This window comes from Nelusetta ayraudi, unplaced genomic scaffold (genome assembly GCF_046127955.1).
Source record: "Nelusetta ayraudi isolate G7.1 ecotype Tasmania unplaced genomic scaffold, CSIRO-AGI_Nayr_v1 ptg000247l, whole genome shotgun sequence".
NCBI lineage: Eukaryota > Metazoa > Chordata > Actinopteri > Tetraodontiformes > Monacanthidae > Nelusetta > Nelusetta ayraudi.
The window spans coordinates 122,495-191,764 of record NW_027466296.1 but is presented as its reverse complement, the minus strand read 5'-3'; the positions used below and the strand labels follow the sequence as shown (position 1 = coordinate 191,764).

The 69,270-nt window shown below is 47.7% G+C and overlaps 4 protein-coding genes across 4 annotated transcripts; 2 read left to right on the top strand and 2 right to left on the bottom strand.

The window, feature by feature from the left end:
- Positions 1 to 19,488: 19,488 nt before the first annotated feature.
- pcare1 (photoreceptor cilium actin regulator 1) lies at positions 19,489 to 24,881 on the bottom strand. The gene is made up of 2 exons (XM_076016954.1): positions 20,527 to 24,881; positions 19,489 to 19,992 (listed from the first exon to the last, which is right to left on the bottom strand). Exons 1-2 carry the CDS (start codon positions 23,853 to 23,855, stop codon positions 19,857 to 19,859), a joined length of 3,465 nt encoding a protein of 1,154 aa, XP_075873069.1. The 5' UTR covers positions 23,856 to 24,881; the 3' UTR covers positions 19,489 to 19,856.
- A 931-nt stretch (positions 24,882 to 25,812) lies between these two features.
- spdya (speedy/RINGO cell cycle regulator family member A) lies at positions 25,813 to 30,581 on the top strand. Its single transcript, XM_076016957.1, has 8 exons — positions 25,813 to 25,893; positions 26,007 to 26,120; positions 26,571 to 26,826; positions 26,888 to 26,946; positions 27,043 to 27,128; positions 27,763 to 27,934; positions 28,030 to 28,354; positions 30,486 to 30,581. Exons 3-8 carry the CDS (start codon positions 26,583 to 26,585, stop codon positions 30,524 to 30,526), a joined length of 927 nt encoding a protein of 308 aa, XP_075873072.1. The 5' UTR covers positions 25,813 to 25,893; positions 26,007 to 26,120; positions 26,571 to 26,582; the 3' UTR covers positions 30,527 to 30,581.
- Positions 30,582 to 30,938: 357 nt separating this feature from the next.
- trmt61b (tRNA methyltransferase 61B) lies at positions 30,939 to 35,170 on the bottom strand. Its single transcript, XM_076016956.1, has 7 exons — positions 34,219 to 35,170; positions 34,034 to 34,136; positions 33,508 to 33,698; positions 33,338 to 33,429; positions 31,320 to 31,522; positions 31,151 to 31,234; positions 30,939 to 31,051 (listed from the first exon to the last, which is right to left on the bottom strand). The coding sequence occupies exons 1-7, from the start codon at positions 34,933 to 34,935 to the stop codon at positions 31,017 to 31,019; spliced, it is 1,425 nt and encodes a 474-aa protein (XP_075873071.1). The 5' UTR covers positions 34,936 to 35,170; the 3' UTR covers positions 30,939 to 31,016.
- Positions 35,171 to 35,861: 691 nt separating this feature from the next.
- On the top strand, positions 35,862 to 45,970 carry wdr43 (WD repeat domain 43). Its single transcript, XM_076016953.1, has 18 exons — positions 35,862 to 36,111; positions 36,973 to 37,107; positions 37,209 to 37,330; positions 38,319 to 38,439; positions 38,864 to 38,982; positions 39,076 to 39,178; positions 39,318 to 39,382; positions 39,587 to 39,746; positions 39,984 to 40,070; positions 40,197 to 40,322; positions 40,843 to 40,998; positions 41,265 to 41,351; positions 41,706 to 41,737; positions 41,857 to 41,920; positions 42,373 to 42,486; positions 43,585 to 43,654; positions 44,967 to 45,025; positions 45,139 to 45,970. Exons 1-18 carry the CDS (start codon positions 35,905 to 35,907, stop codon positions 45,295 to 45,297), a joined length of 1,986 nt encoding a protein of 661 aa, XP_075873068.1. The 5' UTR covers positions 35,862 to 35,904; the 3' UTR covers positions 45,298 to 45,970.
- The last annotated feature ends 23,300 nt before the right edge of the window (positions 45,971 to 69,270 follow it).

Here is a 69,270-nt window from a genome sequence, read left to right as displayed (position 1 = left end):
GCTCTGTTTTCGACACGGCTCCGCCCACACTCAGGACAGGAAGTGACATCCCCTAGACGCACTAACTTACCGCCGCTAGCATCCTGCTTCCTGCTTACCCACGCCGGCCTGATTCACACCTTTTTACATGCAAATGTTCTCCTGTTTGGAAACTCCTCCCCCTTTTTTTGTTTTATTTCCTGTTCCACATTTAGTTACGTATGAATAGAAAGAATGCTGAATTCTGGGCACGTCAAGAGTTTTTAGGATTGTTAGTAGTGTGAGGCGTCAGCACTGGGTGGAAAATAAAGGGCTAAGGTCTTTATTTTATTTTGGAAGACAGTAATATAGTTATTTTTTTCCAGATGCTTCCAAACACAAGTTTGTTTTATTACTTTTTTTCCCCATCCCTTAAACAGGCAGAAGTTCATCTACTTTATTGGTTTCTGTTTTTATGAATGCTAAAATTGGCCCTGCAGGGTTGGGTTTGGTTTGGTTGGGGGTTTTTTGTGCCTCTGACAAGGTAGAAAAATAAATGTCAACAAATATCAGATGGACCACGGTGACATTTGGCAGAAAAAATATGAAATTCACCCGGGATGAACTGGGAGGGACTTAGACTTAGACTCTGGAGAGCCACCAGCGGGTCAAACATAAGCGGGTTATGGTATATACAGGTACATGTATATGCAGCAAATATGTTTAGGATTTCGCTGTTAGCTCCAGCAGAGACGGTTTCTGATTTCTGATCGATGTTGTTGTCGGAGCCCAGCAGGTTCGGGGAAAGTAAAACCACCTCGTCCTGCTTCTCGATGTCTTTGCCAGTTTGTGCGGAAGCTTCTCAAGACAAACGTGTCTGATTGAAACTCTCCAGTTCGTCTGCAGGTGAGCTGGAACTGACAGGAAAGGCCAGGAGTCCACTGAGTGTCTCTGATTGGCTCGTTGGCTGCAACACTGGTTTAAATGTGATTACCAGCTTTTCTTCCCGTTGCTGTCACACGGAAACTACAGCGGAGAGGTCACCGGTTCAAAAATGACAGAAGGAAAAAGAAGAATGTCTGCCAGACTTGTCAGACTGTGAGATTCCAATGTGGGCCAAGATTCCAGTCCATCCAGCGGGACCCCTGTGAGGTGCAACCAGACCTTTCCAGGTTTGTTTAGCATCTTAGTTATCCAAAACAAGAGTGTCAGGTAGTTCCAGATATTTCAATGTGGTCTTTGGTTGTTTCAGATGGTTCCAGGTCCTTCCAAGTTGTTCCAGGTGTTCTCAGGTTGTTCCAGGTGGTTTGCAGGTTGTTTCAGATGGTTCCAGGTCCTTCCAAGTTGTTCCAGGTGGTCTTTGGTTGTTCCAGGTGGTTTACAGATAGTTCCAGGTCGTTCCAGGTGGTTGCTGTTTATAGGTAGTTCCAAGTAGTTTGTAGGTAGTTCTACGTGGCTTCTGGTAGTTCCAGGTTATTCCAGGTGGTCTGAGGTGTTTACAAGTGGTTTACAAGTCGTTCCAGGTGGTTTACAGGCAGCACCCGGTAGTTCCAGGTTGTTCCAGGTGGCTCATGGTAGTTTTAGGTAGTTTCAGGTGCTTTGAGGTGCCTACGATCTCATTTTGGCTATTTCAACAATACAGCCATTGATTTTCCTCATTCAGAGCTAATAATGTGCTCCTATAGTCTCTAAAGTTCATTTATATAAAACAAACGGGACCCAAAGGAAGCGGATGGAGGAGGTTATCTCAAGGTCACAGTCAGCAGCAAAAGTTTGGACTCTGGTTCAAAAAACCCGACCGGTTGCTTTAATTGAGGCTGAACGTCCTGCACACTGATCTATAATCAAAATCGTGGCCTCATGCAACGGAAGCCGCAGCAAAATAAATTTCCCCCGTGAGCGGTCTGATGAAAATCCCCCCAGCTCTGAAATTGTTTCCTTTTTAATCAAAAACCTCCGGCCTGCGCAGGTTTTTGCGTTAGCACAGCCTGTCAGGCTCGCTAATCATCCGACTTTTCTCCTTGATGTTCCGCGTAGATCAAGTAGAGGGCGGCGGTGGAGGGTCGGGGGAGCAATCAGCTTTTATTTATCATTATTATTATTATTATCATTATTATTACTTGACTCGCGCTCCTCTAATTTGAATCCCCGGCTTTAATTGCTCGGATAAAGGTGCCGTTAATTCCTTTGTTTGCCGTAAAATTAGATCATTTTCTAATCCGGAGACGAAGAAGGTGTGAAAACGTGGCTCATTACCATTATTTATTTTGCCTCGCTGCAGCATCAAATAGAATGAAGGAGCCGTGAATTAGACCTACAGCAAGCAAATGATGAAAAAAAACAAACAGAACAAACACCTGGCGCAGGAGGACGATGTGCCGCAATGGCGTCAGCAACATCCTGTGCACGGATCCAACCACTGGTGGAGCTCACAGTGCCAGAGGGGACGGGACCGCAGAGAGAAAGAGTCTTGACAAAGACAGGGGGCGCTATCCATCAGTCCAACTTCCTCGGCTTCAGCGTGAAGGATGGCGGAGGAACACCTGGATGTGTCTGCTATGAGATGGATGAGAGATGGATGGACCAGTCTGGGGAAGGGATCTTGGTGGAGGAAGAGGAGGAGGAGGAGGAGGAGGAGTAACGTAGGCGGAGCAACAAGGTGTTTAATGTTGAGAAGGATTTGCTCCTCCTCCTCCTCCTCCTCTGAAAACCTCCCATACATCATCATCCACACATCATGTTTCCGCTTCCCGGAGGGAATGCAGGCTGCTTAAGTACTGGCTCATGGCCTGGACCTGTGTGTGTGTGTGTGTGTGTGTGTGTGTGTGTGTGTGTGTGTGTGTGTACGCGCACCCGCATGCGCGTGTTTGGCCTTTTTCCAAAAAATGCACTGCAAAAGGCAGCTATCCCCCAAACACACACACACACACACACACACACACACACACACACACACACACACCAGTTTTCTTCAAAAAAAAAAATCCCAATCACGTCATCTTATTCTCAGCATCCTCTTTCACTCCTGCACACCTGAGCTCTGTCGGTCTGTTTGCGTCGACTTAACGAAGCGGCTGTTGTTAAACACGAAGGTCTGCCGACTGCAAACAGCAAACAGCCTTGAGCTAAAAATGAAAATGTAAAAAAAAAAAACCTGAAACGTCTGCTGCTGGTGGTGGCGGCAGGTCGCAGCTGGACTTTTTCTCACCTCGAAGACTATTCGCGCCATGACACCCCTTGTGACCGAATAGCTGCAACGTGAAGGTGGGCGGTGGGGACGCCGACGAGCAGGGAATCCAGGCAGACTGAATGCTTCAATTGTTGTTGTTGATGCTGTTGTAGTTCTTTGAGGGGAATACCTGGCTTCCTTGTTCCTGGGTTGATGGTCCCTGGTTCCTAGGATCTAGGGTTCCTTGTTCCTGGGTTGATGGTCCCTGGTTCCTTGTACCTGGGTTGATGGTCCCTGGTTCCTAGGATCTAGGGTTCCTTGTTCCTGGGTTGATGGTCCCTGGTTCCTAGGATCTAGGGTTCCTTGTTCCTGGGTTGATGGTCCCTGGTTCCTTGTACCTGGGTTGATGGTCCCTGGTTCCTAGGATCTAGGGTTCCTTGTTCCTGGGTTGATGGTCCCTGGTTCCTTGTACCTGGGTTGATGGTCCCTGGTTCCTAGGATCTAGGGTTCCTTGTTCCTGGGTTGATGGTCCCTGGTTCCTAGGATCTAGGGTTCCTTGTTCCTGGGTTGAACTCTTTCTTTCTTTCTTTCTTTCTTTTTTAATTCATGAGTCATCGTCCTCGGCACAGTTGGCCGCTGATTGTTTCTGAGCCTTTCGTGACTTTTTATGACTTTCTCCTCTGATGTGATTCGGTTCCTGAGACCTCTGACCTCCAAACATCCCTCCCACTGAAACGGCAATAAAAGCCTGATCTCATTTATTCGGAGCATCGGGAACGAAGCCACCCGGAATGTTGCTGTCTTTTCTTTCGTCCTCTGACAGTCGATAGAAGTCAAACTCGTTCCGGGCAACTTTAATTTGAAGGAGTGACCCCCCCACCACCACCTCAGACTTGCTTTGTTAACCGCATCGCTTTGCCGGCTCGAGCTGTCATTTACATCAAGGGGATGAAAAATAAACAGCGGCAGAATAAAAAAACAAACAAACAAACCAAAAAAAACACGCAATCATATCAAATCAAATCAAATCAAATCAAATCCCTGAAAGACTGAAGCGATTACCACCAAAAAAGGAAGAAAAAAAAAACAATCAAGGAGCAGCGAGCAAAGAGACGTGATTGCAATCCCTTTTTTTTTCTTTTTGGTTTTTTCCCCCCAGAGATGAGAAATGGTCCTGTGACTAGTGAGCAGCAATCTCCAGGAAGTAATGAGCAGCCGCTATTATTTTCCTTCTGAGCGCAGGAACCAATTTGTGTCACGTCTGGATGAACGTGCCGTTTCTTCTGACGTGACACTTTGAATTAATGGTGTTTTGGCCGCCGTTGTCACTACAGCAGGTAGATTCTCACCTGCACCTGCTTCCCTGTTGCCCCCCCCCCTGAAAACATCCCTCCCGCCTCTTCCCCCCAATAATCTTGCCCTCTAATAAATTCCGTCTCCTCCTTCTGTTCCCAGAGACCTCGGCACCTGTACTCCAGCTGCTCCCGGTCATCCTTGCATCAGACAGGTCGCTCTGTTCGGAAGCAGCTGCTGCTTCTGGAACAGTAAACAGAAAACGGGGGAGAGGGGGGGGCGGGGGGAGAGGGGGGGGCGGGGGGGGAACAACTTAAAACGCGTTTTGGTTTTTTTTTACGAGCGGTTCATAAAATTGGAATTTGGACGGAAAAAAGATAAAAAAAGAAAATCCGAATGGTTCAGAGAAGATCTCCCCGGTCCTGAAAAACAAACGTGAGTTATGTGCAGGTGGATGGTGAAAGAAGAGAAACTTGAAGGCCTCGGATGAGGTTTTAATTATATGCTTGTGACAATGAAAGGATTCTCGGCAATCACAGTTCCTCTCCAGCTGCAACACTGCTAATCTGTTTTCGATGTCCCGTCGACTACTCTGCCTGCACTCTTCATCATCGTCACAGAGAAGTTTCTGAAGGAGGAGGAGTTGCCTTCCGAGCGGGTGATCTCCAAAAATGAACAACGAAAAGCTGGCAGTTGAAACCCACGAGGATGATGAGAGATATTTTAAATAAATTAGCAAAGGCTATAATAAATAAAACTTTTGCAGTTTGGGCTTTTTTAATACCAGTAAAAGGACTAGAGTCCCTGGTTCCTGGGTTCCTGGTACCCGGGTTCCTAGGATCTAGGGATTCTTGTTCCTGGTGCCCTGTACCTGGCTCCTGGTTTGAACTCTCCCTGGTTCCTGGTTCCATTGCTCTTGGCTTATTGGTTCCTCGGTTGGTGGTCCTTAGTTCCAAGGTTCCAGGGTTCCTGGTCCCTGAGTTGGAGGTTCCTGGTTCCAGGGTTTCTTCTTCCTGGGCCCTGGGTTTCTGGTTTCCTGGTTCCCTGTACCTGGACCCTTGTTCCTGGGTTCCTTGTCCTTGGTTCCAAGGTTCCTGGCTCCAAGCCAATAAATCCTACCACATCCTCTGCCACTTAACAGGCTTCACGAGTCGGGAGTCAAATAATAAACTGAGGCCTGTCGTAAAGAAAGCCAACAAAAAAAAACAAGGTGAGCTCGTAAATCTGAGTGCTGGTTAAAATTGTCACGGCAGCAAAGCTTCACTCAATGGGTTCAGATTCCACTCAGGCATTTTTTCCCCTGCCAATATTTCTTTATTCTGTTGTTGCATCTTTTTCTGTCTAGATTTTATTTTGTAAACTATCTCTCTCGGCCTTGATTTGAGTCGCCGGCAGTTTGTTTGTTTATCGTTGGATTTATTTTACCCAAAAACCAGCGACGAGGCGCCTCCAGGGAGAAGCAGCTGATATTAACACTGTGCAGATAAACATTTCACTAGATCCAAAATGGGCTTTAAAAAAAATATCCAACACTCGCTTGAATTTTAATGCATTTCGTGTATTTCCATGGAGCCGTGCCGCAATATTCCGTTCATTTGACTTCAATGGGAAAAAAAACACCAACAACACGCTGAAGCGAGGAAGCAAACAGCTCGGCGCTAACGATAGCATAGCCTGCTAGTGACTGCAAGAAAACAGCAGAAACCGCCAGAGCGCCACCTTCTGGCTGCTGCAGGGCACAGGGACATACGGCGCAGAGCTGTGACACCTGGTGGCCGTTTTATGCGTTGCATCTGACATCGTTCTCCTGTTGTTTCCAAACGCCCGTTGCGTTTGCTTAGGAAGCACTCATCCCCCGCTAACAACCTCCGCCAGCTCTGCGTGTGTGTGTGTGTGCGTGTGTGTGTGTGTCTAAAGCTCCAGGAGGATTTAAAAAAATAAATAATAAATAAAACCTTGTTAGCGCCGTCGCTCCTCCTTTCCTACATCGAAAACCTTTCCTTTTTGTTCCCTGATCAATTTTCTTTTACCCCTTTTCCACCAGACTTGGTGCTCAGGAGAATAGGTAGAAGTAGAAGAAGAAGAAGAAGAAGAAGAAGGAGCTCGTTGTGCAGCTCACTGCGCCAAAGTATGATTGCAGATTCCTCTGCCTTGTGCAGGACGGCGCCGTTGCCACCGCTCCCAGTCTCAGTCGTCAACTTGAAATCTCATTTCGGTGTGAGCGGGGATAGGAGTGACACACTTACCCGCCGCAGAGCAATTAGCTCACCTGCTGTAGTAACCGGAGGTGGGGCTGCAATCAGAGGGTCGGAGGGTAGACGACGCGCGGCGTGGTAAATACGGGGCCGTTTTCTATTTAAGGCTCGCAACTGTGGCACGTTACGATGAATTAGCAAGGCAGGGACGACGCTCTGAGCGTCATTTTGTTGTCTCTCTGACAGTGACAATAAATCTGAATCTGAATCTGAATCTGAAGGCCTTAAGGTTTTGTCTACCGGCTGATGAGTGAGCATAATAACAAGTAATAATACAGCAACTGCAATCACCTCATGCAAATCTGGGCACGGGTCAGAGAGCCATGAGGATAAAAACACAGCGCTGCTCTCGGCCGCCTCGATTCTCCTTTTTGCCCGATTTCCATTTTTCCTTTTTATTTTTTATTCTTTTCTTTTCTCAATACGCCGACTGTGAATATGATTTTTAAAAAAAAGAAAAGGCGAGGAATAATTCCTTCTGACCGAGCAGAATTCACTCGGCCGGGCCAATAGAGACGACGTCACGCTGCAGTCCAAAGGCCGCGGCCTCCCGCTGAGGGTTGCCAGCGTTTAAAATGAGGCATCAGAATTTGTGTGAAAGTCAGACAGACTTGGGGAGCTGCAGGACGGGCAGAGCAACACATGAATTATTTTTTTAACTTTTTCTGCTGTCTATGCGAAAATTGTATCACTGCATCGTGCCAGCCGCCAGCGCTAGTTAGCCAAAAGTGACTGCAACCACAAACCTGCTGAAAAACCTGGCAGCAATGTGGATATGAACGCGCTCGCGAGGGATAGGTAGTTTGGCTAGCAAGGTAGTTTCCAAAACACAATTTTGAACATCACAAAGTCTCGCTCGCTGTTTTATTACAAAACACAAGTGACTAAGACCTTTTTTTTTGTTTGCCTTTGGATTTAAGAAGGTCACAAAACTGAAAACACACATTTAAGGAGCACTATAATATCGGCTTTAATTATTAGCTTTAGCCTTAGCTTTTATAGTCTACTTCATTCTGTTGCTGTGCGCCTTGCGGGTGGCTGGGTGTTGTGTATCTGGAGGCAGCCGCTCCCTCACGTGTACATTCATTTTACCGTTGGGGAGGAGCAAATTATTTCAAGTGCACAAGGGGAAAAAAAAAAAAAAAAGGGGGGGGGGAGAATCTCCGTCTGCATTTCACCTGCTTTCATCTTGTTAATGTGCAGCCACGCGCGACGCTTTAAAAAGCCCCCTGGCCTGTTGCCGCTTGTGCGCTGCCGCCGCCGCCGCCGCCACCGCCGCTTCTAAAGCTCATCATTGACTGGCACTTAAATGTAAGGACGCAGCATCGACGGCGCGTTAAAACGCCGCTGAATACAAATAGGAAAAGCAATTACCTCTGGCGACGGCGGCGGCGAGTGGCAGGCGGGGTTGGGGTGGCGGGAGGAGTGGGGGGGGGTGAGGTACGCAGCGCACGGCTGCAGGAGACGCCGCCGTTCGGCCTTCATTGTGTCATCATCACACAACAACAACAACAACAACAACAACAACAACAACAACGACGAGTGTCTGCCAGCTCGGCACTGTTCCATAAGCTGAGGTCAGCGCTAAATGTGCTGCTATCTTCTAATATGTGCAGTAAAATGGAGGGAAATATTGTCAAAGTCAACTTACTGCAGATGAACTTTAATTAACTGTTTTATTAAGAGTTTTTTTTTTTTTTTTAAATGCTGCCTAATTTGCTGTTTCCTGTTTCCTGCCAGCGCCACGCTCTGAGGACGAAGGGTCGTGTTTGGAGTTTCCAGATGAAAGCGTGAAAACAAGTTCAGTTGGAGGGGCAAACACGGTTTGCGGCTCGGGAACCATTTTAATATTAAATGCAGTTTGGCCCAGCGGGGAAGTTGGAGTCTTAAAACTTTCTGGAAAATGTATTTTTAGCCCCTTTTCATTCAAATACGTTTTATGATCTTTGCAATCACATTGAGGCTGAACAGGGACAGAATCCCCGATGCTCCTCCAACAGCCGGGGCTGAAAACACTTTTTTTTACCTCTTCATTTATTTATTCATTTATTTATTTATTTATTCATCTATAATTTGTTTTTTCACGCCTTTTCTTGAGACGTTTTGATGAACCGGGGGGAGCGGAGACGCTGCCACCGGGTCCCGCAGGGAAACCTTCCTCCTTCCGTGGTTCCTCCTGAGCCGCTCGGCTCATTTGGGATTCAAAGTCGGCGAGCGAGTCGTTCTGAATCGACGGACTCGCGTTTGCCTGATCAAATGAACACCGGACAAACGGCTCCGGTGAAGAACAGAACAGAACACGGTATACGAGGTCAAATATAAACGGCCGTACTTTTTTGAGGCAGCTGCCTTGTGATTTTTTTTTATTTTATTTTTTTTAGATTTTTTGAATGATTTTAAAAAGAGCGAACCTTCCCGGACTTCAACGGGCGACGCCGGAATGGCTGTGGCACGCGGCGCAGAGAGAGCTTGTTTTCCACTCGGGCTTCTGTGACTCAGAGCTTTCATAACATATTCATAAGTCCGACCGACCGGCTGCACCGCACGGAGGGATTTCAGTCTCTGTGTTTGTGTTTATTGCTGCCTATTGCTTTTAACCACCACCACCGCCGCCCCCTCCTCTCTATGAGTATCATCACATTTGAGGTGTTTTTTTTTTTTTCTCTGCTGCTTTAATAGAGCACAGCACAGCAGTGGGCGAGGAGGCGGCGGCGGCTTCACGTTTTGTCCGCCTGCGTTTGGAGCTTATAGAGGAACACAAAGTAGAAGAGCTCAGTGTTGAAAGAGACGGGGCTCATATAAAGGAGGAAGAGGAGGGGTAGGAGGAGGAGGAGGAGGAGGAGGAGGAGGAAGAGAGCAGGAGAGGATCATCACCAAACCGAACCACAGTTGAAACTGGTTTAACTGAGAAAAATAAAAATAAAAAAACATCAAGGGGAGCTCCCAGCTGTGTGGATGATGATGAAGATGATGATGATGATGGTGATGGTGGTGGTGGTGGTGGTGCTGTAAAGTGTGCATATTGTGACTCCAGCTCGTAGGTTTCTAGAATTCAGCGCCAAAACACAGACGGTGGCAGCAGAACCGGATCCTTGCGGGCGGGCGGGCGGCTTTAATTGAGGCAAAGCGAGTCCGCCGTCACGGGTCAGGAAAATAAATGAAATGAAAACGATGACACGGCGGTCGTGTCACTCTGACAGACGGCTTTCTTCAGTTTGCCGTTCAGATTAGTGAGAAGACAGGAGAGAAAAAAAGAATACAAACGAGGGGCTAAAAACCTGGCAACAGGTTAGCTAGCGAGATTGTTAGCGGGTTGGCTAGTCGTGGAGATGGAGGGATGGAGGGATGGAGGGATGGACGGTTGGTGTGAAACACTGTGCTGTCCCAGGCTGCTTCATGTTGATGACTTCCAGGAAATAAAAACAAGCGCTTCATGAAGTCTTTACGCGACGAAAACAGAGCGAAAGAGAGTGAGGGGGCGGGAATAAATTGGATTACAGAGGCAAAGCACAGGAAAGGAAGGCTTCAAAGTCACATGTCCATGCTGTTGATAGAGTACAAAGGGTGTATTTGATGAAAACTCCCACTTTTGTTGTTCGCTCTGCTGGTAACGTCCCATTTCCCCCAAAGCTCCATTTCATTAACTTTGACATATCACATAAACAGAGTTGTTGTTTTGTTTAGTTGTTTTGCTTGGGGGACGTCTCAGTTTAATTTGTTTGTTTGTTTGTTTGTTTGTTTGTTACCTTGCAACACCAACATGTTTTGCTGCCCCCTGGTGGTCTGGCGTCACAAAATTAATGTTACTTTTTTGTTACTTATTGTTTGTTTGTTTGTTTGTTTGTTGTGGGGGTTGGACGAGGCATTGGAATCAAACATTGTTTGATGTGGCAAACATGCACCTCATCGTGTGGCACCATCCATCCATCCATCCATCCATCCAAAAACACTTTCTGGTGGGCGGGGCCTGGAGCATCTTCTTGCTAAAAATGTGTGCGTAAACTACACACCGTGAACGTCTCCCAGTCCGTAACAGAATAAAGGCATCGTTCCGCATGTTGTTGCATCAGACACAACCAAATAACAGTCACCCCCCCCCCCTCCCCAGTGTGAAATAAATCCCTCGGCTGCTCCGACTTCCCTCTGTGAGTAAAAGTTTCCCTCTGAAAGTGTTTGCCTGCGCTCTTCATCATCTTCATCGTGTTTCCCCCCCCACTTTCACGCTTGCTTGCCCAGCCGTCTGCACTTGTGAAACATGCTGAATTCAAATGAAAAGTGGCACCAGTTGTCGCTGCATGTATACCTGCTGGCTGAAACGCTTCACCTCCAGGTCCGGCAGCAGCTGTCACAGAGTCTCCTCCTGGCGACCGGAGACTCCAGGAGCGCTAGCTGTAACTGATACAGGATAATCTCTGTGCTCTGTGCAACCAGGACTCATCACGCCCATCTCGCCGACACACACTGGCAGCGAGGCAGACGGGCAAGCGGCGGCGGTGGTGTCCTGAGAGCCGCCGTGCACCTGTGATGTTTTAATCTCCAGATTTGCAGCCTGACGTTGCGAAACACCGTTTTCCTCGTCGGTGAGACAAGAAGGACGTCCTGATTTACATGCAGCCGCAGTGGGAGATCCCCCTCGCCTTCTTAAAAAAAAGGGGGGGAGGGGGAGGGGGTGAAAAAATAAAAAAAACACTTTGATCAGTAGGCAGTCGGAGATTTAAGGATTGAATCCCTGCAGAGCCGTCTTGCAAAGCTCCGGTCTGAATCGTTATGTGGCTGCAGACCTTAGCGGCGGGCGGCGGCAGAAACAGGAAGTAGCGCCAATTCTTGCCGGCAGCCTCTGGTTCCCCCGCTGTGTTACCCTACATGGCTCTGACAGTGCCACCTACTGGCACAGAGCACAAACTGCTCAGAAATGCTGCAAACGGGCCTTTAATTCAACATAAACTGACGTCAAACTCAAAAGGTCTCAATCAGAGGCGTTTGTTCACGTCGGCACCGAGTTCATCCTTCACCGCTAAAGTCACTTTGATTCCAGTTTATTCTGGGGGGGAGGGGGAGGGGGCGGGGGGTTGTTTTGTTGCCGCTTCCACTCGGACACAAGTCGTGTCTCTGTGGACTGCAGAGGAGCGGAGAGAACACTTGTGTCTTCCAGCTGTTTGTTTGTCAACGCCGACAATCACCGAGCAGTCAGTTTATTCCAAAACACGCAGTTGGTCGCAGAGGATCCCAGTGTGTGCGTACGCGCGCGTGTGTGTGTGTGTGTGTGTGTGTGTGTGTGCGTGTGTGTGCAGATTGGCGCCCGGGGGAAGGCGACGCCGTCCTGGGTTATTATCCTCTCCCCGCTCTCGTCTGGCTGCCGAGGACGTGAGGCTGCAGGAAATTGGATTTGTGTGCATGTTTTCATTGTGTGACCGGACGGACGGACGGACGGACGGACGGACGGACGGACGCTTTCCAGTCTGTTTGGGCGCACGCACGTGAACGTGGCGTCGAGGCGACCTAAACTTTCAAAAGTCTCAAAGACAAGACTTCTGGCCGGTGGGTGTTCGGTGTTTCTGTGGCCCACAATGGAAGAGCGGCTCACACGACTGGACAAGCCGACCTGCCAGCACAGCACAGCACAGCACAGCGCAGCACAGCATTTAATGGGCGTACACACTCACAGGGGTCGTGTTCACATACATTAGAAAACATTACATTAACATAAGAAAACACACACAAGTAGGATTCCATTCGGGATGCAAGATGTTGTTGCCACCACATTTGTTCAATTCGCACAATTTCCGTTCGCTAACTGTGAAGTGAACCAATGCGCCAAACGGCTAAAATCAGCCGTGTGCTGCTTTTGTAGGGCATAAAAGCGTTTCCCTTGCATGCGGCAGTGCCAAGGCAACAGGACTGCAAAGTAGCAATTTTAATCATAATGGTAACGTCATCTTGAGTCCAGCGCCAAGGAGATTGAACAATCTCTTCCAGTTTGGTGTGTCGCTCCGAAATTACCATTTGTAAATGTCACAATATCAGCCAAAAAGAATCCTCTGCGTTGGCATGAAGGTGTGTGCTTATTGCAGAAATCCCCCCCCCCCCCGCCTCACCCCCTCAACCCCTCACCCCCCCACCCGCTGCCCAGGCTGCAAGCCCCTCCCTCACCCTGTTGCAGCAGCTGGGGAAACCCCCTGTTGTCACCCATAGTGCAGGAGTAAGTACGCATGGACGATAATGATGAAGATGAGATGAATATTTAAACATAAAGCCAATTTACAGGCTTTGAATGTCACTGGCTCCTGCCTCAATAAAACCCAATTACTCCCATTTGCAGGTCAAGTCATGGGTTGCGTTCTGTCGCGGTAGAAAGCAAGAACTTTCAGAGACGAGATGAGGAGGCGCCTGCCGATTTTCTGCCTGCTGTGGGGGGGGGGGGGATTTGAGGAACGCAGTGCAGTGGTGGGATGTTTTAATCTTTTGCTCCCTTAGGGCCAAAAAAAAAACCCCAACCCAGCTGAGGAGCCTTAATGAGCGGCAGCGAGCGGGGATCTGCTGCCGGAGGAGCGGCCTCGCCGTGAACTCAGCTTTGGGAGAAAGAGCTGAGAGGTGGACGGCTCTGCTTGTTTGAGAAGAGGGGGAACGGGGGAGGGGGAAGTATGAAATGATGCGACGCCTCCCACACGATGAGCTTGCAGAAACCGCGTGAGTGCCTCCCTGCTGGACTGGTGGTCCAGTGATCCCGCCGGGTCTGTTTCATTAATCACCGACGACGTGATGGGCAGGCCGAGGGCGGGGCAAACCGATCGCCGGGTTAATCTATTATTGTTGTTATGACGCAGGTCACTTTTTGATCCACTTCTGCTCCTGATTCTACAGCACCAGCAACACGCCCACATTGGAGACGAAAGAAAGTTTGCTGAATCAGTTTGCAGTCAATAAAGCTGCTGCAATCGAAGCTCCCACACGCTCAATTTAAGGCCCCGCTTCTCATTTCTCCTTTCTCGCTTTGAAACCTGCTCCCACTCTGTGACTTGACTATCGCCAATGCGTTTGTGCCGATGCTGGCGATTCCACATGGTGCCGCAACAGCTATGTGGCTTACGTAGCTTACGTTAGCTTGGATTAGCATGCGTTGGGCCGCAGACATCTGCAGGTTAGCACACGCAAAAGGTGTAAGTGCCCGTCACAAATCACCCCAAAAAAAAACGGTCCAACTTAAACGTTAGCTCACATTAGCATTCGCTAACGTTAGCAATAACAAGTAGCTTGCCACTAGCTTTAAACCTAGCGCTGACTTGTTGTTGTTTTTTTTCGTCTTTACAAAAAAAAAGAGGCCTGTAATCCACTAGAACAGGACCAAAGTAGGTCAACACAATGGTTCTCATCATCTAAATATCTTTTTCAACGGAAGAAAAAAAAAAAAAATGTTAGCATATCCTGGCTGCAGCCTTCGGCGGGGGGGGGGGGTAAATGTCTCTTTGCTCCTCGCATGAAGTGTTCCTGCTGGAGAGTCTATGTTTCAGCGGCTGTTCAGCCCTAACACTTCACCCGGTCAACCCGACCACTTCAAAACCAAGAGGAGGAGTTGAGTGTCAGCGGCAATGAGCGAAATGGGACCGAGTCAATAAAGCCTGAATGTTCCTTCAGAAGAATGTTAAGCGTAAAAGGGCATAACCGTTATCACCCAACACAACAACTTTGCACTTATTTACAGAACCACTTAGATGCCCAAGGGGCCAGTTGTGCCATGAGAAAGGCTTTCACTTGTGCATTACGTTTGAGTTTTTCAATCCTTTCTCCACTACTCCTCTTGAAAGCATGCAGACTCACTGGAGATCGCTTCCTGTTGGCTTTCCCCTTGCTGTGTCAGTGTGTCAGACCAGACCACGCACTCGCAATATGTGTTGCCTTGTTATTTCCAGTCATGTGCCACCTCTCTCTCTCCCTCTCTCTCTCTCTCTCTCTCTCTCTCTCTCTCTGTCCGAACAAAAAAAATGCGTGACGGTCCAATTTGGTGGACGTTCATTCAGCTGTTAGTGAAAACTTGCGGCGACGTCCCCACATCGGTTGAAAAGAGGCGGCCAGGTCCTGAGGTGCACTTTGTTGCGGTTGAAACGGGAAACGCCATTCCCACTTCCTTCAGCAGCCCAGTGGGATATTTGGTATTCCCGCTGCACCGTCGCCCTCTCATTGTCCCGGCCGGTGAAGCAGCAACCTGTTTGTCTCAATCCCGCCTTCCCCCTTTAAAGACAACACAGCAGCCTGGCATGACTCTTCAACAAAACAAGTGGAGGATGTTGTTGACATTATTATCTTTTTTGGGTTGTTTTTTTGTTTTTTGCACACAATGACAACAACAACAAAAAAAATCTACCCATTTATCTGTCTTTCTGTGTGGGGGTGATGCCAACATCAAAATTGGAAATGCAGCATCGCAACCTGGAAACTTCATTTCCAAGCCAGTTGTGAGGCAGTGACTTGCTGCGACTAGCAACAGCAGCCGCAGCAGTAGACCAACAAAGATATGTATGTGTATATATATATGTATATATATATATATACACACACACACACACACACACACACACACACACATATATATGTACACAAGAACATATGTAGGTCAAGGTTCTTGCTCCCTGTTAGTTGCCATTTGCACCACCATATTTTTATGGAAGCCTGGTGTGGACAATCCAGGTCACCTGACAACACGCCTCATATTTAGAGTGACTGCTCACATCCTCAAATAAACCAACGAAGAAGAAGGTGGACGGACCAGCTACCCCGGTGTTCCTGCACGGACCACCTGTAGTTCACTGGCACACTTGGGAGAGGAAGGGTGAACGACAGAGCGCCGCAATCCAAAGTGTAACCACTTGATGTTGCTGTTTCTTCTCAAAATCTCCAAATTGTACACAGTTCTCCCCGTAAAAAAAAAAAAAAAAGGGGGTTCACTTTAGCAGAGGATGGCGGCCAGGCCTTGGTCCGCTGTGTCTTCCTCGAGGGAAGGGAACAGAGGAAGCGTGGAAGGTTCTACAGAGCTGCAGTAGGAGGACAAGTGTCAGCGGCTTACGTTGCTTTTCGTAATCTGCGTCGAGCGTTCTCGCCGCCGCCGCCACCGCTGCCGCCACCAGTCGCCGCGCTAAACACCAGCGGCTGTTACCGCCTCCCGCCTCAATCGGCCGTGACCCTCGGTGGAGCGGTGTTATCCCTGCGGATAAGGTCCGCTGTCACTCACATCCACCCCGGGGACGTTGTGACATTTCGGAGGAGAAGCGCAATGTCACAGCAGCTCACCTGACCTTTTCGCAAAAGACGCCGGCAATACGGCGTCTGAAGAGCCGCGCGCGGCGTCCGTGGACCAAACAATCTGCGGGTGGTGGGGAGGGGAGGGGAGAAACACACACACACACACACACACACACACACACACACACACACACACACACACACACACACACACAAAGAAAAGAAACATCACAAGGGCCAATCACATGTCATATGTGGTGTGCAGGTGGGATGAACAGAGTGCAGAACGATATAGGCTCACCGTTTGGTCACGTGGCCGGGGGATAAGAAGACATTCCCTCATCACGAGAGGCGGAGGGATAAAAAAAAAAAAAAACAACAACTGTATATTATCCGCCGGGATAATGACCGGCATCAGAGCGAGGCAGTCTGAAAATCACCTCGATGTGGCGAGTGCAGTGCAGTGCAGTGCAGTGCAGTGGAGAATGCCTTTTACAACACTGCCCCCTAGTGCACAGAAGAAAATATTGCTCCGCTGGAAACAAAAATATCCTACCTGCACCACGCGTTCGTCCTCTTCAGTCCCGCTGGGGGGGGGCAAGGGGGCGAGAAAATCACACGCACGCGCGGTGTGCTGACCGCGTCGTGTGCGTTATCGATAAGACTTTGTCCAAATGGGGACTCACGCACACGTCTCTCTGTGTGTGTGTGTGTGTGTGTGTGTGTGTGTGTGTGTGTGTGTGTGTGTGTGTGTGTGCGTGCGCGCGGCGTCGCTCTCCCGCCACGTGTAAATCTGATTAACACACAGTAACTTGGTTTGGCGCCTCTCGTCAGGCCGCAGTCTGCATGCTGATGCTTTTATTAAAATGCAGAGTCAGCCGTCCCCGCGCCGTCCCGCCGCTCAGCACTTCGCTGACAGACGACGCCCGGCGATGTGCCGCCTACGCGCTCCGCGAGCTAATGGCTCGTGCAGCGCGCGGCACACGCGCGCTTGCCTCCCAGGATGCACCTTTTAATGCCGAGGCTGTGACCTCGGCGAGAGCCCTCCGCTCTCCGTTTGCCCTTCACGTCGCCTCCTCTGAGGATGTGCACGCACAGGAAACATGATTAGACTGGTTCCCCTCGACCTGATTGCAACCATCCAGCCTGCCCCCCCCCCCCTGAAAAAGGAAGAAGCAGTTTAAAAAACAACAACAACAACAACAACAACCAAAAAGAAAAAAAACTAAAAAAAACTAAAAAGAAATTCAGCTCTCGCACACGTTTGATGGACGATGAAAAATGAAGGAAGTTTGTGCTAATGAAAACTAATTGAATGAGCCGCTGGCAAAATAACGGCAGGCAATGAATTTCAAACTGAAGTCTATCTCATCAGTAGCACAGGTGCATTGCTGTAACGCCTCTACCAATCCTTAATACCTTTGGCGTCCATCGCAATAATTAATGTAGCGAGGAAGCTTTCTTCATTCATCAGGATCAATTCATTTTTATATCAGCTCGGTTTATGTATTCAACCAACCCTGGCGAGTGGAGGACCCAGCGAGATCCACTCGCTGACCCCCATTTTTGGCTCCCAAACCGCAGTGCGGGGAAGTGTTGGTTCCAAACATTTATGTTTCATTAAAAAGGGCAGCAGCGATCAGACGAGGCGACAACGTCTCCGGTCTCCGGTCTCCGCCTGCGGAAGCAACACACTTTGGAGGGGTTTGTGCATTCAGAGGCGCGCCTCCCGTTTTTTTTTTTTTTTTTTTTTTTTTTTTTTACTGTTTTTTTTTTTTTGTTTGTTTCATCTTCAAACGTGCCCTTCAGACCGGCCGCGGGTGTCGTTTCCAGACAAAAGAGTCTCGGCGGGCGTACCGAACTCCGCCGCTGATCCTGAATAATTCACGTGTTGACTTTGTTTACCCGACTTTGCCGTCGTCGCCTTTGTCTGCCCGCGCTCAGAGAATACACATCACACGATATCGTAACCGGAAAATATTCCGTGGGTTTGCTCTTCACTCGGGTTCTGACTGATCACACTGGGTCCGGACACACAGTGAACAGCGATTGATGTGTCCCTCAGCGTGTTTTTATCGTGCTACAGCGGGTCAGAGACCTCATTGTGCTCTCCAGCAGAAGAGCTAGTGCCTGCGCTGTGTTTCTCGCTTGTTTGTATTGTCAGTTGCTCCCACATCGTTTTGGCTTTGCTTTACTGGCGTAGTCGTGAAGGACGGTGGCAGATTCCGATTGCCACCCAGGCCTGGTGGAACTTTTAGCCCTGTGTTTGCGGCCTCCTGCTCAAAGCAGGGCCTCATTATACAGAAGTAAATAAAAAAAACTACAAGTAAAAAAAATAAATACATATTTAGACAGGGAGAAAATAAACAGGCAATCTCAGAGGGCGGAGCCGGCATCTGCCTATGGGTGTGGTCAAAAGGTGCCCTTTGTGACATTGTAAATGGCTCAGTTTCAATGCTCTTTGGGTTCACTTCCTTGCAGGGGGAGAATTTTACATGATATGATCTGATTTTTGTTTTTTTTTTCCATTTTGATTTTGCCTGCAGGGGATGTTGATATAGCATGTTGATATGTTGATATAGAAATGATTCAGTTTGATTGTATCAAGTTCATTTAGCAGCTATTTTTTTTTCTTCTTCTTTTCAGTTCTAATAGACTTAGACCAAAAAAAAAAATGCAAAAAAGCCTTTTGACCTTGCGTGAACGAGAGCTTTTAAATAAGTTAGTGATCGCCTGTGAAAGGAGGAGTTTAAAGATGCCGGGCACGCTCGGTCCTTCCTGCTGGGCGATTTCTGCCTCCCTGCATCGCCGCCGCCCAGCTGGCTCTCCCCTCCAGGTGAGGGCCGTTCCACACTGCCAGTTATCACTTGAGAAAGATCCGTCTTGGCACGCGGCGCCACGATAAGAGGCGGCCGCCGTGGAAGCTGCAGGCTACAGGTGGCAGGTCCATGGAGTTCAGGATGACTATCTGGGAGCCCGGAGGAGGGATCCGGGGATGTGTAAACAGGATAAAGAGAGTCAATGTGGACTTATGTGCTTGACTTGCTCTCAGATTTTGTGCGATGAGTGTAATGTGGTACCAACGGCTGAGCAAGCCAAGGAGAGTTTGATGTGGTAATGCTTTTATCAGTCCTCAACTGGGCCGACGGTACAAATTCAAAGGAAAACCCCAGGAGACGTAGCAAAACCTTTAGTTTTGTTTGATGTAACCTGAAAAGCAGGCACAAAAAAAACATTTCCCAGTTATTGTGTCGGTGTGTAATGAGATGATCCTCATAATTCACTTTTCCTTTTTAGCAGGGAATTAACTGGTTGCTGTCAAAAGGGAATTATATTCCGTCTCGGCCTGGGATTTGTGCCGCTTGAAGGCTCACGACAAGCTCCCGCTGACCACTGAGGTGGGACAAAATGCTCTCCAGTGACTTCTAATAAGGTGATTAATTTCATGTGAAACCTGATTCATGAGTATCAAGAGAACATATTCATTTCTGTCGATGTAAGAATGTTCCTCGATTAAAGTTCCATTGATTAAAAATAATGAAACAGGCACCAGAAATAAAATAAAAAATAAATGTTTATTACTAGAAAAATTGAATAAACATGAAACAGGAAAAAAAAAAATAGAAAATGAGATAAACTGCTGCTGTCTGACTTGAAAAGTCATGAATCCGAGTTTCAGAATCTAATTAATAGCTTGTACAAAATTAAGCCACATATTCTATGCTTTCTGAGGTATCTACAGCTAAGCATAAAGCAGATATAGTTAATGTGTGGATGACATTATAAAAAAACAACACACTTTCACGCTTGAAATTAAAAACAACAACAGTGTTTTGTGTTACCATGGCAATGTGGGTGGAATTATCTCCACTCCCTTCCTCAGGAGAATAAACAACACTGTCTTAAATCCCCCGTAAGGCTCTCTAATCCGTAATCCCGCTGGCCCTTTATTGCCCCATGCAGTCTCTGTGCAAGGCCTGGCCAACAACACACAGGTCCGGGTGTGAAGCGGAGCGAGGGGTGTCTCTGAGGTCCGACTGGCTGCCCCATAATTCATCATCCCTGGGCGACTCATCATCTGGCCTGCTGGAATGAACGGACAGATAGTGTTATTATTATTCGGGGAAGTGGGCCATGGAAGACTGACAGGTTTAACAAGGAATAGTGGGATAAGCCCTTAAGTGGCTGACGTAAGAGCCCGCTCGGTTACTCTGGACCAATTGATGCAATGCCACATGGGAGTAAAACACACTAGAAACTGGAGGTTTACGCTTGAATGCACTATTCTTTTAGAGTGCAGCCAAAGATTTCGAAAGACTACTGGCGGGAAATGAAAAAAATAAAAATGACCTTGGCAGGAGAAATACACAGCAGACGCCGTGTACTGACGTTTATAAGTCAATCTTTTCCCCCCTCCCCCCCTGGTTTCCTTACCATAAAAAAGTGACGTAACGTTGCAGACGGCTCAAAGTGGCTAAAGCTTTCCAGAAACTGATGTTGTTGTTGTTGTTGTTGTTGTTGCTGTTTGCATTGTTTTTTGTGTAATATACAGATGACTGTTTTTTCTTGTCAGTGGAATTCAAATTCAAACACGTTAATCTTAATATGTGCACTCACCCAGGCAAATATAAGGCTGGCTCACTCCCGCAACTCTCAGCCACAGAGATGCTCGGTGATCTCGGAGCCACCAGGCTGGGCCGTCGGTCCGACTGGCTGCGTCGGATGAAGGGTCGCGGACCTTGAATGGATACGGGGAACCTCCCACGGGTCCCCGCCGCACGTGAGAGAAAAGACGTCCCGGCGATGGCCCATGCTTGAGGCCCTTGTGGAAGCGGACAAGGCTGCGCCTCGAACAAGGAGGACGACGCAGGGCAGAAGACTGAACGTGCGTTGCTGATTGTGCGGATGCTTGAAGAATCCTCGCCGCTGCTCTCCCTGGACCACCTTTGTACTTTTGGCGAGGCAGGCGGGGATGGCGCTTTCAAAGGAAAGGAGGTGCAGGGGTTGGAGTTGTTGACGTTTGGCTTGGTCACTGGTGGACTGGGGAGCCTCCTATGGCCGGTCGGCGGTGTCGGGAGTTGGCGGCTAACGGGGGGACTGGCCGAAGAGGTTGGGGAAGGTTGCCTTTTAAAGTTGAAAGGACTGGAAAGTCTTTGATGAATGCTGCTCAGCGTAGATGGCGTAGATGGTAATGTTCGCCCTCGAGACACGGATGTGGCCACAGGTGGTTGAAAACAAGTGGCCGAAGAATCAGGCACTGTAGTGTCAGGGCCAGGCACTGGAACTTTTCTGTCAACTTGTGTGTCTGCTGCTTCACCGTGGCTGGGAGATGGATTTGTTGTTGCTATACTGCTTGGTAATGATCTTTCCAAATGTATGACCTTTCTGGCTTTCTGGTACAAAGTATGTTTTTCCTCCCCTTGGACTACATCTGGAAGCACATCTGATGCACTCATTTTGGGCGGTGTGGGTGTGTCTTTCTGACCTATTCTGGCAAGTAAAATACACTTGGAGGCTTGGGGTGGGCCTCCTTTACTTGGCAGTACTGGCACAGACTGAATTGAGGCCCTCAGTCGTTGCGATACCGTAGGCCTTTTTAACAACGGCGACCGTCTCACTTTGGAAGCCCCTTCATCTGCTTCACCAGTGGCAAGGCCCTGAGCACTTTCAAAGGAATTGTCCATTAAAACTTCCAGCGGAGGTGGAGGAAGACTATCCAGATCAAAGTATTCTGGTTTCTCAGAAAAAGAGGTTTCAGCTCGACAACTGCTTAAACCAGCGCTCAGAACAGCTTCTACATTTCCCAAACCCGGCAACACGGGAACACCACATTTCCGCACTCCTCTTAGAGGCCCCAGAACGTCAGGACTGTCTAAGCCCTCTATGCCTTGACTAAAGGTATCAATCAGTTTCTTGACAGAATTTCGACCTCTGTAGAGTCCTGATGATGGTCTTGGTGATGATGGAGGACTTGGAATGGGGAGCATGCTGACTGGACCCTGGAGTATGCCCTCTTCTTTTGCATCTTTTGTCTCATCCTCTGTGACATTTTTTGTCTCTGGTTGTGCGTTACTGCTGGGCTTTGTTGGACCGGATTTTCCTTTGAGTGTTTGGATTGGTTTATTTTTCTTGTCTTGCTGAGCATTTTTGCGAGTAATCGCTGGAGATTGTGCGGGCGAGGCAAGCTGACTTTGCTTCGGGACAGCAGTCCTGGTGGAGTTTTTACCTGCTTTGGTTTTATTCAATTTCTGCAACTGCTGATTTAAATCTTTCTGAGTTCTTTCTAGTTCAAGCAGGCTAGGATCTTCTCCTTTGCTCCGAACGGAATCTGCTGACCGTGACCGTCGCTCCATGGATACTGGGGACTTTTTTGCCTGTGCCTTCCAGACAGGCCTCCTCGAAGATCTGTCCTCCTCATCCAATTGTCTCCTGGTGGTTTTTGGGCTTCTAGTCACTTTGTTTTTGGCCGTAGCAGTCTGAGACGCGACAAACTGTATCTTCCCACTGATAGCGTTTTTCATTTTGAGTGTCATTTCTACATTCTGAGGGTTTTCAATGCGCCTCGGCGGTATGCGGTGTGGACTTTGTTTGTGGTTCTCAGGGGAAGAATTTGATCGCTTTATAAACCCTACCCGCGCAACTTCAGTTTGGCGACCCATCTCATCATCGTTGTCATCATCACCATCGTCTAATGAGACTGATCCTAGCACAGAGTCTCTTTGCTCGTTTGCCAACATTGCACTCATAGAGCAAAATGAGTTGAGGGAGGAAAGAGAGAGACTTAACTTCCGTGCCAGTCTTTGCCTTGCCAGTCCTTGCCTGGTGTAGTATCCCACGGGACTAACAGGGTTTGTACTATGTGTGCAGCTCGACTCACAGCTCTCTCGTCTGAGGCGCCTTTCAGATCCAGCCAGAGATTCACTTTCGGCTCCAATGCCACTGTCTTCACTGAAGAGTGCACTATCCTCTGGACCAGGTTTGCGCAAAGAGGCCATTTCGATGCGAGACAGGAGTTGCATTAACCTTGTCTCTGCTGCTCGCTTGACTTTGAGCTTCTCCTCCAAGAGTTCAGATACAGAGGCAAAGTACCCGACTGCCTCTTCTAAAGCGGAGTCCCCGATTCCACCAACTGCCTGGCTCACATTTCTCATTCTTTGTGTGGTGTACTGAAGGAGCTGCTGCAACAAATCCGGTGGGGGCTCAGTGTTAGCACAGCCAGACTTCATAGGTGTAGAGGATGATAGGTTTCTCATTTGACTTGGCCATGCAAGGTTTTCCCCATTTTCTTTTAAAAGTTTTTCCCCCTCTTCTGCCATCTCCTCCATGCACAGAATGATTTCCTCATACCGCAAAGCCATGAAAGCAACCATGGGCTGCAAGGAAACCTGAGTTTGAGTTGTTTGTTCCAAAAGTCCGAGCACAACATCATATTTGCTTATGTTAGGATTCAAAAAGGCATACGCAGCTTGATGAGCTTTCACTAAAGGTTCTGGGAAGTCCACTTTCTGTTCTGTTGCTAGTTTGTCTTTGTCCTTTTCTTTCTTTTTGGACCCCTTGACACCTCTGACACTTTTCTTTGGCTTTCTGCAAGGCTTCTTTTCTGTCGTGTCCTGCTTGTCAACATTTTTATCTCTTCTCTGCAAAACTACATTTGTGTCTACTGTTTGACTAGCTATTTTAGCTATGTTTACTGCCTCAGGGGCTAGCTCAGCGACAGATTTATTTTTTTGCAGTGTCTTTTGAGTCTCTTTTTCAAGTACCTCTGTTTGTTCAAGTGTCTTCCTTTCCTTCGGATCCTCACTTGTCGATCCACTCAAATTATGATTCACTCCAGTGCCGAGGTGGGCATCTGCAGGCCTTTCTTGGGGTGGAGATGGTAACATCCTCCCCTTCCTCACGGAGCCCAGAGTCCCAAAGTTGTTTCCTTTTGATGGTGAGCAGCCCATTTTCTGCTGTTTTCCAGGTAACAGCTGTTTCTTCTTTATTGTTTTCTACACTAACACAGCAGTGCAGGGACTCACGCTAAAAAGCCAAGGTCCTTAGCCACCTGCTGTGTCTGTCATTTTCAGATGGCCACGGCTGTCGAGTCTGTCAAGATCCCTTTCCGCCATGAGGAAGTAAGCGAAACCAAAAAGTGGGTAGATCCATGTTTACAAATCCATCAAATGCCGTTAGCATAATAAATCCAAAGGTTGCTGACGATTTAGTGCAAATAAATCCTCAAGTCTTGCTGTAAAACACATTGTCCTGTAGCTGCACGACGGACGAGCAGCTGAGAGGATTACTGGGGCTTTCAGTGAACTCCTCGACACGCACATATGTCACGTTAGAGCGTATAAAACTCACCTGCTTGCAAGGCCATAAGCTCATTTGGGTAATGCTTGTTGCCCCAGGTGGCTTTTAATAGTCTGGAAAACAATCACTCTGTTCAGTCCTCTGTTGCCCATATTACTTTAAAAAAAAACTTGTCTTATTTTCTTTTTATTCCAGTTGAAATAATTGTTTTTTTGTATTTAAAAGAGAAATAAAGCAAATGTTTTAGTTTGTGCTGTATGATGTAATAAAGCTGACGTTTTCGTGTTTTTTCATAAAGTACTGTATGTTCTATCCACTATTGATCTACTATTAAACATTACTCTGAAAATGATTATGTGTCATATCTCAAAACAGGCTTTAATACTTTTGTCAGAGTTGTGGTTATTCTCGTGCTGCTGATCTTCTTTCTGTGTCTATATCCAGCAGCAGTTTACTGTAACAGCGAGTAAGGGTTTAAAATAACTTGAACTCCCTCAGCGTGAACTCGAAGAACAATGCTCCAGTGTTTGAAATTTAAATTTCTTCTAGGCATGCCCCGAGAACCATGGAATTAAAAGCACAGCCACAAAAACACAAATGCAAATTGAGATGATTATAAAGGCCTTTGGCGGTGAACCTTGCTCGTATCTTTATGCGCTTATTACATAATAAGAAAATGCTTTCTCAAAGATCATTAAAATATTTTAACCTTTAAAAATCTCATTTCAATTGCATTACAAAGTGAAATCCAACACTAATTAACACTCTTACTTTTATTCATTACATGCAGGCCTACAAGCCATTAGTTATTTGTAGGTAATTAATGTGTCAAACGGTGAGATGTTGAAAGAGAGAGAGAAAAAAAGGTTCATTTTACTTTTAATGGTTGCACTTTGGATATATTCAACACTGCATAACATCAGGTCAATCGTGCATTCAGCCCATTATTCGTTATTCATAGTATTCCTTCGACTTCTCCTGATCTCTGCTTTTGTCCCCGAGACCGAGCAGCCCGTCCAGTCCCAGCTGTTTTCTCAGCGTTCCAAGTTTAAAGTCAGACTTGCGCATATTTGGCAGCTTGCTAAGACCGAAACCCTCCGTGGCATTAATTTGTGTATTTTAGCGGCGCGCGGATTCTCTGTGAGCTACAAGTGGTTGCGATCCACGGCAGGATTCCACATGTCAAAGACGACATAAGACAGGTCAGGACAAAACAAAACAAAACAAAACAAAACTACTAGCTTGGTCTGATCTGTCAACACTTCGTAACTCGGCAGTGCCGTGTAATATGTGATTTCAAATACATAGAAATAAATAAATAAATAAATAAATTAATTAATTAATTAATTAATTAATTAAAAAAAAAAAAAAGAAAAAGAAAAAGAAAGGGGGGCATGAAAGAAATGACGGACGATCCTGAAGTAACAGCAGCCGGGCGCAGTTCTCCCAGAAACACGCTAACGAGTCACAGGCGAAGACGGAGAGAAATCGAGCGGCTTGATTGGTCGACGCGTCTCCATGTACGGGAGAGCTGCCCAGCGATTGGCGCGAATCCCCTCAAGCGAGTTCACGCACACACAAAAAGAACTCCTCCTACTTACTCGCGCTGTCTTGATGACTCACAGCCGGTCTTATCAGTCACTTTTGCGTGTTTTTAAAATTTGGTGACCGCGAGTCGTTGAAGTTCAGGTATCGGGCAAGTAAAGTTTTAGCGCACTTGGTGTTTTTATTTATTTATTTATTTATTTATTCATTCAGCCAGCACTTGTATCAGTGAAGTTCGCCATCTTTCGCCCTTCTAGCTCGCACCGCTGCTGCGGCGGCCGAAGTCGAGCGGGAGCTCTGCCGAGGTGTCAAAGAGGTTAACATTACTGAGATTAAAGTAAATCATTACGAGAAAGAAGTTCACCTGACAGGTAAACCCTCACACCTAACACCTTTTATTTACGCTCTGTTCAAACGTACACTTGGCTCGCTAAGCTCAATATCCATTTATTTAGCTTCGCTAGTTGCCATCCAGTTGGGAGCTAGCATAGTGTCTGATTTGGCAGTTCTTTTTTTTTTATCGGCTCTATCCAATGTGTTAATAATAAACGTCAGTATTATTAGAGATAAGGGTGAGTGGCATTAGTTAATATATTAGTTAATAATAGTTATTCTTATTTGTATAGTTAAAAGTTTAGTGCTCAAAAACAAATGCAAATAATCAATTATTATAGGTATCAGACTATGTGTATATGCGCGCGTGCGTATGTCTGTGTGTATGTATTCAATCTCTGTTACGGGCTTGTTATTGCAGCAATGGTCATTTAAATGCCGTTTGCTTAGTAAATATTGAAACGCCCCCACTGTCACGTGTCCGCCAGGCCCGAAGCACAATGAAGCACACAAGCAGGTGGCGCCAAACCCCCCCATCAGTCACAGTCTGGGTCACACCCAGTGAAAGTCCGCACTGCCTCCAGATCAAGAGATGCCCCCAGGTGAAGCGGGCCCACAGCCGAGGCTCTCAGAGCCCCACGAAGAGGAGCCAGCGGCGAGATGAGAGACATCCCGTCAAGATGATCAAGGCTCCGGCCCTGTCCCTGCAGCGGCAGGCCATGGCTCCTTTCTTCAGGCTGTTTGGTAAGTAAATCAGTGGCAAAGCTCCCCTCACGTCCAACTTAATGCTGGAGTTTGTTTTCAGACGACAGATGTGTCCGGGACTTCCTATGTGTGGACTGTTGCTGTACATTGACTGACAAGGTAAAGATAAATAAATAAATAAATAAAATAAAATAAAAAAAAACAAAGTGGAGAAAGTGCCTCTGTGCTCATCTGCTTCTCACCTTTCTTCATCAGTACCTGTTAGCCATGACCTTTGTGTACTTCAAAAGGGCCTGCTTCGCCATCACAGAGTACACCACCAAGAACTTTTTCCTTGCCTTGTGAGTTTTTGAAAAAAACCACATGAGTAAATGAATCTTTCTTGCCATCATACAGAATGTACAATATGGGGATGTGAACAACTAATCGACTATCGATTAATTGGCAATTCAGAATTTAATCGATTGAATTAAATTAAATTAGTCGTGATTAATTAATTTATTTTTTTACACAGCGTTTTTTTGTTAGATGGCGTGGTGTATACCCGTATACCTAGAACAAGGTACTTTTAAACAACTTCAAAAAAAAAAAGTTGTGCTGAGGTGTTTTTACTGTTCTCTAATGTAAAAATGGGTCACATTGGACCCTCAAACATCATCGCAGGGTGAAGTCATGTGTTCCTTACACATTGTTCATTGTGAAATTTAGGCTCTCAGGAATAATCGCCGCTTATCAATTAGGCGTTAATCGATAAGGTCAATGAATTAACAATTAACAAATTAGTGCAATATAAATGTGTTGGATTTCTCTCAGGAGAAGACATTAAAATAACTAAAAGGCAACTTTCAAAGGCACACAGATGCAAATTAAGAGCGCCAGCGGCGACAAAGAAATGTCATGGCAGTGTCTACAAAATGCATGTCAACGGAAAGCTGCCTGTTCTGGCTGACTGTGGCTGCCGTGCTCCCGCTGCAGGTACCTGGCCAACACAATGGAGGAGGACGAGGAGGAGACCAAGTACGGCATTTTCCCCTGGGCACTGGGGAAGAACTGGCGGCGGCGTTTCCCCTGCTTCCTCCGGCAGCGGGACAAGTTGTGGGCTCGCATCGGCTATCGGGCCGCCGTCAGCAAAACCTGCTGCGAAGAGGCAATTCCACGCTGACTTTGTGTGGTATCGCATGTCGTTCTTTTTTTCTTTCTTTTTTTTTTTTTTACTTCTCCTCTTTCTCTGTCCCCTCCAAGGTCATGTCCATATGGCCCTCCCACTTTGCGTGGTCGCGCGAGCGCTCGGAGAAGCACAGCGGCGCTCAGCGGCACTACGGCGAGAGGACGTTCAGCCTGCCGCGCGATCGCACGGCCTCGCGGGCGCCCTGCTCCCTCTGCGACCGCATCGCCACCGCCAACCAGCTGGCGGGCCCCTCCCTGCACCCCAGGATCTCTCCCGAGGTTTCCGCCCGGCTCTGCCCGCCGCTGGCTGTGGAGTCGACACCGCTGAGCGCCGAAGCCCGAGAAATCCAGCCACGGTGCAGCGCCTCCCGCTGCTCCGTCGAGGATCTCCGGGTGTCCAGTAGGTGTCGCAGGGGTTTCCTCCTGGATTTTAATTTCAAACTAAATGTTTTCTGAATACATTGTTTGCCACAGAGTTTCTGCTACGCGCCATTGAAAATAGGATCTTGCAGGAGGCCAAAACAACACATTAAAGATGCATTTTCCAAGTAAAATAACTAAACTAGTCTACACTTAAAAAAAAAACATCTCTTCCTGCAATCCATCCAATGGATTCCTTTTTCTTCTGTGCACGTTATGCTGTTTTCACGGGTCTAATCAAAAATGCATCAAAGAGCGTTTCCACCAGCGCACTTCAGCTCGACTCGTGAACTTTTTGGAGTTCTTCACGGAACCAAAACTGTTCTACTGGTAGAATTTTACATTTTTACAGACCGAAAACCAAAGGCTTACGAAACTGCGCGAACGCAGAGCTGCAGACGTGTTTGCAAAAAAGTCCAAAGGGAGTTCCTTTGAGCGATTTCAACGCACGCTCGCACAAAGCGTGTGTGTGCTTTGTGCTTCTTTTCCCTCCCTCCCTCAATGTTGGACTGTCGTCTCTGCTCTCTTTGTCTTTCGTGCGGCGCGGCAACGTCACAGCCAGACAGGCAGGCGGTGACTCCGGTGTTGGTTTTTCAAAATAAGGCTATTTGCAGAGTAGCGTCACGTTTCATGAAGATGAAAACACCATGGTTTACGCCAGAATTAAAGTTTATTACAACAATTTGCATTGTTTTGAAACAAAAAAAAAAGGGAAGTCCAATATTATCAGGAGGCCGAAAAAATATTACACAAATATTCCTTTTTTCAAATTCCACCTGCATTTAGTAGTCATGCCAAAGAATACTAATACTTTACGCCTAATGATGTCATCAAACTGCTTCGAGACATAACTCAGCGGTGGCTGGCTGCTAACAAAATAGCTCGTTCGTAACTGACGACATCATGCAGGACATCACAATACAAATTAGCCATAATGTGTTAATTCCACAACCGCATATATCGGTATTGGTATCGGAAAATTAGGAGTTGGACAATATTGTTATATTGGTAAAAAAAAAAAAAAGTCAATATTGGACATCGCTAGGAAAAAAACGTTATTCTGAAGGTTTGTCAGTCTTTATTTTACCGTGGCGGTGCACTGCAAATCAATTGCATGTAGCGGAAACCCTGTGGTGTCGTGCTTGTGCGTGTCAGTCATTTGCTCCGCCACATTTAACAGTTGACAAGTAAATGACAACATGGCACTTTGAGGAGATGCATGAAAACAGTGATGGGCTTTTTCCCCACAGTGTGTGGTGAATTGGGAATTCTGGTCCGTGAGTGTGAGTGTGAGTGTGAATGCTTGTTTTGTCTTTGTTTGTCTCTCTGTGGCCCTGGGGATGCAGCGGTGATGTCCTGGGTCACTTGTCCTGCCTTCACCCTCTGACAGCTGTGATAGGCTCCAGCTGACCCCTGTGACCTCAAGTGCAGGAAGCAGCGGGTATTGAAACTGGATGGATGGAAATTTGGGAGCAAAAGCTAAATTCTTATTTATCCAACTCTTAGAGAATTAGTTGTGTACTTTGACTCCTCTTGAGGGCCACACTGCTCCAGAAACAGTTTCAGCACACTGTGTAAGCCTCAAGTTTGTTTTTGTTTTTTTGTTTTAATCCCAGCTTTGACAGAATTATGAAAAAAAAAATACATACATCTGAATCAAACGTGAACATCTGCTGTGCCTTATCGTGACAGCACAGCTGGAGCAACCGGATGCCGAAGTAAACTTGACCAACTTTACCGTAAAATAACTTCCTCCTTCTTGATGCACGCGCGCGCGTTGCTCTCACCTCGTGCATTTCAGCTTGTTGGCGTTTGAGCAGCGAGCCGGCATAACAGGCTCACACTTTGAAGCCTTGCCTTTAACACGTTATCAGCATTCCTCCACAAACACAGAACTTCAAACAGTCTTTGATCGAAGTCAACGCTGCTGCACGAAAACACTTCAAGCTGCTGTAACGGGAAAACAGAAGCGGCTCCTTCCCCATCATTATTATAATTATGATTATTATTATTATTATTATACTGTTCGTGTTGTAAGGATTGACAGCATTATTGTCGGATGATTTGCGAGTGATCTCGCTCTCCCTCTCTGTGCTTCCTCCCTCCAGCAGCAGACTGCGACTCCTCCCTGGACTGGATCAATGAGGAGTAGAGGGGCGGCCGCACACACAGACACAAGCGTTGACGTGCAGAGAAAGTTCTGAATCAGAGCGTTCAGTTTGACAAGCGTGTTCAGCACCCGCGACGGGGCAGGGGCGCCGACTTGAGACGTGACGGTGTGGTGTAAAGTACCAGAAAGACTGCGAGAGGCCGGCAGTAACAGGAAGCTAGGCTGGATTTTTGCACAGGAGATTTGCAGTGTTGCTTTAAGTGGACAGCGTTGTTGACTTATTTATTCATTTGTTATTTATAAACTGTATGACCTAATAGTTTTTGTTGGATTTAAAAGAGAAATGACAACATGTGGCTTTTCAATTGTCAGAAACACTTGGAGCATTGTTGCCGCTGAGCCACTGTAGTATTATTTTGTCCCAGTTCATTTAAAAAATACAAAGCCAGAAAAATGAGCAGTTTGACCCCATTTATTGGTATAAATAATCTGCAGTACAAAAATGAATTGTGTTGTCTAAAGCTGCGGACAGCTAGTGTGCAATCTTCCTCAGCCTCACCAGGAACGCTGGGGAAGAAAATAGAGGGAGAAAAAAAAAATCAGTATTGCTGCTTTAAAACTGTGCTGTCAAGATTTATAACAAGAAGGTGAGTTTCTTTCCCTCACCTGTGTGGCCCTTCTGCTGAGGGTGAGGTCTGGCGATGTAGGGGACGCTGCCAAACGCAGGTTGGCTGCCTGACGCCGTCCCCTCTGTTTCATTTCAATTGGGGGATGGAAAATTAAGATTGACATCACTGAAATCACGGCAACACTGCGGGGACTCGACGCGAAGCACCTTCGTGATCCTCGTCCGGAGCGTCGCCCCCGTCCCTCCGCTCGTCCTCCGGCAACGGAGACTTCCTGCTGCAGAAAGCGCCGTCTTTCTGGAGCGCCGCGGCCACCAGCCAATCGCGGACGGGCACCTCGATGATGCGCTCGCAGAGGAGGGGGAGGTCCAGACAGCGCAGGCCCTCCAGGAGGTCGATGACCTGCGTTATGCTGCGTTTGGACAAGGTCAGTGTTGTGGTGGAGTTACACCGCCGAGGCGCGATGCACCGTCATCACGTCATCAGCGTCTGTAAACGATCTCAGACACGGTGCCCCGCAGGTGCTGCGAGATCCTCCAGACAGCAAGCACTTAGCACCATCTGGTGGACTGAGAAGGCAGTTGACTCCAGATCTGTTGAACATGCGCATTTGCAACAAGCGCTTGCGGTTTTTTTTGGTTATGAAAACAAATGAGTGACCACCCCCGACCCTTCCTTGGTTTTGTCTGCTATCAAATATGTGGCTAGTTCAACCAAGTGTTGGATTTAGCATGAGGGGTAAACATGCTGTTTTCTGCAGATAGACTGAGTTTTTTTTTTTTTTTAGTCATTGGATGTTCATTCAGTTATTTAATTTTGTAGAACAGGCCACAAAACTGAAGTCATTTAAAATTGCAACTTTCTGGCTTTAAGAAACACTAAAAGAAATCCAGAAAAAAAAAAGTGTGGTAGTCGATAACAATTGCTTTTTTAGATTAAGCAGAGGGAATTCTTTTTTGGAATCACTCAATTCTGAGGGGAAAAAAAACATGGAATCACCCTGTAAATTCCCATTTCCAAAACTAACACCTGCATCAGATGAAATCTGCTCATTAGTCTGCAGTTATAAAGGAGTGCTCACACCTTGGAGGGCTGTTGCACCAAGTGGACTAACGTGTCATGGCTCAAACATGAGATGACCGTTGAAAACAAAGGAGAGGACTATCAAACTTCTTAAAGAAAGTAAATCATCACCATGTGTTTAAGGAAAGCATGCCGGTAGACCAAGGAAGACACCCGAGCGTCAAGACAGAAAACTTAAAGCAATGTCTTGAAAACAAAATGCACAGCAAAACAAAATGAGGAAGAAACGGGCGGAAACTGGAGTCAACGTCTGTGACCGAACTGTAAGAAACTGCCTAAAGGAAATGGGATTCACATCCAGAAAAGCTAATTGAAAGCCATTAAGAGCTAAACAGGAAAAAAACAAGGTTGCAATGGGCGAAGGAAAAGCAGTCACAGACTGTGGATGACTGGATGATGAAAGTCATCCAGTGAGGAATCGAGAAGTGATGATGCTGGAACTTTTGTTTGGTGCCGTTCCAATGAGCTTTATGAAAATGACTGCCTGAAGAAAACATGCACATTTCCACTGTCATTGATGACCTGGGGCTGCATGTCAGGTAAAGGCACCGGGGAGATGGCAGTCAACACATCTTCAATAAATGCACAAAGTTTACGTCGACATTTTGGACACTTTTCTTATCCCATCAGTTGACAGGAAGTTTGGGTGGTGATGATTTTGGGATAATTTTTCAAGATGACAACGCATCGAAAAGACACATAAGGTCATGACCTGCAAATAGTCCGGATCTCGAACCAAATTGAAAATTGGAAATTGAAGAAAATGGTCGATGAAGAGGCTCCGACCTGCAAAGCTGATGTTGCAATCAGAGAAAGTTGGAGCCTGCAAGCTGTTATAAAAGCCAGAGGTGGTGCAACAAAGTACTAGTGGTCTGTTGTGTTTTGTTTTGTTTGTTTTTCATGATTCCAGAAATTTTTTTTCCACATAACTGAGCGATTCCAGAACTTTTTTCCCTCCGACTTTATTTTTGTGGCATGTCTGCGATCTGCTTTTTTTCCTACATAATTAAACAGCTCAATGAGCATCCTCCAATACTGGTGATTCCATCTTGTCTTGGTCTTGTCCAACGAGGTCAACACACACGTCTCCACCTCATTCACCCTTTTAAAAAAAAAACCAAACAAAAACAGGTGGTGCACTCACTTGGCGAGGTAGACGGCACACACAGCCCCGGGGTGCAGGCGTGGGGTCACCACAGGCAAGGCCAGGTGTGGGTTCGAGAGATCCAGAGCCGCCTGCAACGAGACGCCGGCGATGAGCATCGACAGTCTGGAAAACGGGAAGCGGATGTGGCGCCGAACCCGGGAACTGACTGCGTTGAAGCCCTGGCCAGCGAGCAGCGTGGAGGCCGAGCAGAGGTCGGCCTGCGCAAAGTGGACGTTGTCGGGCCACTCCTCCCCCCGGCGCAGGCGCCACGACGCCCTCCAGCGGTTGTAGTTTTTGATGGCGACCCTGTGGTGGTCGTCCCTAAGCTCCACGCTGAGCACACTGCCTCTGGAGCCCACTGTTGACAAGACGAGATCCCTTCAGCCACAGCAAATCACAGATGAAAAAAAATTTTTTTGGTCACTTATCCGAGATATTTCAGATTTTTAAACCACTTTTAGCATGGAAAGCAACATATTTAACCCTCTGTTTACAACCTACTAAAAGTGATATATTTTTTTTTGGGGGGGGGGGGCATCCCCAGGTTTGGAAGGGGACAAATTATTTTTTTTTTTCATTTATTTTCAATTATTAGTATTTTATTTCAACCAAGCTAAGTTTTGAACAGGGTTATTGACATCAACCAAGATTAAACCAGCTTTTTAAAGCAGTGTGTTCTAAGGAGACAGTCACCTGCTCTGGACAGGAACAGGGACATGGCCCCCGACCCGGAGCCTGATTCTAGCACTCTGTCCCCCTCAGTGACATCCATCATTACCAGCATGGTGGCAGCATCCTGGAGGAAGAGGGGGGGGGACTGTCAGACCAGCACTCCTGATAAATCCCACAAATTATTCTCCACACCACCTGACTCCCACCTTGGGGTAGGCGATGTTTGGGCCCCTCTTCATGTACAGCACGTAGTCCTCCAGGCTGGATCGCCGCACCAGGATGGAGACGCCTCGGCTGGTCTTGAGGAAGCGGCCTGCCGCCTGCCCGACCACGTCGTCGTGCAGTATGACGCCCCAGTTGCTCAGCAGACGTCCCGCAGGCTGGAGCTGGAACATCTTTCTGAACTCCACCTGCCGTTTCCTGCGGTGCTCGGCCACGAGCAGCTCCCCAAACTGGAGCAGGGTCTCTCCAGGAAGAGTCTGGGGTCTGCCCTCTTCGGGAGAGGGATCTGATGGGCCCTGGTCCTCGGAGGCCTCTGACTGGTGGCTTCTCTCCGCATCGTCCCATCCAGGCTCACGCACGTCGGAGACCTGTGCGGGACCTTCCTGGTCCTGATCCCTCAGCTGCGTCACGTCGGGGCCCAGGGCGTCCTGGGGCAGGAGGCCACTGATCCTCTCCAGGGGAGACAGAGAGCGCCTCCTCCTGGACAGCAGGGCGCGTCTGGCGCTCAGTTGCGAAGAAGACACCGACTCGCCTTCCTCCTCATTCTGGCTGCGTTTTGCTAAACTTGTGACGAAACTTCGAGCGTCTCCCCTGCATGTGTGTCCCTTGGAAATTGCGCTTGCATTGCTGAGGCGTCTCTGGGTAAATCTCACCAGCTGCTGCGCAAGAGTGAGTCCGGCGAAGGGCAACCTCACAGCCATGACTTCAGATCATGGTAACATGACACGTAACGTGAAATTCTCAGCCCGTAAATACGACTCTGAAGATTAAACGGCAGTTGCGGTACAGCCGTATCAGCTCATTTTTAAAAACGAAAATAAATTAAGCGGATTTTATACTAACCTCACCCATACACGGCGTTACTGCTCATTCATATCCGGCTGTGTTGACGCTCCGAGGACGACACAGCACGCTTGAAGAGCACACACACACACTGACGTCATAACAGCGCGACACACGTGGTAGTAAAGTCTTTGCGGTTCTTAAAAAAAAAGAAAAGAAATAGAAATAGAAATATTAAACAAGTTCTGTATTTTACACAAAATAACGTGACTCTTTTTTTTTTAATTAAGCTAAAATCACTTTTAATAAACAGTCACTTTCAGAGTAAGGCTAGAGGGGGTAATGAGCAAAATAAAAAACCGTTTCCTCACCTGTACATTGTTGCGATTTGACACTTTGAATAATAATAATGGCTTTTATTGTGTGTTTTTACATGCGTTGCCTGTGTGTTATTTTATCTAGCAACATGTTCTTTCGAGGTGACGTAAACATGTCCTCAACATTTTATACTGACGTGTTAATATCGATGAATGTAGATTTGTAAATGTAGTTTTGTTTTGGAATAACGGTGCCTCCCACCGCCATTATATTTAATGTGCAAAGTTTGAATCGAGTAATTCTTGAGACTTTTAAATTATTATTATTATTATTATTATTATTATTATTATTATTATTATTATTTAAATCCACACACCCTACTCTTCTCCGACAACCTAATCAACTTAATCATGCCCCCCTCTCCTCATCTCCCCTTATGTCCGCTCCACTGTGGGCGCAACCTTTCGAACGTGACGTAGGGCCGCTGCGGCGTCAACGCGCATGCCCAGGCGACTCACACGTGGTTTGTGTACACCACCACGCACGCAGACCTTTGCAGAGCTTCAGAAATGGCGGCCGACGGCGGCAGCTCAGCTCCGCAGTTACCCTGCGTTTTTTCGCCCAAGTGCAGACAGTACTTGGCGCTGTGTGCGCAGGACGGCAGACTGAGAGTTTGGAACACAGACAGTAAAACGCTTCACCAAGAATACGTGCCTTCAGCCCACTTGAGTGCCACTTGTATCTGCATAGCCTGGGGACCATGCCGGACAGTCAAGGTACGTAAGGCTGCGCTGGAGTTGCCTGCTATCGTAGCTAGTTGTTGCTAACAAGGCCTCGAGAAACTGTCCGCGTCGGATTCCAGCGAACATAAATCTCATCAACATATAACCGCATGTATAGCGAGGGAGTTAAGTCCGCATCAATCACTCGGTTGTCTTTCGGCGGTCGCTGTCTCGTCCCGGACGCGCACTGGACAGGGACGCTAGCCGCGTTAGCCGCTAGTTAGCACCAACAGCTGCAGCACGCACATGTTGACCCACATGGTAGTGAAGAAAGCACCAAAAATACGTTTTAATCTCTCCTTCCGCGTGTAACCCTCGCAACGTGTGTTTTTTGTTGCCCCGAGAACACGGCCGCTTCAGTTTCATCACTTGTAGCCACTTCGCCACGATATTAAACTCCTAAATGAAGTTAGCTGGAGCTCACAGCCGCCCACGAAGCGTGTGCCTGTGCCACCATGACACTCGTGAAAGGAGAGGTTTCACAAGTTTCGGCTGCTGGTTAACCATGCGTTGAAAGTTGATGTAACGCCTATTTTTTGCACGAAAATCGAACAATTTTAAGCTTACGGGGGCTTTTGGCCTCTTTTTGAGACTTTAAATATGAAAAATTGAAGATCAGAATCTTCCTGTAATTGGTTAATCAAAGTAGTGAAGAAAACTATATACTGTGTTTTAATGCCAATATGTGCTTATGAGATAACTGGTTGTATTTGTTATGGTGACTGGAAACTAATAAGGTGTAGATCCAAACTTTTCTAAGATTTTCATGTCAATTTATTCCCTGGAAGGATAATTTTCACATCAATTTATTCCTTAGAACGATAAGAAGATGCATAATCTTGTCTGTGTTTGCAGGAAGGGCCTCAGAGGAAGAAGAGGAAATCAGAGGCTGTGCCGGTGGAGGAAAAGGCCGACCTGTTGGCGATGGGCACAGCGGCGGGCACCGTTCTCATTTACAGTACAGCCAAGGGGGCTCTGCACTGTACCCTGGTGAGTGGCAGCCACGCACAGTTAATTACACCAAGTCCAGATTGTCTAGTTGTGTGTATCTGGGTGATTTCATGACCACATTTGCCACTGTCATCTGCCAGGATGGAGGCCACAGTGGAGGAGTCAACTGTGTCCAGTGGCACCCTGAGGACTGTTTACTGTACAGCGGCTCAGATGATACCTACATCGCAGAGTGGGACCTGCAGACTGGCAAGACACGGAGGTCAGTATTCTCTTTTGCCCCCTAAAACTACAGAGTTTGACTCTTTTAATAAGTCAAATGAGGAAAGTCTTGTGGTATGACGTGAGTTTAGACCCACTCACTCGAACCATTCTCTCTGCGAGCGACGTGCTGTAAATCTTGAATGTGAGGAGCAACTCGGGTCTGTTGGTGCACACTTTGTGCTTTTGTCGCCTGATGAGAGATTCCAGTCAATATTAACCTGCCTGGCTTCACTTCAGCCACCAAGAGGAAGGCAAACTGGAAAACTGAAATTTGCCCTCTTGGCCTTTTTTTTTTTTTTTCCTAGTTGTGCAAATTGTTTTTAGATTTTTCACTTTAAGGCTCTCATAATACTACTTTTTCATTCTGTTGCATTCAAATTTTAATTTTTCATTATCATTCAACATTCTAATAAGCCTAATTTCTGAAGGCTTTCATAATTTCTTTAAGTATTTTTTTTGTCCTGGCTTTTTGGAGAAGAAACACAATATCAAGATACATCTGTTTTGTTCTGCAGGGAGTTGATAGTTGCTGATTTAAGAGTGAAAAATCTGCCCAGTAAATAACAAAACTTGCAGCATCTAAATCCTAAAGACACTCCTCAGACTGATGGTTGGAAGATGGAACTAATTTGATTAATTTAGAGAGTATTCTTGTTCAGTTTTTTTTTGTTTTGGGTGCATCTGTGACACACAAAGTCAACCTGAAGCCTGAGTGACGCAAACACGGCGAAACCTCAAGTCAATCACACAGTGTTTGACTCTTGGTTGTTTCACTTTCGGGACTTTAAGCTTGGTCGTAAAGTGTTCAGCCTCTCTGATTTTTGCACCAGTGCATAATCCTGGTATGCAAATAAAAGGAACATCAACATGCAGGTTCTTTCATGAATTATAAAACAGTTTCCTCAAATAAAAGCTCTGACAGCGGTGGGAGAATCGAGTCCAGTTTCTGCCGTTCATTGACCAGTTTGTTCATTGTCACCACGCAGTAAGTGGAAGGCCGACCGAGCGGCAGTGACCAGCCTGTGCGTGAGTCCTGATGGGAAGCTGCTGCTCTCGGCCGGTCAGGTGATCAAGATGTGGAACCTGGACACCAAAGAGGTCTACAGGGTGAGTCCGCTGTTGTCTGCTGCTTCTCGAAGCCTCACCCTGACACATTTGTACATTGAACTTCACTCTTGTGTGAACGCCAAACAGGTTGCATTGAAACTGGGGCTGTCTAAGTTAAAGCATTCTCCTTTTAATGGCACTACTTTATTTTTTTTATTTTTTTTAAAGAGTATCTTGACAGTGAAAGTATGTAATTGTTTTGGAATGTTCCAATGATATAGAAATAGAATATTTCCACAAAGGAATTATTATTGTTCTCTCCAATTTTTCGTAGAGTATAAGAAACAACTAATATAAATATCTTGTTAAGTTACATATAGAGCAGAGTAAAAAATTAGCAATTTGCGATCGACTGACAGCCCTAATTGAAACTGCTGTTGGAATCTGGGGGATGAATAAGGTGTCTTGTCTGTTGGTCCTGCAGCGGTTCACAGGACACTCCACCGCTGTGACGACCCTGTGCTTCGCCACCACGCGGCCCCCCGACAGCAACGGCCTCTACTTCCTGTCCGGCGCCGCGCACGACCGCCTGCTCAGCGTGTGGTGAGCGCCGCGCACACTCCAAAGAACGACCGGTTTGCCGCGCGCCTCGCCGTGACGCTAACGGGATGTTTGTCGCCCTTTTTTCCGCCGCAGGCAAGTGCGGGAGGACGGAAAAGACAAGAACTCAGTGGTGTCCTTCACGCTGACGGACGAGCCCCGACACATCGACCTCGTCACGTCCAGCAGCAAGGAAGAGGTCAGAGCTTTCAGGAGTTTCAGCCACTGGCTTTTTCAACCGAGTCGCCTCTCTTGAAATGTTTTTCCTCACCCAATCGTGAAATAACGTGACATTCCCCTTGCCCATTGTGTAACTGTGATCCTTGTGTTGTGCGCAGGCGGTCAGGCTGGCAGTGGTGTGCAAGGACGGGCAGCTGCATCTCTTTGAGCACTTTTTAAATGGGTACGTCCATATGCGTTCTGACCTGAGCCCAGCCGGGGCCCCACTGTTGCCTTTTATTTTATTTTATTGTTGGACGTTTTCTTGTTGAGCCCGCCCTGGTGGCCACCAGGGAATACTGCACCGCTGTCTTGACACCCGGCATAATTAAAGAAGCAGCTCTTCCTAGCTGTCAGAAATTCTAAACTGTTTTTCTTTCGTCGCCAGGCCCTGCAAGAAGCCCCTGTCGCCCTCCTGTTCAGTGCAGCTGGCCGACACCAGGGACTCCCCAGCCCCCATCCCCCTGCTGGCCGCTGCGTTGGGAGCGGATTCGCGGTCAGTGCTGCTGGCCTACGGGAACCACCTGCAGCCCGTCATGGAGAGAGCGGTGAGCACTGACGCAGCCCAGTCTGTCATGGCTGTCAGAAAGAAGCCGTTGGCTGGTTAGAGAGATTCTGTAGTGAGAGCTGAGCAGCACACAGCACGGAACAAAACACACAGTTTTTAATATTCTACTTGTATTTAGTATTTAGCTGGTGCAGACTTCTGCGCTTTTTTTTTTTTCCTGTTAGCAATTGAGCTGATTTAAATCATCTCCCTTCCTTCCTTCCCTCCGTCCATTCAGGAAATCAACACAGCGGAGAGACACGTCTGTTTGACCCGAGACGTCCAGACCAACTTGTCTCTCTCCATGGAAACCGCCGTTTCCAAGGTAACGCACGTCTTACCTGCGCACGGGGCAGGCGGGTGCCCAGTGGTTGTAAGGTTGACCCCCATCAGTAACTCGAAGCTCTGTTTGTTTGTTTGTTTGTTTGTTTGTTTGTTTTGTTTTCCTCAGGTGAAAACCCCGATCGTCGGCACCAAGAGCAGAGTGTTGGTGCCGGGGCTCCCCGGCCACCAGGCCCCGGTCAAGGCAACCACACAGGGCTCGGAGAAGAGGAAAAAAGACTCTGGCAACAAAGAGGTCGGTGGCTCGGCGCCGTTGTTGCGCCGCCCAGTGGCTAGGGCAGGAAGTGTGGGCACAAATAGAAGAAAAGAAACAATTTTGTGCTCAAAATCCAGACCTAAGACTGTGTTTGCACTGGTTTTGAATGGTAATTTGTGCTACCAGTGACAGTGACAATAACATTAATATATTGAATGTAAACGGGTCCAAAGTTCCACTGCCTCCTTTGGCTAAAACAAATTTCATAATGACTTTCCAGGGACTCCTGGGACTTTTCATTAAAAGCCCACGACACATTCTTAATTTCACCATTTTTTTTTAACGCATGCTTTGAAGACACTAAAACTCACTTTAATGAAATCTGTTGCGCTGCTAACTGCTGCAACTCGCGGCTTTTCCGTTATTTAACGGTCTGGGGAAAGTCCTGGAATAATCGTCTCCTGATGGATTAAAACCTGCGGCACTACTTTCACTCGGCCCGTGTGCTGCTGCTGCTGCTGTTCGTGCAGCTGGCTAATTATCTCCGTGCTCTCTACAGATGTCGATAGCGGAGCGGCTCGGCGAGATGGATCTGTCGACGGCGTCTGCCAGCAAGGGAGCGAAGGCCCCCAAAGGAACGGCCGCTCTGCAGACGGACAGCTTTGCCGTGTTGCTGGTCCAGGGCCTGGAGAGCCACGACGCCACCATCCTAAACGTGCGTGTCCAGAATGTTTTTTTTTAGTTTTTTGTTTTTTTGTTTTTTTGAGGAGTATTTATTTTGAAAGGAATTTAAGATGAAAGAAAACAAAACAGCCGAAAGCCAAAGTTGTTTTTAATTAAAATGTAAATTGCAATAAACATTCACTTAGCCAACTTCGGCTACTATAAGAAAACATCGATTCCAATCTGGCCAGCAAAGCTTTTTAAAGTTGTCGACTGCTCAACAGCGTTGCCTCTTTTTTTTTTTCTTCTCCCCTACAGAAAATTTTCCAGACCCGCAAAGACACGGTGATAAAGAAGACGGTCGCTCGGTTACCGCTGCCTGCCGTGCTGCCTCTGGTGGAGGAGGTGAGTGCGGCTCGTGCGCAAGTGGAGGGCCCAGGTGGTGCGAAATGGTATTGCAGCCTGCCCTGTGCCCCCCCCTCCATCGCTCTGGAACGTTCAGGCTATGCACATATACAGTTTGTTGGTAAATCCTCAGATTGAGACTCAGCATCCCAGCCTGTGTAACTGGCCCAGATTTGAACCGATCCAAGTTTTTCATCAGAAATGCTATGAAATATTTTGATGCGGCAGATGACAGGCGGAGGTTTCGCTGCAAAACTCTTTGGCAGGTTGCGTTAGAATTGCCGACAGTTTCACCCGCGTCGCGGTCTCCCAGTGAGTGTGTTTCTAATGACGTGTGTGTTTCTCTTGGTGCAGCTCACCAGGAGGCTCCAGGGGCATCCATTCACGTAAGTCCCAACTGGATTCGCTCGTCTTTGTCTCACTCGCACAAACATCACCAACAAAAAAAAAAAACCTGCAATTCGGGATCCAAGGCTGACCTGCTGCAACCTGTTTTCTCCCTCAGGGCCGTTCTCATGGTCCAGTGGCTCAAGGCCGTGCTCATGCACCACACATCGTACCTGGCGTCGGTGAGTTTCACTTTCGTCCCACTCGATCGCTGCTGCTTCCGGCCTCGGCCTGCAGGGGGGGCCCAGGTGCCCCAAATTCCCCTAGGATTCAGTCTGAATCTGAAAGGTTACGGTTTAGTTCGACAAATTGGCAAAAATCAAAAAAGTGGAGTAGCCCCCTTGGTTCCGCTCTCGGCGTGGATTGATGCAACACTGGACGTGAGAGACAGAGCAACAAAGTGAAGCCACTGGCAGTTTTTCCGGACAAGAAGTCTGTCCAGCCGAATAATTTCTCTTTACTCCCTCCATATTGTTTCTTTTCGGTTTTGTAAACGAGCTCAAGAAATATTTTGCTGCAGAAGAAACATTCTTGAAAGAATCCCGCTGCTGTGCTCGACGTATTCCGTGCCAGTCATGTTGAAGCTTTGTGTTGCCCTCCTGCTTTTTGCAAACCTCCATTCTGTAATCCACAGCTGCCCGACCTCGTCAGCCAGCTGGGACTTCTGTATCACATGATCGAGAGCCGAGTGAAGATGTTCCACAAGCTGTCCAAGCTGCACGGCAAGCTGTACCTCCTAATGACACAGGTAGGGGGCGCCGCACACACACACCCGACGGGGGCTGGCGAAGGCCAAGCGCCCGTCTCTCTCTCTCTCTCTCTCTCTCTCTTCCTTTTCTTCTCCTCCTCTTGTTTGTAGCGTCTCGCTGTGATCCCTCCGCTCGCAGTGCGATGCTCCTCCGCCAGCACAGAATGTTCTCTCCACTTGACTCTTTGAACGCGGCCGACTGAAGCGAGTTGCGTAACGGCGAGCTCGGCGCAGCTCGCGGTTGCGCCGAGTTGCGCTGCGTAGAGGGAGGAAAAAGCGAAAACGCTGCCAGATCGTTGCAGGACGCTGATCAAAGGAGATTCAGTGGCTCTGAGCCGCTGTGTTACATTCATTGATTTGTCAGAGAACAGTTGCATAGTTTTTTTTATTTTTTATTTATAAAGGTAAAGTGTGTAATATTTGGAGATTTTCTTTAAAGAAGGAACGGCGACATCAAGTGGTGACATTTTAGACTGCAGCACTATTTTACTGCTCCTTAGTCCCAAGTCTCCTCTGGGACTCCATACCTTCCCTCTCCTGAGCGTTCCAGTGAACTACGGTGGCCTGCAAGCCCAAACCTGGATCCCTGGTTCTTCTTTGTTGGTTTATTTGACCAGCGAGATTACCCGGACTATGAAATGAATATACACCTTCATTAATGTATTTACGGGAAGTATATTAAGCGTTTAACAAAAATTAAAAGTCATAAATTAAGCCAAGTATTTCACACGAACCGGACCTTTACATGAACGTTGTGCACAGTGTGCTAGCCCACTTACTACACGTGTTGCATTGCTTCTCTGCTCACGGTGGAAAGTTGTGATAGTTTTGCGAGACTTTTAATGAAGTTGATATTTCAGAGGAATATCCGGCGTTGCAGCTCTGCGGCTGCTCCCTCACCTGCAGCCTAATTAGAGCTCGGCGGCGACATGCAGCTCACTTGTTAGGTTCTCCACTGGCGAGTTTTAATATCGCCCTCAAGTTGGACGTCTTTGTTCTTTCCCTCGCTAAGATTAATGGCTCCGCGGCGCCCGAGGTGAAAAGACACAGGCACCGGCGGGTTTTCTCACGTTGTCGTCTCTCCATCTGAACCACTAGGTGGCGACAACCGACGGCGCCATCGCAGCCACTGAGGTGGACCACACGGCCAAGCTGGTGTACGAGGAGGGTGAGTGTCTGCGCACTTGTTGCCATGGTGCTGGAAAAGAAGGACGGAAGGAAAGAAAGAAATCATCAGAAGTGAACTTTGATTGTCGAAGTATTTGTAGCCGCACAGCAGAGGCGGAGCTGGCAGGTCGCACACGTACAAGACGTTTCACACTCCTGTCCACTTGGGGGCAGCGACTGGGCTTTGACGACTGGAGTCACCCTCCTACTGAGGGTTAAATGTAGGAATTTGTGTAAGAATTGATTTTTTTTTTTTAATCTGGAATTACAAAAAAACGAATGAAATTTAATGTCTTGTTAAAAATAAAAATGAAATAGAACTGCACGGTCTATAAAATTGTAATTTTAGTCTATAAAATCTGTAATTTTAGTCTATAAAATCTGTAATTTTAGTCTATAAAATCTGTAATTTCTTGGGTTGGTTGGTTCCTTGTCAGTCAATTGAAGGGCTTTGAGACCTCAGCGGGTCTCCGGCCTCCTCCTGTGCTTTCCTCAGCTGTCACATCAGGTCACATGACTGTGCCGTCTCTGGGGGGACCTTCCCACTCGGGTCCTGGAGACGCTGTTTTTATACACGCTAATGTACACACGCCAACACACACACACACACATATATATATATATTCCCCAAACACATCGCTGCCCTCGGCCACGCGCTGCATGCAAACACTGCTGCTGTTGCCTGGCAACCTGACCAGCAGCAGCAGGTTCTCTGCTGAACTCGGTCCTGTTCTCCGGTTGGCCCTCGCTCTCCGGCGGACGAACCTCGGCTAGCGAGTTGAAACTCTTGAGGAGTGAAGCCTTCTGGAGGAGGAGGAGGAGGAGGAGGAGGAGGAGGAGGAGGAACGGCTGCTCGGCTCCATCGCTGCTCCATTTGCGGCCAGCAGGGGGGGGGGGGGGGGGAAACGGGAATTATTTGTTAATTATCGGTTCTTTTGTGGGGAGCCGCTACAATTAGCCGAGCTGCACCGACCACAGTCCTGGTGGCCCACGGGCCATGACGCATATCCATTAGTGGGACTGATGTGTGCGTGCTCTGTCGAAGCCTACGTCTTTTTTTTCAATTTTTTGCGTGGATTTTCTCTGGCAGGGTGAAAGATGGCAGTTGTTGGCACATGTTTTGTTTCATTTCCTTTTTATTGCTTAAATTTGTTTCCCCAGCTGACAACACTGGAGCTAACCTCCGCTAATCCTCCCGCCGCGTGCTAACGTTGCGACGGGTTAGCTTTCTTTCCCCTCCCTCCGCTGTTCTTGTTTTTATGTCTTTGCTGATTACTTTTTTGTTTTTCTCATTTTTTGCGCCTGCTGAACAGAGTCATCAGATGAAGAGGAGGCCTCTGGCGACGAAGGGCTTCCCGGCAACGACTCTGACGTAAGTTGCTGGAAGCTGATTGATTAGCAAAGTAGCAGAGGCTGAAATTGAACCGGTTGGATTTTTTTCTGAATCCCGAGTTGAGCACCGAGGCGTTTGTTCCATTCTTCCAGAACTGGGAAGAAGACGACGAAGAGGAGAAAATGGAGGAAGACGGAGAGGACGAAGAGGAGGGGAAAATGGAGGAAGACAAAGACGAGGAGGGCAGGACGGATTCCAAAGCTAACGGAGAGGAAGACACGGAGCGCGGCAACGAGAGCGAGGAGGAGTGAAGTGGCCAGCCGGCCAATCGCGCGTTAGAGAGACATGGACCCCAGAGAGTTATATATATACTGTCATTTTTATTTTTCATGCTTTTGATTTTATTCTCCGAACAAAAAAAGAAACAAATGGTTTTACAAGAAAATCGACGGCTCCAACGGAGGGGGGAGGGGGCGCGTGTCCCCGAGGCCCCGCCCCATTTCCCTCCTTCCCTCCCTCCCTCCCTCTCTGACTGTCTCGGAGGTTAAAGGCAGAACTTCCTGTGAAATGAACCCGACTCGACTTCCCGAGCGCCACTTCCTGTTTGGCTGCGGCCTGGCGCGCACGTGTGTTTTAAAAAACGGCGCCCCAATCGGTTCCACATTTCATTCAGCTTTGTTGGAATAATGCTAACAATAATAATAATAATAATAATAGTAGTAATAATTGGAATAAAGGTTTTTTTCAGAAGATGAGAAGCTGTCTGCAGGCCCACTGGGACATTCCCTCCCCTCTCACAGGTGGAAGCCCCGCCCACCTGCCCGCCGCCCTCTGCTGGTTGTTTGTTGTACAGAATGCAGGCTGGCCACCCTCCACGCTGTAAATCTGGTTGTACAGTGAAGTGTTTGTATGAGCGCCTCCCCCCCCCCTCCACCCCCCTCTTCCAGAAAAGCTTGGGAATTAAATGAACTCCTGTAAAATCTCCCCGGTTGATGCCGTGTTTTTGTTGCTTTTCCTCGTTTTCTGCTGTTCTGCTGCTTGCGTTCGGTTCAAGTTTTACAGAAAAAAAAAAAGAAAAGAAGGGAGAAGCGGCGAATAAACGGCTTCCCAAACTCCTCGGTGTGACTGCTCGTGAAGTGACGGTGCTCGGGATCAACTTTACATGTTGAAACAGGAACAATTTTAAAAGTCAAATGTCTGTTTCCAGACTGATTTGCTGACAGATTGTATTGTTTGTTTTTTGTTGGACAAACCTTGTAAATATTTTGGTCAAAACTCTTGACTGTGTGTGGAGCATGTAGTGGTAGGAAAGCGTATTGCAGTCTAATTAGTACCCGTATTTGATGTTGTAGGAGAAATGTTCCCAGCAGGTCCTCTAAACCAATAATACGAGCTCAGTGAAACCTTTTATTTTTATCTTAAAAAAAACAAACTTGAATCTCTCGTCCCTCTAAAGTTCTACACAGCTGCAAAAAAAAAAAAAAAAGTTAAAAAAAACTCTTCAGTTTCCCTATGCAGTGGGTTTGAGTTTCTTATTCTGTTTGACGCCTTGCAAAGGCAAAAGCTTCAAGATTCCATCCAACAAAAAAAAAATCCTCCAAATCTTCAGCGATGATGTGCAACCTCGCATTGAACAGTCAGAACCAATGACACCTCTGCGAGAGAAAAAAAAAAAAAAACTAAAATCAACAACCCACATACATCTGGCAGCGTGCGCCGCCGTCGTCATCATCATCATCATCCCACGGTCGAGTTTAACCTGAACTGACCTGACTCCACAGAACATCGTCTGCGGCGGCCAGTGGAAGTGTCTCAGGGTGACTTTTGGCAAATTGATGAAGACGAACAGACCGACGGAGGAGCCGCGTTGTTTTTTGGCTCCTCGTTCATTTAAAAAAAATAAAAATAAAATAATATTATTATTTATTCATTTTCAGCCCGTCCTCGCCTGCCACTGATCCCGTCCGACGTAGGGGTTTAATTTTGGAAATGGCTGCAGTGTATAAATCAGAAGTGAAGCGAGGGAGGGCCATCCATCCAGCTGCTGACCTTGGTCCTCGGCGCCTGAGGAGAGTCGGCGAAGGTGAAGCCAGGTGACGCCGGGCCTGCAGGTAGAAGAGAGAATGTGTTGCCGGGTATCACAAGAGCAGTCGATGCTGCGTGGCAAATGCATCGTGCAGCATCCTCTCATGAGAAGATCGGCCACGGCGGTAAACCGTCGAGAATATTCAACCAACAATGTTCAAGAACCTGCGGCAGGACCGTCCCAGTTGCCTTCAACATTTGAATTGAATTGAAGTGGATTTCTTTATTGCCATTATACAATTGAATGCCATAAAATTGAAATAATTTCTGTAGGCATTCGAGTTTCCAGCAGGGGGCAACAGCAACACCTCCGATGGTTGTCCACCCACTGAAGGCAACATCTGGCAACCCGTCCTAATCTGCCCTTGGGACCGACACTGTGTCTCCTCCAGAACCTTGACCTCCAGACCCTCGACCTTCAGGTGTCTGTGAGGTGAAGAATGAGGTCCAGGGAGGGGGACGTGTCATCTTCTTCCCTTCCGTGGTGCTAACTAACCGCCCCGCGACCTCATAAATAACCGTGAGGCTGGAGAGGTTTCAGCTCATTCGTTAGCGTCTGGAGCAGCGGTTCAGCCGAGGTGAAGGAACCGCGGACTTCCTGATTTTTCTTTTTCAAAGAAGAGAATGTTTAGCTGGAGTTTGTGGGCAACGAGCGGCGGGGCGACTCTCGAGCTGTGCTGGATGAATCATTTATGGGCGAATCGCATGAATCACGAATGAACCGGCGGCCCAGCTCAGCGCTGCGGCGGGAGCAGTTCAGGCCCTTCAGCGAGACCAAATTCTTCAAGCACGGGAAAGTCGAATGGAAGTGGCGGTTCTGCAGGTGCAGGGCGGGCGACTTCCTGTGGCAGGAGGTGTTTGTTCTGGATCCCGCTGGGCTCCAACTTCCATCCTCTTCAGCAGAGAAGTGGGATCAGGGCATCAATTTTCAGCAGGAGGCTGTAAACAGCAGGCTAACTCTGAAGGGCTTCAGATGATTGATGCGATGCTGCTTCCTGGGTGGACGATCAAGACGAGGTCTGGGTTTTGTTTTTTTTTTAACAGCAAATGACTTTTTTAAAAAAAAGTTTGGCAATCTAAAAGTTCAGTTTAAACACAGAGAAAAGCAAACGACCCCACGCGGCTCCATAAAAGATGTTATGGATTTTTAAAATTTGACCCCCGCCTGCAATGATTGGCTGCAGGCTGGCAGCGTTTGAGAGCTCTCAATTTTTCTGGAGCGAAACCAGGTTTTTCTCATTCACTCGTCTCTCCCACACGGAGTCGTGCACTCTGGTGTATCGTTTAGCCGCCCTTTATTGCAGTCAGAAATGAAATTAATATATTGAGAAAGAGGAGGAGGTGGAGGAAAAAAAAACGTACGGGATGAGCAGAGGGAACGCTAGATTATTGCAGTAGGGGCTGATGTTTATGGCACGTGGTGTGTCACTGTGATTAGGATGGAGTTTGCGGAATATTGGGAAAAAAAAAAAAATCTTTCCCAAATTTAGCCGATGATCTGCAATAATTGGTGCAGGATACATTTGAATATAATGTTAAAATGTGTATTTATGCATTTCGTTTGCGCGTAGCTTCAGTAATAATTTGCCCACAAATCTGCTGCCAAGAAATAAATAATTTGAATAAACATGTTGAACGTAAACCTGGTAATGAATCACATCTTCACTTCTTGACCCTCTTGAATTTATGCATTTTAGATTGAATCTTGTAAGGAACCAGATCTAAACAATAATAATAATAATAATAATAATAATAATAATAATAATAATAATAATAATAATAATTTAATTTAATTTTTATGGTTCCTATGTAGTTGGTATGTGAGGTAATTTTTTTAAAACCACGTTTCTTTCCTTGATTTTTGGCGATCAGGAATCGGCTCCTCCATTTCCAGCCACTAGATGTCAGTATTGCTCAGGTTTTTGAACATGCGGCCAATTTTCAGCGAGATCGAAGCCCTCGTGTCGTTTTACTTATACATTTATTTATTTATTTATCCATGTCTGCATGTTTTAGGTCTATTCTTTTTTTTCTTTTTTTGTTTAATTAATGTGAACTCGGTGCAACACTGTGTGACGGTCACACAACAATACCCGAGGCCGTTCCCTCTGAATAAGACGAACTGCCATCATGTAGAAGGTCAAGTAAAGTGCTGTCGAGAATGAAAAGAGTCCTCCCAGAGAGAGGGTGTGTGTGTGTGTGTGTGTGTGTGTATTGCGGGTACAAAAACCTTGCAAGCTCTTTCCCCCCTCCCTGATTGCTCCCCCCCACCCCCTCACGGCCTCCAACCCGAGGGCTGTGCTTAACACTGCGTGCAGGGCTTGATTCTGATCGGCGGCGGCTGCAGCTTCCGGTAAGACTGATTGAAACCCAATTGAGCGGCGACGTGACCGCGACAATCTTCTTCAGCATTGACCACCGCATGATGTGACGTCAGCTGGAGGGAGCAGGAAAATGTTGAAACGAAAAAATAAATAAATAATGAAATAAATGAATAAATAAATGAAAAGCAATTTATTTTTTATTTATTTTTGTCCCATTTTAAGGTGCAGCGTCCATGCTAATCTCTCTCTCGTTGGCGCACAGGCACTTCCTGTGTGTCTTGGTACGTCGGCAATTTCCGTGTCCTTGTGCGATTGAGCTCCATGGAAGTCACATGTGTATGTGTATCCGACCCTAAAATTGGTGAGTTTTTCCGTGATTTTCTGGCAGCCGGCCTGAGGGAGGAAACTTGTCTCCTGTCACTTGGTCGGGCTAATTGGGGGGGAATCATTTGGATGATGCGCCGAGGGCTGGGAGCAAGGCGGTGACACCCGACACCTGTGATTTTCCAATGGTTTTCATGTCGCTTCGATTCTTGTCAAGTCGGGGAGGACAAAGAGGCTTAATTCCAGTTCTTAGCGCTGCTCAGCCTTCACTGTCGGTGGCTGACGGATCGCAACCTGGCAACCCGTGCTCGGAGCCTTGCAGGTCGAGGATCAGAGTGGTCGCCCAGATCGAAGGGGTTTAACATCAGGGGTGAAAAATGTGGAAAAAAAAAAAAAAAAATTCTGTTTGATCGTGCGACGACGGCTGATCACACGTGGTGAGTGAAGAGCGCCACCTCCCAGGCTCTTTCATTTCTTTGGTTGTGGGTTTTTTTGTGCTGCCCTGCAGCGACGCTCTCTGTCTTTTTGTGGAGTTGAGCCATTCATTACGCTCTGCTCTCATTTCCAATGCACAGGATGAAACAAATTGGGGTTTCTTGCAGGTGGCTGAGAGAAACCGCAGAGTGCACCGAGGTCCTTCTGCATCTCCAGTCAGCCGGTAGACAGCAGAGAAAAACCTTCACTGACTTCAGCTCACTCATCTTCTCCTAATGAGGAGGTGTTGTGCAGAAGGCACTAACCCGTCCACGCTGACACAGTCACTGTTTCAACTGCAGCGTCCACACTGAAACTGTTTCCCTTGCACTGCCATGCTGACTGACGCTGCAGGGTCCACGCAGACACGTGCTGTGTCTCAATTCAGGTTCTGCACCCTTCAGGCCGAGTGTCCTCCGCCTGAAGGAAGCGTCCTTCGAGGACCCGGCCTAGAAGGACGGACCAAACCCCGCCTCCCCGGTAACCACCCGGGACGGTCCTAGCCTTCGGCGTATTTCCTCGTTTCGTCACCGCTGTTGCCTCCTGCTGGCCAACCCCGGAAGTGACGTTTTTATAGCATCAAGCTAACCATTGGTTAGCCATCTAACGATGCCGTTGAATGATCAATAAATAAAATCCTACGTTACCATTTTTTTTTTATTGTGAGGCAAGGTAAGTAACGTTACCTGAGCTGTAGTCTCCTTCCCCTCTTTATAGGTCTTGATTACTGAGCAGCCACATCTGTTGGAAAGGGAACAGACAGAGTGAGCACAGGATCAGACTGAGCAGCAAGCAGGAGGGGGAGCATGTGACAGCATGTCGACGCATTAGTCTGACCAAGATCCGAGTCTGAGGACTGCAATTGAGACACGAAGATAGTGCGATTGGAATTTGAATTTCTCCCTCATGTGCGCCTTAGTCGCAGTTTGACTGGACAGTGCACGTGCGCGTGCGCGTGCGCTGCACTCCCGCGCTTTCATGTGCGCCTGGAACAAAAACATTCAAGACACAAGCTCCTTCAACGCGTGGCACTATTACCAGTTTGCGTATAACTGAGGGCACAGAACAATGGAGCGGACTTGGAGCCCGGAGTTACTTCCTGAAGGTTCTAAACATCTTCACAGGTCCAACAAGTTTCTCAAATGACCTGCGCGTCATTTGGAAATTGTCTCTCCATTATATGTTCAAAAGTCTTTCATTATCATTGTGTTTTCTAGCTCTATTTATCAACACAATACAAGGAGTCGGTAGATCCTGTACGTTTTATTGCCTTCACTGCAGCTCCATACAATACGATAACACAATAACAAAAGAAATCTTCCAGGGAAATCACAAACATACACAACGTGTTCTGAGCGATTTTAATGAAAGTGAAGAAAACACGATAGCCGACTTGGATGCTGACTTCACTGATTACTAATCACTTTACTAATACCAGAAGAAAGCCATGCTCGCTGTGAGTCTCGGTAGCTCACAGAGGACAGCTGATAGGTAATTTATGTAGTTTCTTTTCGTTTTTTATTTGGGTGTGATGAAGTCCAGCTTGATGCAAAGTGGCGTATATTTCCTCTCTTTAAAAACAAAACAAAAAAACAAAAAAACAAAACAAAATGCCATTAGTGTAACCCGGTTAAAATGATCTAAATAACCTAATACTATTTATCAATCATAAAATAGGAACGGGTTAAAAAGGTTGGTTTTCAGTTATTTTTGTTAAAACGTTTAGCAGGTGTTTTCACTGTTTGTTGTTTATTGTACTGCACGTTAACCATCACCGGTACTTAAGGGGGAACAGGTGTGTTCAGCAGTGGGCGGGTTAACCATCACCGGTACTTAAGGTGGAACAGGTGTGTTCAGCAGTGGGCGGGTTAACCATCACCGGTACTTAAGGGGGAACAGGTGTGTTCGGAGAGAGAGGACTAAAACCAAAGGAAGAAAGGAAACCGGTGGCTCGGAGGAGAAAAAGGACTGCAGAGAGTGTCCGCTCCGGACGAAGGTACTGTTAACTATTTTTTTTATTTTAGCGTGCGGTGGTTAAAAAAAAAAAAAAAAAAAAATGCCGGCTTAGTTGGTGTGTGGGCCCACAAGAGAGTTTGAAGAGTTTGAGTGTATTATAGCGTTGACCCTGATGGGAAGGGGTTTTTTTTTTTGTTTTTGATTGAAAGACGTGCATAGTCAACATTCCTTGGTTTATAAGTAAACAGTTGAGAATTTTATTTATTTATGTTGTGCTGTGTACTTTATACTTGCATTTACATTGAACAGTGTGTGTCAGATGTGTGCTTAATGCGTTTCAAATGGAGGACTAGGTTCTGTACATTCTGATTACTTTATAATTTATAAAGTGAAATAGAATTAAATATTTAAATATAAATACATATTTATATAATTAAATATTTAAAGATAAATAAATACTTGCAGAATTATTTATTTAAATATAAATAAGTAAATAGTCAAAAACCCATTTTGATTAAAGAGAGATCCAAAACATAGACATAAGAACATCGATATTAAAAGAACCCAAAAGCCCTGCCCTCACTGGTTTACCATAGTGGTATGCAGCGCTCACTTACAAGAGTGTGTTCGCTGTGGTGGACGTGGACTTCGGCAGTTAAATGGGCAGAAACATGTTGTGTATGTTTGTCAATTTCTCACCCATCCACTGACAGTGGCCAAGCACATCTGCAGCTGTCCAGTGAGGAAACCCGTTGAATTGAAGACCGGTCCGGACAGAACACCGGTGTTGTATTACGCCCAAGTTGTTTTGTTATTGTGCGTCGAGAGAGGTGAACAGGAATTTAACACACAGAAAAGACTGATTTCGCCCCCTAGTGGTGGGGAGGAGGACACGTTCCCGTCAATAATTAGATTTTCTCAGCTGCAGGTATACTGGGACGAGGTACTGGGACGAGGTACTGGGACGAGAAGTCCGATGAGACGTCACTGTTTCCACTGCAGCGTCACTTTGTCCACGCTGAGACTGCAACGCCCACGGTGACACTGCAGTGTTGGTGCTGACCAGGTCATAATCTGACAAGCTAGCATATACATGGCCAGACAGTAGTCAGCTATAAAAAATAAATAAATCTATCCAACTTGGCTTGCGGTAGAAGAGGATGTTGGAAAAGCTGCAGCGTTCAGCCAGACTGACGGCGTCTCGAGTTGCAGTGGTGTTGATCCCTCGGTGTGTCTGCCGAGTGTTTGCCGAGACGCCGGCTCCGCGTCAGGAGAGACGCGAGACGGGATCTTCCGGCTGTTTTTCGCCGCTGCTGCCGCAGTACAGACAGACTTCCTGCCTCCTCAGACAACCGCTCGCTTTGCTGAGCAGCTTGTTCTGTAATCGACGGAGCGGCGCGGCTCTCCTGTCAGCAGAGGCGGCGGAGGAGGCTCCCAGGGCCAACGTGGCTGTCCGTCACCATCGCCTGATCCCGCTCGGCCAGATTCTCAAGGCCAACCAGACCAACAACAACAGCAACAACATGACATGATTGCATCGATGAGTTGAGTCTGGAAATAAGGAATGTTGTCCTTTCACTGGGTTCTCAGTGGGGATGTTCACTCATGACATTCTGGATCGTTCCTGATGAGGGCATTCCAGCTGGTTGGAAAACAACTGGACCAATTGGCATCCTCCGTGGACGATAAGAGGCGGAGCTGCAGCCGGGGTTTCACTTGCGTTCTTAGAGGACCCAGCCTAGAAGGACGGACCAAACCCCGCCTCCCCCGTAACCACCCGGGACGGTCCTAGCCTTCGGCGTATTTCCTGGTTGCGTCACCGCTGTTGCCTCCTGCTGGCCAACCCCGGAAGTGACGTTTTTATAGCATCAAGCTAACCATTGGTTAGCCATCTAACCATGCCGTTGGATGATCAAATAGGTAAAATCCTACGTTTAAAAACTGGATACTTTATGTGAAACTTCAATATTTAGATTTATATGCCGTGTCTTTGCCAGTAGATGGCGCTAATTTCAGCTGACTTCCCAGGATGCTTTGCAGCAGCACGCAAAGCATCATGGGATACACAAGTACGCAAAGGATAGTAGCAGTGCATCCTTGGAAATCGGCTAAAACGAGTGCGTATTTCCGAGTACGCATATTGAGCGTCCTAAGGACCCTCGGGAATTGGGAGGAGCCTTCGAGCAGTGCGATGACGCCACTTCCATTCAAAATGCGCACTTCAAGGATGCAGAACCTGAATTGAGACACAGCAACTGTGTCAGGAACAGGATGCAGCCTGCAAGCTGTCTTCCACTCCCTGGTCTTCTTCTGTGGTGTTTCCTCAGTAGGAACTTGATGCTCGCTTACCGCCCGCCTCTTTGAGTATCGTGGAAGCTGATTGGCTGAAACCAATCGATTTATTTTTATTTTTTTACAGTTCAAATGTGTCCGAGTCAGTTACCGTCCGAGCTTGAAGTGCTTTATACTTCTGGCTGATATTTTCTCACTTCGACCCCGGCGGTTGATGTGTGTGTTGTCCCACCGGTTCACCATAAACAAGGATCCTGGCCAGTGGGTGGCGCCGTGATTACGGTCAGCGACTCACTCGTGAAGCTTTTCCCGCACAAAGACAAATATTTACGGCTTCCCGTTTCCCTGCATCATTGCAGAAATATGGAGTCGTGAGCCCTCTGGCGAGCAGTTAGTTGTCCCGATGACTTAGCTGCGACAGAGCAGCAGCAGCAGCAGCAGCAGCAGCGAGTCGGTAAACAACAGGACACTTCCTGAACTGCAGCGTCCTCTGAGAAATCTGTGGTGTCTGTGACGTGACGGGCGGCTGGCAGGCGGGAAGAAATAAGCCGGTGAGGAAAGACGGGAGTCGCCCTCACCCAGTCCCCTCCCCCCCCCTCCTCCGTGTAACCTGATGCGTGCAGATGTGATTTAGACGTTTCATTTCTCTTCCCTGCCAGACGGGCGGGACGGACAAATGTAGCCATCCGGAAAACAAACAGACAAACAAAGGAGTGGATTTGTCCCGATAAAAAGATTTCTCAGACGGGCGGACGGAGCGGAAATGTGTTCAGGGGGAAAAACCTCGGCGGGCTGTGCCAACCACACAGATGCGCTCTCGTAGCAAATAAACCAAGAGCAAAAATGAAACGCACAACTTTATATTATTTGGCCTCGGAAGCCTCCAGTGCGGCGGCTACTGTAATCACAGGCGAGCTGACGATTAAGGCTCCTTTCTATTCATAAAGCCGGTCTAATTGCACTGCAGAGGGCATCCTCTGGACGACATGAGTGCGAGTGGGGCATGATACCTCTCCAAAAAAATAAATAAAAGAAGAATAGCGATGCTTTTGAATACGCTGCATTGGAAAATTTGCAGCAACATTTACAGAGCAAAGAGGATCCAACGACGTATAAGGTCCAAAAAAAAGTGATTCCGTTTGAGTGGGAGGCTGCAAACAAAGGGCTAAATGAGCGATTATCCAGGGAGCTACAGATGATTTTTTGTTTTTTTTGGGGGGGAGATACACACCAGTGTAGAGGCGTCCAGGAGGCATCCCATAAACAGATTCCCGAGCCACCTCAGCTGGTCCCTCTCGATGCGGAGGAGCAGCGGCTCTACTTCAAGCTCCTCCCAGGTGACCGAGCTCCTCACCCTGTCCCCAAGGGTGCACCCAGCCACCCTACGGAGGAAACTCATTTGGGCCGCTTGTATCCACAATCTGGTTTTCCTGTCATTACCTCAAGCTCATGACCCTAGGTGAGGGTGGGAACTCGGGCTGAACAATTATGGAAAATAATCGAATTGCATTTTTTTCCCCCCTCAACATTGCAATTGCGATTTCATTTGAGATCATTTAAAAAAAAAAAAATCTTTTTCTCATGTATTTTTCCACAAACAAACAAAATGTATTATTATAATAAATGATATCAGATTGATTATACATGAATTGTTCTTTTTTTATAGGCTAGGCTAATGTTAAGATAAAAGTAAATAAAGCATGAATTAATATGAAAGACCCTTTATTTGTCTACGAGTGTTTTTGTTTTGTTTTTTGCAAGACATTTTAGTAGGGCTTACAATGGTTTTGTTTAATGCTGGGGACTTGTATTAAAACACTGTCCTGGCAGAGAAAATATAGATGCTTAAACAACCACTTGAGTCACAGAGTGGTTTATTATTAGACATGAATATCTGCACAACTTACGTCCGCACAAAGCACAAAACAGCAATAGCTTCATTCAACCGGTGTAAACGCGCTAGCAGCGTTGGAATCACTGAAAGGAGCAAAGCTTCAGAGGCAGCGGTTTGCTGCCAACGAACACGAACACAACTCCGACTGTTGTGGCCTTGATGTCTTGATGGTAGTTGCTTGGCATTCACGCAGCATTTATTATTTTATTTCTCCCGACGCTGTTTTGCTGAACTACGGCCACCAGCCGCGGAACCAGGACGACTTTTTCATTGCGCGTCTCTCCATCCGTCCAGCCCGTCGCAGCATCGACTTCCCTCCCTGCCTACTTTGCTTTGCTTTGTGCCGCTCGGAAGTCACGTGACCAGAACTTGCGTGAAATCGCGGCGTTTGCGGTTAGAAAAGGTTGTTTTGTCCCATCCAGTGCTGTTGCAAATGCGATTTCTCGTTGGAACGCAGGTGGACGGGTAAATCGAGAGCTTCGCCTTTCGGCTTGGCTCTTTCTCCGCCACGACAGATCGGTACAGTGACTGCATCACTGCAGACGCAGTGCATCTGCCTGTCCTTCCATCCTTCCCTCACTCGTGAACAAGACCCCGAGATACTTGGCAGGGTCTCTCCACTGACCCGTAGAGGGCAAGCCACCTCTTTCTGGTAGAGAACCATGGCCTCGGATTGGAGGTGCTGATTCTCAGTGCAGATTGGAGATCATGGCTCGATGAAGCCAGTATGACCACATCGTCCGCCAAAAAGCAGAGACCCAATCATGTGGTTCCTAAACCGGACCCCCCGCCGGCCCCTGGCTGCGCCTAGAAATTCTTTCCTTGCAAATAATGAACAGAACCGGTGACGCACTGGGATCAAGTCTGACTTACTGCCGGCAATGCGAACCAGACTCCTACTCCGTGCATACAGGGACTGAACGGCCCTTACCAGAGGGCCCCGGACCTTGAGCACCTCCTACAAGTTGCGTCGAGGGACACGGTCGAATGCCTTCTCCAAATCCACAAAGCACATGTGGACTGGTTGGGCAAACTCCCATGAACCCTGGAGCACCCAACAGAGAGGGTCGAGCTGGTCCAGTGTTCCGCAAATCAGATGGAATCCGCTCTGATCCTCCTAAATCCGGAGTGTGATCCCTCTATAATTAGAGCACACCCTTCGGTCCCCCTTCCTGAAAAGTGGAACACCACCACGGTCTGCCAGTCCAGAGGCACCGCCCCCAACGGCTAAGTGATGTTACAGAGACGTGTCAGCCACGACAGTCCTTGCACATCCAGAGACTTGAGGTACTCGGGGCAGATCTCATCCACCCCCCCGGCACCTAACCACCGAGGAGCTTTCTGACCACCTCGGTGACTTCGGCTTGGGTAATGGACAAGTCCTTCCCCGAGTTCCCTGCCTCTGCTCCCTCAGTGGAAGGCATGATGGCGGGATTAAGGAGATCTTATAAGTATTCCTTCCACCACTGAACAACAGCCCCAGTCCAAGTCCACAGCTCCCCACCCGTACCATAAACAGTGTTGGTGGCGGACTGCTTCCCCCTCTGGAGGTGCCGGATGGTTTGCCAGAACTTCTTCGAGGCCGACTGATAGTCCACCTCCATGGCCTCCCCGAACTCTTCCCAGGCCCGAGTTTTAGGCTCCGCTACCGCTCGAGCTGCAGGACGCTTGGCTTGTCGGCACCTCCTCCATGCAACAACAAAGTCAATCATCGACCTCCGGCCCAGGGCGTCCTGATGCCAAGTGCACCGGTGGACACCCTTGTGCTCGAACATGGTGTTTGTTACGGACAAACTGTGACTAGCACAGAAGTCCAGCTACAGAACAATGCTCGGGTTCACATCAGGGAGGTCGTTCCTCAAAATCACGCCTTTCCAGGTCTCATTGTGGTTGCCCACTTGTGCGTTGAAGTTCCCCAGCAGGACAACGGAGTCCCCAGTGAGAGCACCATCCAGCACCCCTTCCAGGGACTCCAAGAAGGCCGGCTACTCTGCACTGCTATTCAGGCTAGAATCAGAGTAAGAGACCTGTCTCCAACCCGAAGCTGCAGCGACGGGACTCTCTCATTGACTGGGGTGAACTCCAACAAGCGGCGGCTGAGCTGTGGGGCAATAAGCCCACAGGAAGTTGGATCCACGTCGCTCCTTCGAGCTGGGCCTGGTTGGGCACGGGGCAAAGGCCCGGCCACCACGCATTCGCATACGAGTGCTGTTTCCACACGAGTGCTGTTTACGCGCACTGAAAAAAAAAAAAAGTCTCTCTCGATGACTTGAACAGCGTTAGTGCTGTGACACTGAGTGGCTTCAAAATTAGCATCAGCTTATTGCGTTACAGTCCGGATAATACCTGGAGATGTTTCCCCGCTGTAATATTATCCTTCCCCTGGTCGGCGTCCCGGGAGTTCCGACAAAAAACAAGTGCAACAACAATAAAACAAAACTAAAATAATAACCGACAGGGAGAGGAAGCCAGAGGAACTGATGAGCTGCTCGCTAACGTCTTGGTTATTGGATCTCTGGGAGACAGCAGAAAAGTTATGCTTATTGACTCCAATCCAGTGAGGGTTTGACTAATGACGCTAGCAGGAAGAAGCTATGAGTCATCGGACGAGTTTGAGGACAACAAAAAAAAAAAAAAAAAAAAAAAAAAGGTCGGCTTGTAAATGAATTTGGCCTCCTGTTGAATCTGCTGTTCACTTCTTACGTCCCTCCGCACCTGCAGGGACACGTGAGTGGACACTGAACATCATCGCAGGGGTCAGGTGATCAGAGGCATGATGTCGAGAACTTAGCTGACTGGTCGTGAAAGAGACTATCTCGAGCACGACTGCTTGGCTGATGGTCAATTATTGGAAAGTCAACAGCCGCCGCCTCACCTCTCTGCCCGCCCACACTGCTGCCTCGAGCGTCCTGCAGAGCTGAGGCGAAAAAAGTGCAACTATCGACAGCAGTGCTCCTCTTGTGTGCGTGTTTATCCATAACAAGTAAAGTAAAGGTGATTGTCCTGCAGCGCAAAATAACATTGTTTATGCAACTCTTTATGTAACAGCAGTGTCACTGAAGATCAAGACCGGTTGAAACTGTTGCTCCAGTCTCTGGCACAGCCTGTCTGAGTCTTCTGAGTTCATCTGAGTCCCCCGAGTCCATTTGAGTCACCTTCGTCCTCTTGAGTCCATATGAGTCTTCTGAGTCCCCCGAGTCCATTTGAGTCACCTTCGTCCTCTTGAGTCCATATGAGTCTTCTGAGTCTTTTGAGTGCATCTGACTCTTTTGAGTCCATCTGAGTCTTCTGAGTCCTCCGAGTCTGTCCGAGTCCTCTAAGTCCATCTGAGTCTTTTGGGTCATCTGAATCCATCTAAATCTCCTAAGTCCATTTGAGTCACCTTAGTCTTCTGAGTCCATCTGAGTCTTCTGAGTCCATCTGAGTCTATCAGAGTCCATCTTTTTTCTTTTGAGTCCTCTGAGTCTTCTGAGTCCATCTGAACTATCTGAGACGTTCACAACATTGAAGGGTTTGGCAGCTGTCCACAATATGGCATTAATAGCGGCAAAACCGACCAATCAGACAACTCCTCACGAAGCACACGTTGGCAATTACTTCTTCCTCTTTTTTTTTTATTTTTTATATTTATATATTTTTTATGGCTCGCTGCACCGTCGCGCAGGGATGAACTGTTTGCCTCGCGTGAAAATTGCGGTAAATCAATTTTCCATTTTCTTTTAGGGCCGGGCCTCCATCTGTGCCACAGCCACCGGTGGGACAGCAGCCGTTCATCAAAGGCGTTTAAAAAGCGAGCGGCGAGTCGTCCCTCCCGGCTTATTAATTTGGACAGGATGACTTCAGGCTCCTCACCGTTAAAAGCCTCAGCCAGCAGAGAAAATGCACACGCTTCCGTCCCCGGCTTTTTGACGCGACTCGCGACTCGACGGCGAAAGGCAGTCTCGGTCGGGGAAAGTTCAGGCTGAGCGACGGTCAGTCGTAAAAAAAATAAATTGGAACAGCTGCTGCGCCGCTCAGTCCGCAGTGGTTTCTGGCAAGTGTGACATGGCGGAGCGGAGGAGACAAATCAGGAGGAGACTTGGCACGTGCAGGCGCTGCTCGCACGCCTCCGTCCCGCAGAGGTACTTTTTTTTTTTTTGTTGGTGAAGGCGTTGCAGACGCGACGTCAACCTCTGAAAATCAACTTTGGGTTTGAAAGAGTGGGGAAGGCCGCAGCCAGAAGCTCTGTGAAACTCAACCTGTCTAACAAACACAAGCTCCATTTTTTTAAAAATCTGAGAAACAGAGAGGAAATATTGTCCGAGTTCCAAAAATTAAAGGTTTAGAGTGTGAGATTTAGCAGCCTCTAGTGGTTAGAACGTACACTGCAAGCAACTGGAAACCTTCTCTGACGTCCCACTTCCACCGGGTTTTGCTTCAGCTGTTGAGTGCATCTGCCCCTTGTGTCAGTAGAAGAAGAAGAAGAAGAAAAAAAACAAAAAAAAAACACAACGAAACAAGCAGAAACGTTAATTAATGTGTATTTTCTGCCTCACAGCTGCTGTATGAGAAAAAAAAAATTAAACAATACTTGAAAAAAGTAATGGTGGAGCAGGCCTGCTAGCAATTAGCAGTGTAGATGAATTAGCTGATGAAGACGTTGAAGAAAAGAAAAAAAGAAAACGAAATGACCCTGCTCGCTTTTTGCAACTTTTTTTTCCCCTGCTGTTTTGCACCTGTTGTCTTTTATTTTTTCCTAAACCATCACCAAACACCCTTAGATAATACAGAATGTTTTTCTCTTTTTTCCAAGAACCAGTTACTCAGAAAAACACAACTGACCCCCCAGGGTTGCCATTTCCACAGGTGGTATTTTTCTCTTATTAATGGACCCTAATGTGTTTCATAGAAATAGAGTGGGAGAGTTAGACAGTTAGAGAGAGAGAAGGGGGGGGGGGGGCATAAGAAAAGAGAGTTTTCTTATGGCTCAGGAGGACCTGGCAGCAGAGACGCAGCCCCGCCTGCATACAGATGAGCCGTGACAAAGCGTGTAGGTGGCTGCAGGTTGGCGCCCGAGCCAGCTGATCACTTAATTACGCTTCAATTGTGATCCAAGATGCAAGTGAGCCTTGGAACACGAACGTCACGTTTCATTTCGGTTCTGACCTCTCTCTCTCTCTCTCTCTCTCTCTCTCTCCTGGTGAGAAGCCCCACAGAAGAAAACTCATTTCACCTCCCTCCTCCCGTTCTCAGAAAAAAAAAAAAAGTTGCAGATGTTACTTTCATGTGCACGGAGCCGTTGCAGCCTCGCTTACTTGCTGCAGGCGACACCTAAAGAACGAAGCCTGTGAATCAGGTCTGAGTTTGTTCCTGGAGCTTCTCACCAGCGTGTGTGAAGAAAAAAAAAAAAGAAAAAGAAGATGGAGGAGCCATGAAAAAACAACAACAACAAAAAAAAAAACATGTGCTGCCGCTGCTCTGCATTCTTATTTATTTTTCTTTTGACAATGGATGCGGTGCTCGGCTGGACGGGATGAGAAGGAAAATCTGCACGGAATTCTGGGCGGCAGCTCACAGTTTCGGAATGTCAAATGAAAAGTTTTTCTTTTCTCAGCCGAGGTGGAGAAGTGTGCCACCAACACTCGCGGCTGTGATTCTGTCAGCGTGGATGGCGCCGTGAGACTGACTGGGTTTTTTTTAATTATTTTTTTTTTTATTTAGCTGAGGGGAAATCAACGGTTCTGGAGGGTTCAAGCGTCGGGGCGGCTCCCGGAGAGACTCCGCCGACGTGCCCGGCCATCTAAATGCGGAAAATTACCTTTGAATCCCGGGATGTGTGTGTGTGTGTGTGTGTGTGTGTGTGTGTGTGTGTGTGTGTGTGTGTGTGTGTGTGTGAGTGTGCGGTGGCGGCGGCGCGGTTTCGGGACAAACAACAGGCGTGCGAGAGCCGATGCGCGGAGAGCGATGGCCGCGCCGGACCATATTTCAAGGTTCAGAACCTCTTTGCTAAATTAAAGCCGCCGTTAATGTCGCCTCGCTGCCGATGAGCCGCGGCCAAGTGCGCGCGGGGACGTGAGTTACGGCCGCACATCCATTAGAGGCCCTTGGCGGGAGCTCGCGCGGGGCGAACACACCTGCAAAGTGGTGTTTCTGAAATAAAACGCTCACATTGCAGACTTATTTGTTTCGTTTTTTATTTATTTATTTATTTTTTATAAAAACCGACGGCCGAAGGGCTTTAAACCTCATCAGAGTGCAAACAGAGTGAAATCCCACAGCTGTCTGCGGTCCGCTATAGCGCCCCCTTGCCCTGCAGCCGCCACCGCAAAAGGTCTGAGCAGCTTTTCCAGCCAGAAACTCAATTTTTTTGTTCTCTCTCTCGCTCTCTCTCTCTCGGTTTGATGCACCGTCGGGGCAGTTTTGCTGGACTGAGGTTGAGGGCGAGGGAGGCGGAACTGTCATGGCACCTGCAGCCGCCTCCCGCCTTCCCCAGAAGAAATCAATCAAAAAAAAAAAAAAGAAAAAAAATGTTCCTTTTATTATCATTTCCTCTCTCTCCTCTTCCACACGATGCAAACTCCTGCGCTAACTTCCTGCCAGGTGCGACTTTCTGTCGCTCTAACATCGTGAAAGATGCACGAGCATGAGCGCAGTGGGTGCCCCCAACACCACAGTTGACCACCAAACAGTAGCCACGCCCACAACCTTATGGCCATTTTTTTTTTTACTCAGAATCAAACCAAAATCAGACAACATGGACATTGGAGCCTACAAGCTGACTTTACTTTTTTCTTTCATACAGCCTCCAACTTCCTGCCCCAGTCCAAAGAGCATGCATGAAAGGTGAATCGGAAACTGAAAATTGAAAAATCGTCCGTAGGTGTGCATGTGAGTGCAAACGGTTGGTTGTTTGTCCCAATGTGGCCCTGCGGTGAACTGGCGACTTGTCACGGGTGTCACCCGTGCTCCAGCAGACCCCAGGGACCCTGAGCTCAGGAAGAAGCGGGTATTGGAAATGGATGGATGGATAATTGTGAAGCTTTACAAAAATAAAGTGGCAACGGCTCTAACCCTAACCCAATATCTGGCAGGGGAGGGTGGGCGCCAGGAAGAGGTTCTGAGTTGCAGACTGCAGATTGGCGGCACATTTCTGAACAGCACGTTATTCATGTGAGAAAGTCAGAGTGGTTTGTGTTGTGGCTGAGGGGAACTTGAAACGGCGCGACGTGTTTTGATTTTCTTTTTGTGACAATTGCAAGGAATTGTACTGGAAGAGGAATCTCTTCGAAGCATTTTAGAAGTGGGATCAAGAGGAGCGAGAGGAGAAAACACTTTTCTATTCAAATTCTGAACAAAAATGTGGATTGCAATGCAGATTGTAATGTTTCCACCGGCTCGCTTAGTGCGTCACCATTTTGGTCCCCTGCTTCCTTCGCCCGTTGGCTCCATTGCAGACTTGGCCGCCTGCAGTTGAAACAATCAGCAGTTGAAAGGGAAATGAATAAATCAACCAATAATGAAATGACTGAGTCAATGCCGCAAACACGCCTGCAAAGTCATCTTTGGCTCCATAAGAGCCAAAGATGCTCAATAGATCCCCTGAATCTATTGAGGACTCAGGACGCTCAGGAGTTCATGGCGCCAAATTTTAGTAGTTCCCACTCATCGTTGAAACTTTGAAAATTGCTACACGAACACACTTGAGTACAATAAAATGAGCAATGTATAATCAATAATAATAATAATAATAATAATAATAATAATAATAATAACACGTCAACATGAAATAAATATTTGAATAATAATGAAAATAAAGAATTGCTACACATCAGATTTTGCACCGCCGAACGTTGGATGGGCAACCCTCTTCGCTAGCTGCCCAGCTAGCCTCTCCTCCGGGTAGATGCATTGGCGTCTCTGGCTCACCCCAGCAACCGTCCTCTGACGGCGTCCTTCTGCACACGGCACCACTCACTGGGTTGGAAAACCCTTCAGTCGTATTTAGTCCAGCCACGTGTCGAGCTGTGCTAGCTACAAACTCGCGGACAGGCTAACTAGCTCTGCTCTGCTTTGGCTAAGACTTCACACTGATGAGCTGTCTTCCTACCGACGGTAACCGTGAATAAGCTGTAGAGTCTTCGACGGAAGATACAAACAGAACAATAAATAACGTGAGCGAACCCTTTTCAACACTTCGAACAGGAGACATTGTTGAACCTCTGTAGTTAATAATTAACCAGCGGGTTCCGGCAGCTTCAGTCGACCAGAGAACTTTCTCCTTGGCCCGATTGATCAGGATTACGCTGAGCCGCAGAACTGCTCCAGCACGACGCAGCGCTAACAGTTCAACTCCCTCTCACTCTCACTCTCACTCTCTCTGTATTTGCTGGTCGTGTGTGTTCAGAACTGCGCAGAGTTTTGCTGGTTTTTGTGTCTGGTTTGTCGTCAGTCTGCTGGACAACACCAGCCTGCCATTAAACAGGTGTGGCTATGTGATCCAGCTGCAACTGGCATTTATTCTATGATTTCATTGGTGTATAAATAAAGTAATCAAGTAAAACAAACAACAAAAAACAAACATTCAGTGGTTGAATGTCTTGGTTGGATTCTATTGGACAAGAATGTTTTCTTCTTTGGCGATCAGGATCGTTGATTATTAAACAGTGAAAAATGAAAAATTGAGGATTGTTAAAACACAACAAGAACAAGAATAAATGTGTAAATATTGTGCGAAAGCATTGATTTTTCTGTCCAGATGAGACTAATTGCAAGAAAACAAAAGATCAGACGAAAAGATTTGGGCAAAAAAACCGCAGATGCTGCTCTGGTTCTGGTTCTTCTCTGCTTTTGTTCCATCTTTATTTTGGTCTCAGGCTTTTTATCTCTACTTTTTGTTGTCGTCGTTGTTGTTGTTGCTGCGCGGCGCCTACTTCTGTCTGAGCGGCGTGTCCTTCATCTCAGTGCGCGGTTGCAAATTGTGGAAGGCAGCCGGTCGAAGTGGCCGTGACGTCGTCCGGATTGTTTGTTACTTTTTATTGGGCGGACTCGCTCAGTTGGGGGGGGCCAATCGAAAAAAAGCAACAACTCGACAACGCTCGGTGGCCGACGTTCACCTCGAGACGCGCAGCCGTGCGACACCCTCGGCTGAAAACAGTTTTTTTTTTTTTAATTTTTATTTCTTTATGGCAGACCTGATGTATTTTGTATTGATGTATTTGCGTTTGCGTTGCTCAGTGTTTCTGCCGGTTGTGTCAGACTGGAGTTTAACGACCTCGCTGGTGCATTAATGATGTTTCACTGAAGCCTCTGGTGATTTTTTACATTTTATTTTATTTTAATTTTTTTTTTTTAAGCAGCAGCAGCAGCATTAAACAGACGGCGCTTCTCCGGCTGCGATATGTGTTTTTAAATTCCAATTATGCCTCCAGTTTTCTCTTTGAACTGCCTGCGTTGCTAATATTCTCGCCTGTGTTTCCTCCCGTGACCTAATAAATATGTGCGTCTGTGTGTGTGTGTGTGTGTGTGTGTGTGTGTGTGTGTGTGTGTGTGTGTCTAGTGGCTGGGAGCCACCGGGGGCCTTTCCTAATTGCGTGCGCTGGGGCCCGCCGCGGCCGCCCGCCGGTATAACTACACCGAGATGGCAGCAGATGGGGCAGTTTTTCCTGCTGCGGCCGTCCATCCGTCCGTCCGTCCGTCCATCCGTCCGAGTTGTGGAGCAGCGGCTTTGTGCGTAATTGTGAGGCGGCGGTGACGAAATGTGCAGCAACAGGGAAGAGTTTCAGCTGCGCTTTGGTGGGTTTCAAGTTGCCCGCCGCTGTGGCTCGCACTGCCACCGTTCTCTTTACCAACGTCTGAAAATCTCAAAGTGAAGTGTTACAAATATTTCACATTTACGGTGTTTTAAAAAAAAAAAAAAAAAAAAATGTTGTTGTTGTCGTTTTTGTTGCCATTATATCAAACTTTGTCGCGGCAGCCGGATCGCTCCGACTTGCTCTTACCAAAGACTGCACTTTGCGGCTTTCATGACCGACACCTAGACAGTAATAGTGGCCTGTGGGATTTTCTCAACAGCAAACGTGAAAAGAGAAACGTCCCTCCTCAAGCGCAGTGTAAATGCTAAATCAACTCTTCACTCGTCGCTGGACGCGGCTGCTTAACCTTCACTGTTCTTGGGCTGCTTTGCAGTCTGCCGACGAGCTCCTGCGTCGTCTCTCCGACTCGTGTCGATACTAAAAAGTCCAGCTGGAGAACGCCGCCACGGGCAGCAAAGCGTTTTGCAGCCGGCGGCGGCGGCGGCGGCGTAACGAGCGTCGCTAAAGTCGGGACGCTGCCGAGTCGCGCCGGCCCGTTAAACCCACAGACAGACACGAAGCCGTGACGGGGTTTTATTTTTTTTTTTCCTCTCCAGTCAAGTGTTCGCTGTAATGAGGATGCTGCTCCTCCTCCTCCTCCTCCTCCTCCACCTACTCCTCCTCCTCCTCGTCAGTCACGGCGGAGACGGCAGCTGATTGGTCGGAGAGCTGCGGCCTAAAAGCCAGGCAGCCCGGAAAAATGACCAAAACTCTGCCTGCGAAGTTCTCTCCGACCCGCCTCCGTCGCTCACTGAATGGTTAAGGCTCTGAGTTGAGGTGGTGCAGCACGCAGAACGCTCAGCCAATCAGGGACCAGGGGAGGTAGGATTTGTAATATTGCTGCCCCTCTGACTGACTGACTGTCTGTCTGTCTGTCTGACTGACTTGCTGACTGTCTGTCTGTCTGTTTGACTGTCTGTCTGACTTGCTGACTGTCTGTCTGTCTGTCTGTCTGTCTGTTTGATTGTCTGTCTGACTGTCTGTTTGACTGTCTGTCTGTCTGTCTGTTTGACTGTCTGTCTGACTTGCTGACTGTCTGTCTGTCTGTCTGCTTGACTGTCTGTCTGTCTGTCTGTCTGACTCTCTATCTGTTTAGTTGTCTGACTGTCTGTCTGACTGTCTGTCTAACTGACTGTCTATCTGTTTGAAAGTCTTACTGACTGACTGAATGTCTGACTGTCTATTTGACTGTCTGTCTGACTGTCTGTCTGTCTGTCTGTCTGTCTGTCTGCTTGATTGTCTGACTCTCTATCTGTTTAGTTGTCTGACTGTCTGTCTGACTGTCTGTCTGTCTGTCTAACTGACTGTCTAACTGACTGTCTATCTGTTTGAAAGTCTTACTGACTGACTGAATGTCTGACTTGCCGACTGTCTGTCTGTCTGTCTGTCTGTCTGTCTGTCTGCTCGAGCAAACTGTGGATTAAAGGCTCTGCGCTGGAACGCCGGTCGCCTCTCGAGGCTTTCAACTATTTGCGGCTCGTCTGTGCACACAATGTAAAGAGGAGGGGGGGGTGGGGGGGGGAGAAAAATCCAGGGTGCCTAATGAAGCCCTGGGGTCATGAGTTATGCATGGAGGAGATAAAACCAGCATGAATCATTGATCTCCTGATGGCCCTGGCTGCATATTGTGGTGGCGACTGGTAGTTTGCCGACGCGGCGTTTAGATCGGCGCTGTCCCCCTTCTTCTTCTTCTTCTTCTTCTTCTTCTTCCTCGGCGCTCCCTGGTGGCTGGAAGGAAGAAAAAGGGAAAAAAAAAAAGACGAGCGGCGCTCCCAGGAGCTCAGCGACCCACATAGTGGAGCAGCTCACTTGGATGACGACGCTGTGTTGGAAGGTGGTCGCAGCAATCAGCAGCCCAGCGGTGGTGCTGCCACCTGTTGGCCTGTTGGTTGTCACCATTAATGGATGGCCAGTCAGTTTCTATGGAGGAGGCGGAGCTTGACGAGAGCATGTGAACGGCCAATCAGCAGCCTTTAATTCTTTGCTCTTCTCTTCAGCAGGAGATGTTGTCTGGTTGTGATGGGATGCATCACAACTGCAGCGTCCACGCTGACGCGGACATGAACCCTGCTTGTAGCTCCGCCTCTTCCTCCCGTCAGAGGACTGCTGATTGGTCCGACCGTGCAATAGGAAGTGTTGTCTGTTACCAGGTGGCCTTGACTGTCATTGGGAGGGAGACCGGGGCCCAAAAAAGGTGTTTCTGGCGGCTCGTTCCCACACGGAGAAGTGAAAAAAGAGTTTGTCACGTGTCGCTGCGATGACGCTGCGCTGGGAACGCCATTTTGTTCTGGTGACTCGGCGGTTTCGCTGCCGCCCTCCGTGTTGTCGGAGAGCTCCGCTCCACTTCCGCCCGTTTCCGAATCAACTTCCTCCGCGGCGGAACGGGTCGGTGTTAACGGGGTTGATGCGGAGTGCAACACGAGCTCGGAGCCGATGTGAAAGATGCGACACACACACACACACACACACAGACACACACACAGACACACACACAGACACATTACTATGAAAAATAAAGTGCTTCTCCTGACAGGATTAACAGCCGCGATTCAAGGTTCTACTCAGCTCGTCTCATAGCGTAAAACACCAAGCAACCACACACACACACACACACACACACCAGGACTGCGGTCTAATTGCTGGTGCGGTGGCAGCAGCGACAGCGGCGACTCTCTGATTCCACAGCGATTATTTATGTTCCGCTGAGACGAGGAGAGAGAGAAAAAAAAAAAAAAAAAAAAAGCCAAACACAATCTGTTCCGTCTCCTTCACCGACCAGGATCTGAAAGCACGCCCGCCGTGGCTCTTTTTGATGTTGCTGCTGTTGTTGTTGTTGTTGTTGTTGTTGTTGTTGCTTTTGCTGACGTTCATGTTTTGTTTTTCTCCGCCACTATTTGGGGCAGAGGAAAAACATGTCCCCTAGGGGGCGGTAGCGGCAGTCCAGAACGCCCCTCCCCCGGCATGGGCTCGTTGCTTTCGCACGTCCCGTCAAACACTTCAGGTCACTCAGACATTTTTCATCTCCGCCCCCAGAAAAGATGCATCGTTTTTCCTCAGCGGACACTTTTTTTTCTCTCTCTCTCTCTCTCTCGCTCTCTCTCTCTC

Bases quoted from the DNA above. Each gene is read 5' to 3' on its own strand.
- pcare1 (XM_076016954.1), bottom strand. From the start codon at position 23,855: ATGGGCTGCTCACCATCAAAAGGAAACAACTTTGGGACTCTGGGCTCC. The intron at 19,993-20,526 runs GTGAGTGCACAT...TCATTCCAGCAG, and splicing joins CCAGCCTTATATTTGCCTGG to GCCAGATGATGAGTCGCCCA.
- spdya (XM_076016957.1), top strand. From the start codon at position 26,583: ATGAAGCACACAAGCAGGTGGCGCCAAACCCCCCCATCAGTCACAGTC. The intron at 26,827-26,887 runs GTAAGTAAATCA...GTTTGTTTTCAG, and splicing joins TCCTTTCTTCAGGCTGTTTG to ACGACAGATGTGTCCGGGAC. The intron at 28,355-30,485 runs GTAGGTGTCGCA...TCCCTCCAGCAG, and splicing joins CGAGGATCTCCGGGTGTCCA to CAGACTGCGACTCCTCCCTG.
- trmt61b (XM_076016956.1), bottom strand. From the start codon at position 34,935: ATGGCTGTGAGGTTGCCCTTCGCCGGACTCACTCTTGCGCAGCAGCTG. The intron at 33,699-34,033 runs GTGACTGTCTCC...TCTTGTCAACAG, and splicing joins CCTGTTCCTGTCCAGAGCAG to TGGGCTCCAGAGGCAGTGTG. The intron at 31,052-31,150 runs GTGAGGGAAAGA...TTTCTTCCCCAG, and splicing joins TCAGCAGAAGGGCCACACAG to CGTTCCTGGTGAGGCTGAGG.
- wdr43 (XM_076016953.1), top strand. From the start codon at position 35,905: ATGGCGGCCGACGGCGGCAGCTCAGCTCCGCAGTTACCCTGCGTTTTT. The intron at 40,071-40,196 runs GTAACGCACGTC...TGTTTTCCTCAG, and splicing joins TGGAAACCGCCGTTTCCAAG to GTGAAAACCCCGATCGTCGG. The intron at 41,352-41,705 runs GTGAGTGCGGCT...CTCTTGGTGCAG, and splicing joins TGCTGCCTCTGGTGGAGGAG to CTCACCAGGAGGCTCCAGGG.